This window comes from Ceratosolen solmsi, unplaced genomic scaffold, assembly GCF_000503995.2.
Source record: "Ceratosolen solmsi marchali unplaced genomic scaffold, CerSol_1.0 scaffold45, whole genome shotgun sequence".
Lineage (NCBI taxonomy): Eukaryota > Metazoa > Arthropoda > Insecta > Hymenoptera > Agaonidae > Ceratosolen > Ceratosolen solmsi.
Genome location: NW_011948436.1, coordinates 502,071 through 574,159, shown reverse-complemented (window position 1 = coordinate 574,159; position 72,089 = coordinate 502,071). Strand labels below are relative to the sequence as shown.

Here is a 72,089-nt window from a genome sequence, read left to right as displayed (position 1 = left end):
TTAAATATTTAATATTCGTGTAACTACCAAAATGAAAAACAACTACATTGAAATTGTTTCAAAGAAAAACTTATTAACTATTTAATGCTTATCGAATCACTTTAATTGTTATTATTTTCTTTTCGTATTTGAAAAAAAATATATATTATGTATAAACCTTTTAAAATATTTTTTAAATATTCAAAACTATATATGTTTATCTGATTAAGTATAATGTCTGACATGCAAGCCAGTTGAAGTACATTAAATGTGTATGCAATTCCATATGATAATTGTAAATTCATTATTCAACGATTCGCTAAATCAAGTTGAATGATATCGATATATAGTAATGCGATAAATACAATGTCGAGTCTTTAATGCATAGAAACCTATTTAATAAATCGATTTAAAATAGATTATGGATTTTTGAAATAAAGTTATTAATAATATTAAAACATTTTTAAGAAATAGACTTTATGAATGAACTTTATGAATGGATTAAATTAATTAATTATTAAATTATTAAATTATATATTAAATTATTAATAAATTAATAATGATTCATAAAATAAAGAAAAAGCATTACAGAGTTAAATTTTTTTCCCATGGAAAATAACTTTGGACGTATAAAATTATTTAAAACTTTCTGCAGTAAGTAAATGTATGATAATATATATTATTAAATTCTGTTGGATGGTAATATCGTAAAATTATTATAAATAATTCATTTAGACATTAATATTTATGTTTTTATATATCTGCACCAACAGCAGCAGCAGCAGCAGCAGCAACAGAAACAACAACAACACTCGGAGGGTCAGAATCTGCACCCAGGCACGCGAAATCTTTGCGTGGCGTGCATATCGAGCGCAAATCGACGTCATCGAGTGGATCGTCAGTCCCAAGGGGACAACGGAAGCTTAGATGCCTACGACCTGGCCAGCCCTTGTTGTGATCCTAACTGCGTACCCAATAGAAGGCGCAGAGAAAAGCACCGCAGGTCTCGACACGAGCAAAGCTCTCAGACACAACATCAAGCTTGGGTAGCGATTTTCGACTATATTCCTTTATCCTGCATTACATTCTGCCCTCATTATTTTCTTGGTGTGTATAATAAATTGTAAGGTTCTTAACTAAGAATAGATTCAGAGTATCGGATGTCCATTTCAATTAATATGAATCTATACAATAATTCACGAAAATAACTTATCTCGCCGTGACATCAGCACTATTATTTATAGCAACAGCAACAACAACAGCAACAGCAACAGCAACATCAACAGCAGCAGCAACAACAACAACAGCAGCAACAGGCTCAACCGCAGAAAGAACAATGGGATAGTCAGCAGCAAACACGTGAACATTATTCTAGTCAGCACAATTGCTCTCGTTCCTCGGGACACAGTCTTCATTCAATCACAAGTAGTGAAATGTCAACGGGGGCTGAAAGCATCGTCTCATGTTCAACATCTCTTAGTACTGATACCCTCTATTGGGATCCAAATATCCAACATCGACCCCCACCCTGCCTCCAGTACGCTAAACCCAAATCCTGGGATAATCTTACAACTAAGGGCTTCGGTGGCTACGGTTTCGGCTATGGCTACCTTGATACCGCTAAAACAATTCACAGTGCCGAACGACCAACTAAGTCCGGTAAGTTTATCCGCAAAATTGAATAATTTTCACTCCCTTCAACGTATAATAAAAGTTCTATTGTATTTTTATATTACATTCAAGCTTTTTATATTATATACTTACAATTAATTATCGATGAATTCGAAAAATTAATATTTATTTACCCCTTTTAGAATATATATATATGTATATATCATTGTAAGTCCTAATGCTGATTATGGCTTATATCATATATTACGAGTCATAGAGCTGCTTGTCTAATTAAATAATAATTAAAAATAGATTTAATATCTGAGCTCGCATTTGTAAATTAAATTATTTGTCTCAAAATCACTGAATAACTGGATATGATTGTTAAGGACTGTCGCTTATGTAAAACGATGACTTGATAATATTAATATAATTCGCTCCACCACTCAATGTTAATAAGCGTCACGGCAAATTGTGCCAAATGCATCGTAAAATTCTTTTTAGAAAAATTAATTCTTTAGGAAACTCCTCGCATCATAGTCGGGCGAAAACTCCAACTACCGGTTGTCCTTCGCAACAACAACAGCAGCAACAGCAGCAGCAGTATCAACGACGAACATCTGGCAAGCAGCTTTACTGCAGCAACCACCACTTTCAGCCAACTAAGTCCACAGAAAGTCTCTTAATAGCTGCATCTTATGGCAGCGATCTGGATGCTTCGTTGAGCTGCGAGTGTCTCGACGGTCCGAATCCTCGTTTTATAGCCGTCCAGCTGGAAAAGCACAAACGACAGGGCGAATCCCACAGGACTGAGGGTCATGGCTCGCAGCAGCAGATCAGACACCGCAGGCTGAGCCACTCAGACGCTAAACAGCGCTCAATCAACAACTCAGAGATCACAAGACTCTAAGTTCACACGTTTTCCAAGCAACAAGAGCAACATTTCTATTTATACGAGTATTATATATTATATATTATACAGACATTTTAATAAATTGCTTTATAAATTTTACTCACTAATTGACTGGTGTTTCAGTTTTAATTCGGTACATTCAATCTTTAGCAATGCTTCGATAATCTACTTATATATATATATATATATATATATATATTTCTCATTTCTTTAAGACTTTAATTTTATAAGTTTGATATATCGACGCATAACATCCACTCGCCCTTAAGTATCCGCCCCGCATCCATTTCATAATTCTTGAAAACGATATAAAATAGTATTTTATATAAAATTTTTTAGAAATATTTATTTCTTAAAAGTTATTTGTATTAATAAATTAAAAGAAAAAAATAATAATATAATTGAAACATATTTGTTATATATAAATTTTTAAAAGTGTAGTAAATAATTATTTTTTAGTATTAAATTTGACTATAAAATTTCTACATTAAATGTTATTATTCAAGACAAACATAAAAATCATGTTTTTATGAAATTCATAAGAATATAATTTATAAAATTTAATAAATATTACATTTATAATAATTTATGAAATAAGAATGATTTAAAATTAATAAAACAAATTATGAGAAATATTTTTACATTCAGAAATAGAAACAATTTTGATTTGTAAATAAAATATGTATATATTATTTTTGGATTTATTGAAATAGAAAATTGTTTTCGTTATTCGGTAAAAGGAATTATTAATATCAGTCGCTACATTCAATAAATCTAAATAACAACTTATAAAAATCAAGAATATAAGATTAAAGTTTTAATATACTTTAAAACACAATTTTGTGTTTAAAGCGCAAATTGCTAAATGTTATGTCAATATTTAATATCTAACAATTACGTACTTTATGTTTTTAAATTCGGAAATATTTGTAATTAAATAATTCAACGTTATAAGATAACAATATATTAATATATATATATATATATATATAAAAATAATATGGAAAGTAATAGAAAGCGAAAATGAATGAACATTTGTTTATAGAATTTTAGGAAACAAATATCATATAGCACAAATGATATTTTATTATCTTTTCAGATCGGTGACTATTCTAGATGACAAATTATAAAGGGCTAACGATATAACAATATATCGATATAACGATCATAACAATGCTTATGCTTAAATTACACTGAAAGTAGTTCTTTATTCTCTTTTTTTTTTTTTTTTTTTTTTGTTAAATTCACAAGTAAACACTCGTTTTAGCATTTATTTATTAAGTTGCAAGTGGAACTAGTATTATACATTCAATTTTTCATAATTGCTTATTTAATTTCAAATTTCATTATTGGTCCCCAAATTAAATTTTTTAATAAAATAATTCTCAAATAAAATCTATTTTTCTTATTAACACCACATGTAATATCAAGTGGTATTGAAGATTCGAAAAACAAACCGCAATAACGACAAAAGGCAATAGGTGTGTCGTATGAACGTGACTATCGGTTGTACTCCACTATTCGTGATTAAAGAAAACAATGATTTTTTTTCATTTAATGATTTCTGATGAACTAAGTAGGTTATAATTAATGTAAGCATCCAATTTTATCCCTTAACAATGTTTAATTATTTACGGGTTTATTAATGTGCGAATACGCTCGACACGTCTGTGGCAACCCTAACCCCAATCTTATGGCTCCTTGCGTGATATTCTAAAAGTAACTAAAAGTCGCGGGTACTAGCAATATTCGTTGTAACCTACCTTCGAAATCAGTATAACATTGTTATCGACTGACAGTGAATTTTTTTTATCTATATTATTATTTAAAAGTATATATAAAAAATAAATAATTCTTTATGTAATAACCATTTATTTTGTAAAAAGAAAAACTTTTTTGTTACAATATTAATTACTATTTTTTTGTAAATATAGTTTAAGAATTATGAATACTTAATAAGTTCATGAGAGGCTTGCCATATAATCTATTTTAAATTAAATGTACTTCTTTTTGTTTTTTGTTTTTTTTTGTTTTTTTTTTGTTATGTTTAAAGTACACAAGACGATATTACGAATAACATCTTTCTTCTCTGCAGTGTATGAATTTGAAAATTTAAACTACAAAATAGGCTTTATAATCTAGGCTTTTTTTTTTAATTTTCACTTGACATTGAACTGCATCAATGTCACATTTTTTCTTACCCTTTTTTATAAACAATCTGGAAGACCAGATAAGAATGAACATTTTTATAGATAACAAATTTCTATGCTATATCTTTCAATCTTTGTCTGTATGTATTTATATTTTAAATTAAAATTGGACCAAGAGGTTATCTATTCTGATTAGTCATTCATTATTAATAAGTATAGTTTTACGCAAATTTCCATTATATTTTATCATTTTTACGTATTTTTTTTTTTTTTTTTTTTACAAATAAAATTGTATGCAAACGTTTAGAAATTACAATTTATAAATAATAGTAAAAATAATGATTTGTTTAAAGTACTTTAAGCATATATTGAAAGATTTTCTTTTGTACATAAATATTTGTTTTTATTAATAGAATTAATATATTGGTTTTTTTTTATTACATTTTTATTATTAAATAATTTGTCACAGAAAATAATGTTACTTATTTTATTTCTTAAATAAAGAAAAATTTTTAATTTAAATTTCTACATTTTGCATGGTATTGGCATTTTAAAATTACCATCTTTGTAAGTGTAAGTATTTTGAATTATTTTTAATAATACTATTCGAAATCTTAATTATAATGTTAATATAATATTTTATTTTGACCAGTAATATATCAAGATTTTAATTATTAATAAAAGAATAAAAATCCTTTGCTATTAAATTGACATTAATGAAAGAAACATTAAAAGTATTTAGATTACAATTATGGCAGCAATGGTTCAGCATTATGATCCACCAAGCTCTGCAAGCTCAGAGAGTGATGATTGCAATCAATGTTTGGATGATCGAATAATTTATTTCTGTGATGAATTCTCTGAAGATTATCATCTAGATATTAGTAATCCAACTCCAGCTTCGCCAAGACCACCATCTACAGGATCACAAAGATCGCCACATTCACACAGGCAACGAACGACAAGTTCTTCTCAATCTAATAAAAAAACTGCAGCTGAATCAATACTTCAGAGCAAAACTAGAACTATATATACAGCTGGTAGACCACCCTGGTATAATTCTGCTGGCCAACAGGTAGAACCTTTTGTAATCGGTATATGTGGTGGCAGTGCTTCTGGAAAAACTACAGTAGCTACCAAAATTATTGAATCTCTTGATGTCCCGTGGGTAACTTTACTCAGTATGGATTCCTTTTATAAAGTCTTAAATGAATTTCAGCATGATCTAGTAACGCATAACGAATACAATTTTGATCATCCTGATGCATTTGATTTTGAATTGCTCAAAATTACATTGCAACGTCTCAAAGAAGGACGAAAAGTTGAAGTACCTATATATAATTTTGTTACTCATAGTAGAGAGAGTAGAACGAAAACTATGTACGGCGCAAATGTAATTATCTTTGAGGGAATATTAACATTTTATGATCCAGCAGTGCTGAAAATGTGTGATATGAAAGTCTTTGTTGATACTGACGCAGATGTAAGATTGGCCAGACGTTTAAAAAGAGACATTTCACAAAGAGGCAGAGATTTAGAGGGAGTATTAAAACAGTACAGCACTATGGTGAAACCATCTTTTTATTATTACATTGCGCCTTCAATGGTTCATGCGGATATTATTGTTCCTCGTGGAGGTGATAATGAAGTTGCTATAGAATTAATAGTACAACATGTTCATACTCAACTTCAATTAAGAGGGTTTAAATTAAGAGAAAAACTTGCTCATTCTTACATTGGTCAACCACTCCCCGATTCGCTGTATTTATTGCCTGATACGCCGCAAATCAAAGGCCTGCACACATTTGTACGTAACAAAAACATACATAGAGATGAGTTTATATTTTATTCTAAACGTTTAATACGTTTAGTCATAGAGTATGCTTTATCATTATTACCGTTTAGAGAGATTACTATTGAAACTCCGCAAGGAGTTCTGTATAATGGGAAAAGAAGTGCTATAGATAAAATATGTGGTGTTTCAATTTTAAGAGCTGGTGAAACTATGGAACAAGCTGTAAGAGATGTTTGTAAAGATATAAGAATCGGTAAAATTTTAATACAAACAAATGAACAAACGGGCGAACCAGAATTGTATTATCTTCGCTTGCCTAAAGATATTAAAGATTATAGAGTAATTTTAATGGATGCAACAGTGGCCACGGGTGCAGCAGCCATGATGGCTATAAGAGTACTTCTTGATCATGATGTCGCAGAGGATAATATTATGCTTGTATCTTTATTAATGGCTGAGTCAGGAGTACATTCGATAGCTTATGCTTTTTCTAATGTAAAAATCGTTACTTCTGCATTAGATCCGGAAATAAATGAAAAATTTTATGTACTGCCAGGTATTGGTAACTTTGGTGATAGGTACTTTGGAACTGAGCCATCGTCGATCGCTTATTAGTTTTTAAAAATGATTGTTTATTAAAATCTGATGGTTGTGCAAATTTTTTGACATTGAATAATTTACATGAACAAACTGTGATCATTTCATCTTAAACAAGTAATCCTTGATTACTGTAAATAAATTAGAAAATTTAAAGTTATCATGTGTTAACAGTAATCTAATTATTATATTCATCTTTATTTCAATATAAAAATATTTTCCATTAATATCCTTGAAAAAATATAATAACAATAAATAGAAAAACTTTATTTTTACCCTTTATTTTTAGCAAGTTCTACTTTTATTATAATAATATATTATCGATCGAATTTGTATAGGTACAATTATAATATACTTACTCTTAGTAAATTTATAACAAAATAGTATAAGGTACTAATATTAGTTTATTTATGATGATATTATTTTACAATCATATATTAATAAACACTGGATGTATAAAAAATGTACAGCAATACGTACGGGAACATTATCAATCTATACTATGAGAGATAAAGAATTTTTTTTTTTTTTTTTGTTATTTTTGGATATGATCAGATTCATATGATGATTTAAGTATTAATTAAATTAAATGAGATTAAAACCCATACTTCGAAATTCGATTTTATATTTTACATTAGAAATATAAGAAATGTTTTTTAAAAATTGGTCCAGTTGTCGCATACGAATTTGTTAGTCCGATTTATAAATCTCGGCTCAACTTTATTTGGAAAAATATTAAACAATATCTAATTATTTTACTTTTCGTTAAAGTTAAATGCTACTAAATTAGAGCGAGCACTGAAACTGCCGTAAATAGAAGACTTCTTGAATATAAGTTCATTATTCGAACTGTATTACTATGTAAGTATAATAAAGACCAGCTTTTTAAATCTTATATGCATCTGCAGTTTAATTAAACGGTATATAACTTTTTTTTATTGCGTTCACTGCAGCAGCTTAATACCTATTGATTGTTGTGCACGCGATGGTTTAAAAAAAAAATTAGGAAAACCAATGCATATTACTTCTCAGTAGTGTCGTTGCGATGATAATTATGCCCCGTTTCATTAGCTTTTTTGGAAACTATCACACACCATATTCAACAGCCAATAAGTATTAAGTTGTGCTATGCAAAATACACAAAAAAGCCATACCCTAAATCACCGTAATAAATTTTAATTCTTAAATATTATTGAAAATGATCAAGGGCTTGATCGGTTTATACATTGTACATTTAAAGTAAAATCGAAATTATGTACAAGTAAATTATAATTACTTGGAATGGAGATTTTGAGATTGAATAAATTTAGAAAAAATATCAATTAAATTTACCGTAAAAACAAAATGGAGAATATTATTCTTTTATTTCTGGTACAAAAATTATATTATTTAACTTATAAATATGAGATAATTAGTTTGTAATTTTAAATAAAAAAATTAACTTTAGTTATTTCAATCATTTTATTTCAAGCTTTGTATAAAATAAACAACATTATATTTTTTAATATTATTTAATATTAATATTATTGAATGTTAATAAGGTTGAAAAAAAATAGAATAATTATAAGTTTACGTTCTATTAGTTTAACGTTATCTCTATTGTACAAATTCATTATTTGATGATAATATTATATGTTTTGTTTTCTTGATATTTAATACTTTCTCTAAGTAAAAATAAATAAAAACTATAACAATGACTAAAAATTAGTAAATAAATAATTTAGGATATTGAAGGATTAAATTAATGATTAAATAAAAAATTATCGAAAACATTATAATCATGTAAAATATAATAAATATATATATATATATATATATATATATATATATATATAGCAGCCTCTATATCATGTTTTTATAAACTATAGTTTACTCAGTACTTTTTTAAGATACTATAAAAGAAATTTTTTTATATTATCGCGATAGTAGAAACTAATATGCATTGTGGAACAAAGGAATATCGCATAAGAATAATAGAATACAGTAGTATGTAACTATATTTCTACGATTTCAAAATAAATATTTCATATCAGCTTCCTATTATATCAAGATGTATTTTAAGGTTATACGTCTTAAGTTATACTGTTAAAATATGTACTCCAAAAAAAAACATAATGTTAATTATATAAAACCATCGGAGCCAGCATTTATAACAAAATTAAAGCAACAAGCAGGTTATGTAGAAGGTCCTACCGTTGAAACAAAGGTAAATTATAGTAAATAAAGTTGTTGAGAGTTGGGTAAGAATTAAATTTCATTTTAAAATACTTATATACAACTATTACATAATTATATAATTTCTCTTGCGAAGAAAGAAGAATTACCGAAAATTGCTGATGAGGATTTTGAAGATCGCATTGATGAAAAACCTGTTGTCGTTGTTATGAAAGATGGTGATTTAACAGCAGAAGAAGCAGATTTGTATGCAGCGATAAAAAAACAAGGTATCTATTCAATTGAATTCAATTCAATTGAAAATATAAAATTTATTCAATATTCATGTATCTTGTATTTATATTATAGTTGCTGTTATAGACAAAGCAGATCTATCACAAAAGGTAATATTTAAAAGAAAGAAAGGCACCAACGATGAAAGTTCATCAAAGTCATCTTTACCAAAGGATTTTAAGAAGAAGAAAAAGGACAAACCAGCTAAGACAGTACTTTCATTTAGTACAGAAGACGAAGAAAATTACTAATTTAAACGATAATTTATTTTTTATAAAAATGTAGTTTAACTTTTTTGAGTACTAATTGTAGAAAAAAATGTTAAATTAAAACATTTAAATAAATGCTGTTATATATATAAATTAGTAAAAAAACAGAGAATTTAAAAATTTAAGGAAATAGTGTATTGGATCTTTGGAAATTACATTATCATTTGAATAAGTTTAATCAATTCTCTATGAATAACATAGTATAGAATAAAAATTATATTAATTACAAAAAGAATCAATAATAGTATTGGACTTTTCATTGTATTATTTATAAGATAGAATTTCATTTTTTATGAAACAATTATAATTATTGTAATATTTAGGAAATGTTGTTGTTGTTTATAATACAATAATGTAAATGTAATAAATAAAGTCATATTTGAAGTATTTTTAATCAATGATTGAGTTGTAATTACAAATTTTACTCTATATCCAAAGAAAAATATATTTTTATGTAAATAAATGAATTTAAAGTGTAATTTGGATGTTACGGTTTTTTAGTTATGTAAGTCATTTGAAATTAAAAATATAAAACTAGCAATAAATATATACCAATTATTTATACAATAATCATTGATAATATTTATAGTATATTTTAGATTTATGACTTATGCAATATTAATTCAATCAATAAAATTTTAACGTAACCATACACGATAAATTAAAAAAAATTAATCTCTAATTTTTAAAAGGTGATTTATGAAATAACGGTTCTTTACATAGAATATAATTTATAAATAATATATTTATATTGAAGTCTATGTATAACAATAGGATAAAGTGTAAGAATTATTTCTGTCTATAAATTTTTATATTTGTTATAAAATTATATTTATGTTTTTTTACACTGTATAAAATGTTACATATATATGTTGGCTTGCATAGGAGTCTGTTATTCTAACTTAACCCGAAATAGTGTAGTCCACAGAAAAAAGACGAAACAATATCGTATATGATGAATTGTATAAAAGAGAGAAGAGAGGAGGGAGAGAGAGGGCGTATCGGCGATCACGTGATCTAGAGGAAGCCATTTTGAAATTAGTCTCGCTCGTTCGCAACGAAAAGAGAGACGACGACGGAGAGATCCGGAGGTGAGGAGATTGAGCGTGCACCTGGAGCTTTACTTCCTTACCAGTGCCGTTAACAGTGGCCCAGGCACACTCAAATAACGCAAAATCGCATAACAAGATTAACGAGGGAGTGACTCTAGTGATTAATAGCGTAAAGAACAAGTGCGTGCTTGTATTACCACGCTGTGTATTCATTCAAATATCGCGCTTCGAGTCCTCCTTCTTTCTCTCTCTAACATTATCTCACGCACGCGCCTCTTATTTATTTTCGCGAGTGTTTTCCTCCTCTCTCGCTCGTTTCATAGGCATAATATTTGTGCGATATATCCTGCCGTTCATTAATAAAGTCGTTTGATCGGACGCGCACGCAGGAGGACTCATCGTCAGCTAACTTACATTTGTGTCAGTGCATATGTTTAAATAATATACGCACACATCTTGACGCGCGCGCGCGCGCGTCACGCTCACGCAGTGCGCGCTCACGCACGGACACAGACGCAGATCGCGCCTACGGTTCATCAGTGCATCGTGCGTGTGACTAACACGCTTGCAAGATAGCACGCAAGCGCGCGCTCGCGCGCGTTCACACACTCGCTCACATATAGGCACTTAGGCGCACACGTATTCGTTTCGAGCACAAAATACCTATCTTCGTGGCAGTGTGTGGCAGTGTGGCGTTCCTTCCGGAGGACGACAGCTACGACGACAACGACAACGACGGCGGCGGCGGCGGGACCGTCCCTGTGAGTATCATCCGCAAGGACGGCCACGGATTCCTACCTGAGGCAGCTGTTTCAAAGTAAGTCAAGCTAATATGCGGATCATGGCCTTAGCGCATCGCTTCCTCGGAGATGGCGTTGTCCCGACTTCTATCTCCCCCCTCTCGTTACCGCCCCCTCCCCCCACCCCAAATCCTATGTTTTGTAGGTTAATCCGCGAGCAATCGTGGACTGGGTCGTTTGGTCGCCGGTGCGATACGGCTTTAGCGGTGTCAAGAGGTAATAAGTTGCAGTGCGAAAGGCGTGACAGAGGGGTGTAGGGTGAGAACGAAAGTCGAAGGGGCTTGGTCGGTCGGTCGCTCGGGGACGCTCATCTGTCGTCCAAGGAGGTATCCGTCGCTGGGGCCACGTCCTCGCCGACGGCTCAACCAGAGGGTGTCAGGGCCGTAGATGGGGGTCGCGCGCTCCCGGCGCCCTAGCACGCGCTCTTCTCTCTCTCTCTCTCTCTCTCTCTCCCCGTAGCATTCGTGCCGCTCCTCCATTTTCTGGGACTCCCGCTGACTCCTGGCTCCCCTCGCCCTATCGGCAACGCCACTACCGCTCGCCAGGAGGATTACGCGCTGTTTCTACTTCTATCCTCGGGGCTCATACGCGAGAGCGAAGAGGCGCCGGTGGGTAGATCCGGCAGTGCGACTGCAGCCAAGCACGTGTGCGATACGTTTTCGCGCGCTCGCATTCGAAGCGAGTCGCAATCGTGGAACGTATAGAGGCAGACAGACGTATCGCATACGTGTCTCGCGCGCAAGAATTTCGGAGGAGGCGGCGGCGACTACCTTTTGCTCCCCCTGACCCACCTCCCCCAATCTTCATGGTGGCTGACGACGCTCAGCCGAATTTCGTGGCAGATGACGGATGCGAGCTTTTTATTGATTATTCACGGCCCCTTTGATTCGGAGGCGGGAAATTCAAACGGAGTTGGTGACTCGAGACGAGATTCGCGGCTCGTCGATGTACGGTTCTCCACTTTCTTTTTGTGCCTGTTTATTGCGTTGCCGAACGCAGCCCTTCGTACTTTTTCAACGTGTTTTTGCTCGATGGTCGGTTGCGATCTTCGGGAGACCATAGACAATTGTCAAATGCCCGGTATATTGTCAGCTTGACGTTCTATTGCCACAGAATCCGAGTTTAACCGAGCCAATTTGTCGAATGAAAAATATATAAAATTGTTATTATAAATGTATGGTCTCACCAATACACGCACACTCGAATCACGAGGTACAAAAAGTAAAATGGCCGACGCGATGTCTTATCGATGCAATAAAAAATTTATTAATAAAGTCGGGTAATCAGCAAATATGATTTGAGACCTTCTTTTGGCTGATAAGATATATTTACCCTGCAAGTGTCTTTTCTACTCTGGTTATTTAATACATAAATCGATTATTCTATTGGGATATACAATTTATGGCTTAGAAAATCCTATAGCAAAAACGGATTGCTTTCCGCTACAGTAACAGTAAATTGCAGTAAGTGCTCGAGGATTTTAATAACGGAGGGGATTTGTGTTATGTTAAAAAAAAGCTGACTTCTACACTTTGAATATCGTTTGGTATTCAAGGATAAAAAGCATTATGGTTTTCTCCATCGGATATGTTGATCTATCAAGACCCTCGGCCATGTGTAAATAGAGTCAGGAACACGAAAGATAGTTAATACTTTTATAGAATACAGTTGCAGCAAAAGCACGAGAGAATAATGTAGAAATGAATAAAAGTTATGACTAATCAGTGCTATGAGAAAGAAGAGCGCAACGTCATATGAAAGAAAAAGAAATTAGAAAATGGAACATTAACACTTGGGGCGCTTCACACGGCCCTGGAGAAATTTTTTTTTCTTTGTCTTTCCATTTAGCCCCCCCCCCTCTCTCTCTCTCTCTCTCTCTCTCTCTCTGACTCACCGTGCGCGTGTGCGTTACACACACACATACACACACAGAGCTCTCTTTTCCTCTTATTCTATCTCTACTCTGTGATCCTCTTATTCGTAAACGTTTTCCTGCTTATCAGTGCCTCTTGGTGCGCTCGCGTTCCATTCTTTTGCGCGTGTCGTGGCCTTTAAGCATGTAAGCATGCGCTTCAATATGTCCCTCTGGTGTGCCTGTGTGTACATGATTACAAGCGATGGTTTTTATGCTCGCTAGTGCGTGCTTGCTTGCCTAATTGCTTGTCTGTCTGCCTGACTGCCTGACTGCCTGACTGCCTGACTGCCTGACTGCCTGCCTGCGTGAAGTTGTGTGGCACACTGACACATGGCCTGCCCTCTGCCGTACGAATTTCAGCGACAAACGGGGCCTTCCTCTTGGCACAATTACATATACAGCGAGCAAGAAAAAGAGCACGAAGAGTAGGTAGAGGAAAATACTTTATTGTGCTCTTGGTAACACGCGTCTAAGGAATCGCGGACGAACCGACATTTTTTACATTATGTTCCCACCCACTTTCCAATGGCTTTTCAAATATCGCGCTGTTGAATGGCGGGAAATTTAAATCAGGCGCGTAAACGACACTTACAGATCATCGCTAATCCTAGATTATCATTTCTTTTTTATTCGATTCTTTCTCCGAAGAATTGTACCGTTGTCCGTGTAAGATTACATTCGATTTCCATCAGCTTTATCCAGATATTATGATCAATAGTACATTACCAGTTCACGTGTGCTCCTTTACTTGTCTAGATAAATTCCAAAACTTTGTTTTGGATTCATGTAAATTCTTTTCTTACCATGAAATTCGAACGAATGGCAAACTTTATTTTCTTCCCTTTAGCTTTTCTATCAGATTTTAACAACAATAAACGCCAGCAAAATGAACTTCTAATAGCGTGTTAATTTCTCTTCTATCTCTTTTCATAACTGCATGTAAAAATAAGGATATGATTTGTTTTAATCGTCACAAATAAGCTACGTAACTTTTCTTATATTCGAATCTTCAATGTATTTTTATAATTATTAACAATTAATATTGCTTCGACAGCTAATCCCGCTAACATATATAAAATGCATACAACTGTTTTGTTATTACGAAAGGTACAACTTTTCAATATTTAATAGAAATACATATAATCATAACGAGCTCGTATATCCATATATAGATTTTACATTTACAGTTTCTTGGATAATTTATCGATATTGTTTAATAATAGAAGTTGAATAACTTGTTAAGCTTTAATGCCTGAAAAGTATACAAATTTTACGATAAATGAAGTTTTACTTACCAACGAAACAAATCTGCCCTTTGAATTTAAGGCCCAATACGAGAGTACCATTAAACAAGAAAGAGTGAATGACTGTTCTACATCTATAAATTTGTAGGATATGTAATTCAGTTCAAATACAATCGACCTTATGATCACATAATTTTATTGCTCTTTTTTGAATTTTTTAAACAAGATTTAAAATAAATATAAAAATTTCCTATGCGACAAAAATTATATGAGTAATAAGAAATTATTCTCTCAAACATTTCGGTAATTTTGGTCTTACTTTTCGTCTTTATTGCTATGCAATAAACATATATGTTTATATATGCTATATATTATATATTATATGAAGTTGTATGGTTCTGTTGCGCTGATACATATGCGCGTCCACGTTATACAGCGTTCAAATGCATCTGTGCATGTAGCACAAAGTGTATTCATTAGAAAGATGAGAGATGAAGGAGAGAGCAAAGAGAGTCTGTGTGAGGGCGGAAGAGGGAGCAAGAGAATTTAAGAGAGAGGAGACTGAATGTAAAATACGGATGTGTAGGAAGCGCGCGTCGAGTGTACGTTTCTCTGTGTTGTTGGTGGCTTGCGGGTGTGTAAGAACACGCGCGGGTGCATATTATAATGTGAGACTGCTTCTGGGACGAATATAAGCATGAGAGAGAGAGAGAGAGACAGACAGACAGACAGACAGACAGACAGACAGACAGACAGACAGACAGACAGACAGACTGAATGCGTTTGCATATACACTATATAGTTATACTGTCTATCCATGGTATTAAAGCTTGAACTTTTGATATGTACGTAGCGATGAGAAGAGTTAGGGGCAGAAGAGGGGCGGGAGAGAAAAAGAGACTGGTAATGGTGGGGGGAGAGAGAAATATAGCGCTCGAGCGCATATATGCATACGTGCGTGTGTGCAACCGAGTAAAGGAGGCGAAGAGAGCACATACTGGCAGCAGTTGCTGTGTGCTCGTGTACGCGTACGTTTGTGTTAGCGAGTACGGAGCAACAGCAGAGGCTCACCGAGGCTCCGCCACCGTCGCCGCCGCAGCCACCGCCAACGCCGCTGCCGTCGTTGTACGTGTGCCGTACGTGTACATGTTGCGCATGTATACGTGCATCTGGCGTACCCGACGACTCTCGGGGACGACGCCGAGGTCCGGCTCGTAGGTGGCGATTGCAACTACGACAACACCGCGGCCGATGTGCAAGACTCCTGTAAAGATTGTACGGCAGATCACCAAACGTGTGTTTATCTACTTCCATTGACTCTGACGCGAGTTGCCTGCCTTAGGACAACGGGAGCGGCCAAGGTGCCGCGATTTCATGGAGCATACGGCCTTACAATTAATACCTCTATCTCTTCCCCCTGGAATCCTTCGTTTCTCTCTTTCCTCTCCTTACGTTCCTCTACTTTGCCTGGTCTTCTGCATATCAACACGAACGACGGCAAGGTTGACGCCGTGGTTGACCGGGAGTGCAACGGTACGTCGTCCACGAGGACGACGCGCTCCAATTTATTCATCTCTTTCTCTCTCTCTCTCTCTCGCTCGCTCGCTCGCTCACTCGCTCGCTCGTTCTCGCTGCTGTGCGCGCGCACCACGTTTGGTTGGTTGGTTATGGTGCCAGGCGCGAGATCGTCCGGCTGCTAGTGCGGAATTTGTGGAGCGCCATTTTGAAAAATTCTAGCTGAGCCCGCACGGAGAGTCGTCTCACTCCCCCCTTGCCCCTCTAGCCTATCGGGTCTTTTTAACCCCCTTCCCCCGCTACAATGCACTCGGTTCACGGTGTATCAACGACACCGTTGCCGTCGTTGGCCAAGCGTTGGGAACCGTCAACGCGATTTCACGGATATCCTAGTGCACGGAATAACGCAGCTCATTGCTTTTCCGTACAGCACTTTGATCTATTCGCTACATTGTTGTATCATGCGCAGGCTTACTTGTTAAGAATTTTCCAACTCACGTGTTTTTAATCCAATACCTATCTTTTCAGGTCGGCTAGACATTGCTGATCCTCATGGAAGGCAGCTCAGAGGAACTTTTGGTCAAAGACCCCTCGCACGATGATACAGACTCCATGCGCAAAGGTAGGCAGCGATCACCTTTTTTTTTTATCGCTGCTTTATTAATCCTGTATTTTTTTATTTATGCGTCGTGGCTTTTTTAATATTTACATTTGAAGTTCTTGACATTATCCTTGACTCATGTTTGATTTAACACAACGAATGCATTTAAATTTAAAAGCTCGACTTATAATTGGAATTAAATTTTCTCGACGTTCATTTATTACTATTTCTTTACAATTCTCCATTTTTTTGAAACATACACAATTTACTAGAATATATTTTTAATCTGAAATTAGTTTAATTTATTTATTTGCTTCATAAATTATTTGAAGTATCAATTGAAATTGAAATTTTTGTTTTAAACTAGGGAAACGAATCGAGGTTTCTAAACAAACCATCTAGATTTAGTCATTATGCAATTTAAAAACAAGTAGAATTATTTTTTGTACTTTCCATTATTAAACTAACATACATTAGAACGTGCAAAAATGTTTAATGCCTAAGATAATAATACAATTACATTTGATTGTTGTTTCGTAGCGACAATTAAATACATTTTATATAATGTAATATGTTAATAGATAAAATTAAGTATTTTCAATTTTTTTTTTTTTTTTTTTTTTTTTTTTTTTTTTTTTTTTTTTTTTTTTTATTATTTTCTAATGTTTATTTACATGGCAAGAATATTTTAATAAGTTTAGTGCTCTAAGTGTAGTGCCCCGCAATTAAGGTTCTTTAAACAAAAATCATTCGATTCTGTAAAAGGAAAAATAATATTTTTTTCATACGATTCAATGCATCGATGTTTTCAATATTCAAACGTACAATTATACTAATTAATGTTTTGTTTACTTAACGCTGATTCTGTACTAATTGAGTAAATTTTATTAGTCATTTTAATTATTGAATATTGCATGTTAATCTTACATAAATATGAATATCTATTAATGTTACGTATGACTTTATAATGTACAGACATTAATATAGTTGTATTAATTTTTGAAAACATAATCAATTTTAGTACAGATAGGTACTCAGATAATCTGTATTTAATATTTTGTTATATAATTTAATTTAAATTCGAAGATTTTACATCCACAATAATGATAAGGCTTAATTAATACAGACTCGCTTAGCTTAATATAGTTGTTTATAATTAAATTTGGCGCAAGATAAAAATATTGAAACGTATTTACACAAAGCTGCGATTAACAAGGGATTGCTTTACTATAGATCGAATTCCAAATGGAATGAATGGTGGCTATGATGTTGGAAATGATGATGGTATATCATCCAGTGGTAGGCATCTGGACAAAGTAGAGCACTTAGATAAGTGCGACAGCAGTGGAAACGTGTTAGACGAAGAAGAAGACGACGACGAGGACGAGGAGGACGAGGAGGAGGAAGATATGGAAATCGATTCAAAGGACGTCGAGAGCAACGAGGCCAATTCGAAGTCTCTTACAGATTTGGCCAACAGCTACTCGGCCCTTGCCGGTATTCCAACAGACCACACAAGTGTCAACAAAGATGTGAATAGTGCAGTGTCTGATAAAAACGAAAAATTGTGCGACAAGGACAGTTCCCTATACGAGTCGATGGACGTTGACGCGCGCAGCAACGCCTCCGACATCGAGTGTCTCGGCGACGATTCCGGTACCGTTGCAGCAAATGATTACGACTCGGAGAACGACGAGGAGGACGACGAGGATGAGATGCTCAGCGACTCGAAGCTGGCCGGTTCCAGCCAGGGACATGTCAAAAACCCATCAGCCAGCAGCGACGACGTCCAGCACCTCGACCAGAGTGCGGAGATTATCGACAGCAGCCTTGACACCTCGGACGTGAAAATCTGCGAGGAGAATGGCAGTCTCGGCAGTCCAGACATTGAAGAAATCACGGACGGGGGTAAGAGCAACGGCCACAACAGCAGCTCGGACTCATTTAAAGAAACCCCTAAAAAGAAAAATAAAAAAGCCGTAGATCTCAGTAACATAACGCCGCGTAGAAGCTCTCGAAACATCAATCGAAAGAGCTACATGGAACGAGAATTGGGTAATGAGTCGTTCCTCTTTATTTTTTTAACCCTTCTAACCCTTTAATGCCGGCGCACACAACACTTTGAATAAAAGTTCCGGGGTTAGTGGATCACGAAATTTATTATCCGACTTAACTTATTACTCAACGTTCCTTTTTTTTTGATTTATTACTTTCCTTTTCTTCATTCTGTTAGCTGTATTTGTATTTTAAAACTAAATGATCGACGTGAAAAATATAGAAGAAAGCAACCAGACTGATGCATCAAATACGACACATACAGCATTAAAGGGTTGATATAATGTAATCTCGCTCTACTGTAATCTTTTTGAAATTTTCAATTACGTTGCTAGAAGACATATTTAGGAATTTAATAAGTTTGTAATCACTTAAACATCAATAACTTGCGTAAATGTTGTTGATTTGAAAAAAGAAAAGAGATTACAATCAAAAATACGCATTACTTATAATATTCAACATTAAAATATTTCTTTCTTATTCATTTAGAAGAAGATAGCGCAATGGTTGTTGACAATAATTCAGACATCGAGGAGATTAAACCAGAAGATCCTCTGGCTGAAGTTGACAGTAAAGACAAAGAAAATTCAAAGCTCAAGTCACCCATAAAAAATATTAGCACTAGCAACAATAAAACGACTATTGTTGTCAATGACACGAAGCGTCTAGTGGAAATTGCAGCCGGTAGCAAGAACATAAAAGGCGGTAAAAAGGAACCTACTCTCGTTATAATAGATACGAATTCAATCCTCTCAGGCAAGGGAGGCGTACCTGTAACCAGTCCCAAGTCCTCCCAGCACCAGTCCTCTCATCTTCATCACGCTGTCTCAAGTTCGAGTTCATTCTCGGTTATGCCGATAGGTATGGGCCCACAACAGATTTATGCCAACACCCGAACGACGATCACGCCTGTACCGATGAAAACTCCTCAAATAAGCAGTCCCAAATCCACGACAATCACCCCTGTTATAAATCCGCATCATCAACAGCATCAGCATCAGCATCAGCATCAGCACCAACAACAGCAACAACAGCAACAGCAGCAGCATCAGCAGCATCAGCAGCAACAACAGTTACCGCAGATATTGCCAACGTTAACAGATGATATGTTTGTCGTGGAAGCCCCATCTTTTATTGTACCTTATGTATACGAAAAACCACCTCTAAAGCCACTCAAAGATTTTGTTGGTAAATTAGGTAATTAATCCATATTTTCTATTTTTTTTTTATATTTTTCTTTTGCACTGCACGTATTTTGTCAATTTTATTTGATAATTCTGCAGCCTTTTAAAAAGTTTATATTATAAATTTAGTGCATTTCGAGATTAACGTAGCATAGAATTTTCGGATATATAATATATTTTCCGTAGAAATCGTAATTATTATACATAAAAATGAATACATTTGTCAATTATTATTATTTTTGCTAATTCTTATTTTAAAAAAGGATATGCTTTATTAACAAGAGATTTGTTGAAATACAATATATAAATTTTTTTTATATAACGAAACTATAATATCTAATTAAAAATTAATCTTGAGAAGTATTAAATTATATAAAAATAAATTCGAATGTGGGTAAAATGTTGCATTTAATAAAAGGAAATTTTCAACAAAAGTACAAAATGAATTTTACTTTTTAATTAATTAGAAAAAAGTATTGAAGAATACGAGAAAGAAGAAAAATTAAGAAAGCAAGCGGAAAAAGAAAAAAACAAGATGGATGATGATAAAGAGGATGACGAGGATAAAGATAGCGACTACGAGGATAAGAAGGACGATGAAAGTGTAGAATTGTCGGAAAAGATAAGCAACCTCGAAGACAAGACCGAGTTCATTATGCAGGAAGACAAAAATAAGATTCCAAGTTACTTCGATTTACCTCTCGGTAAATTTTTTATGTCTATTGGTATCGGTCTTGTACAGGAATACGTGCAAACCGACCTTTTACGCACGCAAAAACGTAAACAAGGAAAAGGTAGCACATCCGCGGAGACCCAAATGGCGATAAACTCCCTTATCAAGAATCTCGAGTTCAGTAAAGAGAATAATGAGCCCTTCCACCTCGAGCTGAAGAAGTGCGAATTCTGTAGTTTCAAGACTGAATCTGCTTTGGCAATGCAACATCATCTCGAGACGCCCCATATGCGCAACTACGTATATAAGTGTAATTTCTGCCCAGTGGAAGTACGCAGTCCTCACGATATTCTTTTTCACATGGAGGCGGAGCACAACACAAGGGGCAGACTCGAGCGTGGTCCGGCTTTTCATCAGTGCCCCAATTGTCCTTTCGAAGATAATCAAAAGGGCAAGCTTACGAGACACATTCTTGCATGCACAAAGAAGTTCAGACCCGAGAGGAATCTGGAGCCATCGATGGATTGGGAGCCGCCCGCTAAGATACCGAGGCTTAATCGACCGAGGAACATGGGTGGACCGCAACTATCTGCGAATGCCCTCGCTATGGCTATGGGTGCCAAGGGACCTCAACCACTTCTGCCAAAACTTCTACCGGCACCGATTACTGGTAGAGGAAGGGGTAGACCACCCATGCAACCGAGATACACAGACATGAAGACAATGAGACCTGGTGGATCACCTGGTGGTATACGACAAGGTCAGTTAAACAATCTACTACATTGATTAATAAAAAAAGAATTGTATCTAACTTCATTGAGTAATGAATTTTGCTGAATTATTATTCTGTACCTTATGAATATGAAGAAAGATTAGAATGAGTAGTTTTATAAGCGATAGTAATTTGTATACATAAAAGAATGGAATTAATTAGCTTGTGCTTCTTATACATTACGAAATAGAAAAATGTATAGTTATATATTTAAATTTAGCTATTTTAAATTGTATATAAAAATGAGACATTCAAATATATTTAAAAAATACTTATCTCCTAAATATTTGGAATAAATATTATTTCCTCGGTAATGGCTGTTTGAATAAATAATAATAGGTTGCTTAATATATGAGTTTATTAATTCCTTGACAACTTTTACGTTTACTTACATTTTCTGAACATAGTTTTAATAAAATGTATTAAAAAAATAATGCCAATCTTGCTTTTAGTAAAATATTACTATATTTAAAATTTAAATCTACTGATGCCATTTTATTAATGATTGGAATTTTAAGTCGTATTAATTGCGTTAACGAGAATTATTATATAAGTTTAAACGATTTTTAAATACTTTTAATATAAAATTTAATATTTTATATATAGTTATATAAATTATGTCGTTTCTTTTATTTAGAAAAATGTGCGATTAAATTTCATATTTTCATGTTAAACAATTTTATCAAGAAATTATGAGATCAAGAATTATTCACGATGAGAAATATTGACAACTACTTGACTGTTAAGATAAATCTTGGCAAATATTTAAACTCTCAATTGTTAGTAAATTACTTTTGTGTAAATTACGATAAAAATCATTTAATTTCAAAATATAATTGAACGTATATCTATTTGTTTCTTTATTTCACTTGTATAAAATCGATAAAGTATCTTCACAATTAAAATTTAGATAAATTCGTTTTGAATGTATGATAATTGTAGCTTTGGAACATTCAGAACTTCCATATTCTTATTTTACCTATAATGGTATTTTATAACGTAACGTTGCTCTTAAAATAAAATTTTTATTTATTATTTGAAAAAATTTGTCTATTTAAACGTAAACATTAGGAAGTTAAATAAGATTGATCAAATAATGTTATTAAAATTTTACGAAAAATGATTAATCATATTTTTAGCTACAAGGTTATTATATATTTTAGATTATACATTAAATTAGAAAATACGAAATTGCTTGAATTTTTTAAAAACAATTTATATTATATAGTGAATAAATAAAATTAAGTGGATAAAATTTGTTTATAATTTATTATGCTTATTGATTTTGTATTAGCACTTTCTTAGAAAGGTACAATCATTTGTTTAAATGTTAAACATAATAATTACTTAATATATTTGCAAATTAATTTTTGTTAAAAATGGAAATAACAAATAAAGTTTTTAAATAAATAAACTTTTAGGGATTTATATTTATTAATGCAGATAATTTGTATAACAGTATTAATTATATTATGAAAATACATTTTTTTTTGCACTAATTAATGATTTTTTATTTGTAATCAGACAATGTGTCAAGTATGATGTATCGACCAACCTCTTCAGGATTATTGGTCCCCACTTCGTACCAGTTTGGTAGTAACCAAATATTCCAGGTAGATATTATTTCAGAATAATTCGAAAAATATTTGATTAAAGTAAGCAATAATTTAATAAATACGTTAAATTCAAAACAAAATTTAATTAATTTTACATTTGGTATGGTATATTTGTAATAGCCATATATATAATATATGAAACACCAATACAAGTAAATCGTAAATCAGTATATAGTTTTTACTATTAGTGGAAAATATTCCTATAAAAATTACGTTATTAATATTTTTCAGGTTTAACAGAGCTACATACGGTATAAATAGATAGTAAGATAAATAGATAATAAGAATATATGTTCGAAAATTAATTTAATATTTAAATTTGTAAATTTGAAAATAGTTTAAAACTTAACTTTATCTGATTAGTCTATATATTCTTTCTTTGATACTGAAGATTCATCTTGTTTGATTTTTGTTTTTTATAATTTTCTTTTTGTTAATTTGGATGTTTAACATTTTAGAAGAAAAAATATAAATCAATTTATACTTATTATTAAATCATTAATGATAAGTGTACAGAAATTATTATAATATTCAAGAAAGTTTACATTTTTCAAACTTGCATATAATATTTAAATATTTTGCATTAACAGGGTCGTTTATATTGATTGGAAGTTTTGTAAAAATTAATTAATTGTTATAAATTTTAAGTTACTTTAACAAAAATAATTAATTATTATATTTTTGGCTTCTTTAGAATAGTTCATTTTTATGATTTAGAAATATTAAAAAATACATTTTATTGAAGGATGATTTATTTTTTAAAGAATTTTCTCTAAAATAAGTTTTCTTTCAAAATTGTTTTTTAAGTATTAGACTAAATGTAAATTTTTTTTTTTATTAAATATATTCATAGGTAGTTAATAATAATATTATTACAAATGTTAAGCATTTTTAAAGTGTTTTTTTTAATTGAATTAATTTTAATAACGAATATTTTACTGCAGTTGTAGAACTCTTGTATCATACAATTTCTTTAATGTTTGAACGTATTATGTTTCATATAAATAATACATACTATACCAATGATTATAATGCATGTTTCTAATCTATTCTAATTATAGTTATTCGTTAAATAATTAAAAAAATTAAATGTATAACAAATACACAGTATTTTAAATATTTTTGTTTTTTTTTTTATAGAACACATCGGTTACCAATGCTGTGAAAAATCCTACAGCTAAATTATTAAGTCAACCAAGTATATCAATAACTCCTTTGCCTCGTACGACACCACAACCTTCTGTTCCAGGCTCAGGTAACCAAACAAAACCTGGAGGGAAGAGTACATTTGTTATATGTGAAATATGCGATGGTTATATTAAGGTAAAAAATCATTTTTAATTATAATTATTATTACTATATAATAATTACTATATAAAAGAGAATTTGTATGATTTGTTTATGAAAATACAAATTTCTTTATAGGATTTGGAACAATTACGAAACCATATGCAATGGATTCATAAAGTTAAAATACATCCAAAGATGATTTACAATAGACCTCCTTTGAATTGTCAGAAGTGTCAATTCCGATTCTTTACAGATCAGGTAAATAAAATAATATATATTAATCAAAGCATATTAATATATAACATTAATTTGACTTTTAAATAGGGATTGGAAAGACATTTACTTGGGTCGCATGGACTTGTTACATCTAGTATGCAGGAAGCTGCAAATAAAGGCAAAGATTCGGGTCGTTGTCCAGCTTGTGGAAGAGTACGTATGGAGATAATCTTACACAATAATACGTTTAAATAAACCATAATAGTTGAATAATGGTTAAATAGAATTTATCATAACATTTATTACCTAGTTTAAAATAACGTATTTCTTAAAACTATCAAGTTTTGATATTAAAATTTTCTTAAAGATTAAATTCTGTGATATGAGAAGTATTAACGTCAATTAATGAAATAAACTTTTAATTCTGTAGGTCTACCAATGGAAGCTGCTGAATCACGTAGCTCGTGACCATGGCATGACTTTAAAGCCTGCCCACCTGTCGTACAAATGTACAGTTTGTACTGCCACATTCGGAATGTACAAACAGTTCGAAAATCATGTTTACTCAGCACATAGCGTTGTTGCGAAACGTGTTATGGATAAAAAGAGTAGCGCTCCTTCGTCGCCGTCCTCAAGGTCCAACGACTCGCTTTTGAAACCTCTCAAAATTAACGATGAGATCACTATTATTCCACAACCGGCAAAACCAACCACCAGGTCTGGGGGACCTCAGGGCAGAACCAAATAGCAATGATGAACTTTAGGAGAAAAGCACGACGACATAGAGTGATTTAACTAAACTCTCTTTATCAACCACTCATTAAAAAGCTCTCACACGTGAAAACTTTTGTGGTATACGTACCCTATAACGATCTCTGTATAGCTTCGCGCAGCGATCAACATGTGTACATGTGTAATGCAAATATTGCTTAAAATAACGAGATAAAAGGAAAAAAAAATTATGAAAATATACAATGATATACAATATTACGGAACATAAAAAAAAATAAAAATTAATAGACGTGAAAGATTAGAGAAGGAATATTATAGAAATAAAAATACTTGACAGCATTGGCAAATAATACTAGTTGACTGCGTAATATTCCATCGATGATTATACTGATATATTTATTTAAGAATTTTTATTGTTGTTATCAAGACACATGAAAGAAAATAGACTGTGAAAAAATAAGAACATTTAACAAAAGGGTGGCCTTCAGTACGATTCCTTGGTTGATCGATCGATCGAGTTGCATCGTATTTTCCCGATCTACACACGCCTACGATGATAATCTTTCAAACAAAAATAAAAATAAAAATATAAAATAAAAAAAAGAGAAGAAAAGGTAAACGAAAACTGAATAAAAAAAGTAATATGAATCGCGCGCATAAAATATATTGGCGTTTTGTCATACTCTGACTGTATCTCCCGAATAAACGGGGAGCTTATTTAATGTAAATTCCTTTCATGAGAGCGATGTACTGTCGAGCGTCTTTCTATTTTCTGGTTGAAAACCGATGTGAGGAGTATGTGTGAGGCACTGTTAAAACTGCGTTTCATGTGTGAGATTCGGTGTATGAAAGAGAAAAAATAATGTCCATATGTAACGGTACTTGCACCCCCTTCTCCTTATGCTGTACACGAGATAACATACCAGATGTTCTTTGTAAGAAAACAGCGTTTCATAAAGATTCGAGTTAACGCTACTACTGTCTATAAATTTTCCAAAATTCCATCTGTTTTTGTAATAAATAAAACATGTATAATGACTTAAGGTAATGACTAATATTAATAAGCAAAATATATCTTTAATTTGATTGATATTTTTGATTTAAAAATAAGTAATATTAAAACTTATTGTATCTTTTTTTCTCTTTTTTTCCAAATAATTAATATCGTTTTTGTTTAAATACACCGTAGACTATTTAAGAAAAAAAGATTAAGAAAGAGTTTTTATTAAATTTATTGAATTTGTGCTTTACTTTTATTTGCTATACACCATTATAAGTATTACTTTTGATAATGTATACGAGTATTTTTTATTACAAATATCAATGAATTAAGATGTTATTTATCTACTAATATTAGAGGACTCCGTTACCTTAAAATGGCTTTGCCTAGCTATGAGACGAGTTGCTGTATGATTAATATCGTAATCATATATGCAATGCGTAAATTAATTGTCACTTTTACTTGAATAAGTCCAACGTGTATAATTTTTAATTAAATTGCGTCGTATTTTTCTAAATAATGGCCATTAGAGGAAAAAATTTGTCATCCCTGTGCAAGACTTTTTATTTATAAATGAGGTCTCACAATGACCTGCGGAGTATGGATTTAATTTATGATCATGATAACAATGAAAAATACAGACAAACAAGCTGTAAAGTGTAACTATTACTATAAGTTGGATCTTAATGATTCATTATTGTAATAAGATATCCAGTTTTATTTTTGCGCTCTTATAAGAACAAAAAATGTACATTAATCTAGGCTATAATATGAACGGATATATCAATAAAATAGGATGGCACATACATTTACAAGTCTAAATTATTTCTATCAGATGCTAATGAAATTGTGTATTAACGTTGGATATTTTATTTAAAACCAATTCAGATGTATATATTTATATATACAGAATGTTCCAAAAATTTCATAATAAAATATTTTATGAAGAGAAATTTATTCATTAAGATATATATCTTTAAAATGAATATTAAATAATAACTTAGAAATTGAAAATAGTAAATTTTTTATTTTTAATTGAATTAATTTGTTTCAAGTAAAAACGAATTTGAAGATAAATATTAGATATAAAATGAACAAAATGTAGAGACTTTTATTTAAAGAAAAAGAACCTAAATTGATAAATTTTGATTAGTATATATGAGTAATTTTTATGAATATTTTGCTTATTTGTTTATTCATTCTAATTAGATACAATAGTAAAATTTTTGAAATATTCTGTATGAATATATAATTATATATATATATATATATATAGCTCATATTTATTAAAATGTGATTAACAAAGTGATTTAGAAAGTTGACAGTTTTGTGAAAACCGAAATAGAGCCTCCTGTACACGCTCTTATCGAATATGATTACGTGAACATATAAGTTAATATGTAGATAGTCTTTTTAAAAAAAAAGAGCAACGGGTTTAATTTAAATGATCAACGTCTTATAATTTTTTGTACGTTACATCATAGAAACGATTGTTAATTTAGAACAAATCCAATATATTTGACGATAAAATTAAGTCCGTTACATCTATTTAATTGTAACAAATGGCTTTATTCTTAAGTTTGAATAAACTTAGCCAGTTTAACAAAGAAAATGTTGGTAAAATACAAAGAGCATTCATAGGTATATATAGATATAACAATTACAGATATATCTACTTTATTGTAATAATTTGTACTATATTATACGAATGACTAGACAATGCAAAAATAAAGTATACCAACATTGTATTAAATTTGTTTTTAAAAAAGCCTATTATTTACCAAAAACTAAACTATATGTGTGTGTGTGTGTGTGTGTATGTGTATATATACATATGCATAAAAAATTACATCAATTTTAAGTTATTTATATAATTTTTATATAATAAAATAACCATGAAAACTATTTATAAATTTAAAAATTTTATTTTTAAAATTGAATACAAATTCAAATAGCATTCTGCTAATAGACAAATTGGAATAACGTAGAAAATGAATATCATTGATTTTGCATTATAAATTTTATTTTCATAAAGTTCTAGTATTCAAAGTGAAAATCAAAATAAGATTGATCAAATGCATTGATACGAATATATCCATCCTCTCCTCCAGTACAAAGAGTGCGACCATTTGGATGAAATGCCAATGAATTGATTGGGCCGAAATGACCTTTCAATCGGGCAAATTCCTCTTCAAAAACTAGATGGAAGAAACGAGCATCAAATTTTCCTTGCTTTGTGGATGTTGTAGTTACATCCATAGCATCTTGACCACCTCCAACAACGACCTTAAACATATTAAGTAATTGTACATTTCCCATTGTAATTTTTATTTATTGAAATAATTAGCATTAATAAATTTGGTTAATATTAGTAATTTATAAAAATTTGACAAATAATCAATATTCTTTTTAAATTATTAAACTAACATGATCATAATTTGGTGAAATTGTAGCAGAGTTTACTGGACGTTCAGTTTTGTAAGTTTTCAATGACATTAGAGAATCACTATCAAATAATTTTGCTGTATGGTCTTTTGACGCTGTAACAAACATAGTACCATCCTTATTAAATTGCATGTCATTAATTTGACCCTTGTGTCCTTGAGCATCATTTAATTTTTTTCCTGTCTACGAATTAAGAGTGGATTATAATTATTATGAACTAGGGTTAAAAAATTGACTATATAAATATTAAAAAATACTTACTCTACTATCCCAGATATTTATGTCTCCATTTTCATGTCCAGTTATTACTGTTTCATCCAAAGCTCCCCAAAGAAGGGATGAAATCCTAGAGCCAGATATTAATGTTCTGCAAATGTTATCCTCTTGAGAAAGTATAATTTCAGGACTTCTGATGTCAATTACAAACATTTCACATTGGTGACCAAGAGCTTTATCAGTAGCATAAACTGCAAGATCTCCAGAATAACTAAAACTACAAGCTCTAACGGAGCTATTTGTTGACAATTGACTAATTGCTTTCCCTAAATTGAATAGCGAGATTAAAATATTTATTATGATTAATTTATACAACTTTTATAATATATACAACATATTATTTTTAATAACGATAACAAATTAAAATAAATTTATATTATTATCATATTACGGTATCGAATTAGATGTCTACTAGAAGGTTATAATAATTGACTGATATAAACCTGTTTGACAATCCCATATTCTTAAAGTATTGTCACCACTACCAGATAAGAAGCGTGTTGTATCCCAATTAACATCGATGCACCAAACTGAACCATTGTGTCCATTAAATGTACCTAGTCTTTCTCCATTTAATGAATACCAAACATTAGGCTGTTTATCTTTACTCGCTGAAAAAAGTAAATCTCCTTCTCTGTTATATTTAATTTTTGTAATAGCACGTTCATGCCCATGTAACATTAATGGTTTCTGAAATAAAATAAAAATATATGACTTTTCTTGGATAATATTAATGAATTTTTAAATTAATTGATTAATTAATAAGAAAATTAATTTCTACGTAGAAATTTTATCTATAAAAACATTTAATTAATACTAATAGTTTACGAACATAAATCCATAAATCAGTATTCAAATAAACATTTAGTTTTAAATTACTATATAAATGCAAATAGGTTATACTGTACATGTGCATTAAGTAAAAAATAGAAATCACATTACTGCAATTTAGTTAAAAAAATAATTATATATGATTTCATTTCATATTTACCATACTGTTATATGTATATTGCTCTCTGTATCTGATAAAAAAAAGTGTATCAATCGTATGTCATTATTGAATTTATACAATGTAAAATATCTAAGAAGAGTGGAAAGAAAATGATGGCATTCTGAGACCTAAAATTAACACGTACCGAATGAACATATTCAAATATGGTTTACTTTATCGATTGTTGGTAGTATTGTAATTAAATAACTGCATTTAATTTGAAATATTTATGTATCCAAATAAAATTATTGATAAAAGGAGAATAGATAAATTTAAATATCAAACAATTATAAAATAAAATTCTTTTATATTATAGTAAAATTTGATTTATAAAACAATACAACAGCATTCTATATAACATAGAATTTTATTTAATTCAAATTTTAATTTGTTGTCGCACGAATAAATAGTATGTAAGACAATACAAAATAATTTATAAGCAATAAGCATTTTTTTTTTTTGTTGCTATATTTCAATTTTTCTTTTGCACTTTATTTTGCTATTTCGATGATAGAAAATAGAAAGAAAATAAAGATATTTTAATATCTTTATAATGCTGCATGCAGATTATCGATTAACCTTGATTGGCATAAACAGCATAACGAATAACGATTAATATATAATGTTTTTATGGCCATTATCAATATAATAAAAATATAAATGTTTAATAATAGTAAATTATTCAATACGTCTATATTCAATAAATCAACTCTGAACAAGATATTTTTATTTACTTTTAATTCAATTCGTATTTATATAATAAAATATATGTTTTATGCACACATGAGTGTCTTGTGAGAGAGAATAAATAGAATAATGCAGGTATGATACAATTTAATTTATATCTACAATGTTATATAATAATCATACAATAATAATATAATAACGTATAATTATACTTTATATATAATTCGCTTCAAATACTACTGATGCAACGGACAATCAGGCAATATATAAATTCCCAATGTAGTTCACTAGCGCTCCGAGTGGACGAATTATACATAGCATTAGCGAAATTGGCGGTGGGATGTACAAAATTGTACATCTGTCATTATATCACGACTAGTAATAATATTATTTCAATATGAATTATCCATGTTTGGCTATTCTATTAATGTTACAATAAATGGAAGGCAGATATACGTGTGGGCAATGTTAATTTAATCCTACAATGGCAATTCGCAATACAAGACAGCAAATAACACAGTACTATTAACTTTTTCCTTATATTAATTAAGTATTTTTAATCAGGTATGTTTATAATTGTATTTTGATCAAGCGTCTTAAGCGATTGTGACAACAATATAACGCACACCGACATACAAATCGTGGAAATGTTTTTGTTGTTAGTCGAATAGGATAAAATGCGCGTAGTTGAAAAAACAGCCTGAAAAGGTGAAGTGTAAAATTAATAATGGTGGTCCCCTCTATAATGTAGGCATTGTCCCAGGTTTAAACTTATAGCGTCATTTCCCATTAAAAAGACGCGTTCACGCATGTGTGTACTACGAAATATATAATAATAAGACAGTAAACACGTATAGACCGCGACAATTCGCATGAAAAGTAGTGGGTATTCCGAATTAGGAATATTTATTGAGCTTGTTGCAACGTTGTGTAGCAGCCATCGCGACAAGAACGAGAAGTTCCGTTCCGAGTTTCGTCCCGTTAACGTGACACTCGCGCGCGCGTATGTGGATTTTCAGGGCAAGTTCGAGCGTCTAAGAAGAGGAAACGATAAACTGAAACAGCCAGAAGCATGTCCGAATCGGCAGATACGGCGACGACTGATCAGACGTACTTCGAAACCTCTTATTGCTTCAAATGGAGCAATTACCAGAGTTATTTGTCCGAGGTCGTACGCCAGTTACTCGAAGAGGAATGCATGGTCGACGTGACGCTCTACGCGGGCGGAGAGCGCATCCAAGCTCACCGCCTTGTCTTGTGTGCCTGCAGTAGTCTGTTTCAAGTATACAAACCATCGTTATGCATCACTCACCTTGTTCTCACCCTTCTTCGCTTGCTCGCTTTTGTTTATTTGCCTTTCAGCAAGAAACAAAATTTATCGACTCTCATTCAATTGCCCACCTCGTCAGTATGCGACATTCTTTTTATTATATAGGGTCTCACCACTGTTTTCCAGGGATACTTGTCTACCAATATACCTAGTATTTACCATTTAGACATTTAGAGTTCTAACATAAATATTATAGCCTAAATTTGCACTTTACGAGTATATTTGATATATATGGATACTATTTATTGTTTAGAATTTTCGTTCATTCTCACTTGAGATAATGTGAATTATCATTGTACCCCAATATCTTATTAAGGAGTAATTAGTATCAATGTTGTATGTATGACAAATCTAAATTTCAATTGATTCTTAATTAATTATATTACTATTATTTCCACAATATGATATATAACTTTGATTAATTAATTGGTAATTTTTTTTTTTTTTTTATTTATACATGTATGTATTTATGTATATCTGTGTATAACCAACAGGTAGTACTTTATTAAATATTTGTATCTATTTTTTAAAATGTTTAGGTTTCTATATATATATATATATACTCATATTATAATCTTCATAAATAAGAATTATTGTCAATTGATTTTGTCGATACACACCTATATTACAGCATATCTACATTAACTTAAAATTCTTATGCGACACTAGTTTTTTGATATTCTAAAACTTTTACGTAGTACATTAAGATAATTTTTCAATAAAATATATTGTTAAATATATTGCAATATATTGCTTATCTGTAAATAAGAATATTTTGAATTATAAACTTACAACTACTTTATGTTTGTAAGTTACCTTCATTGTCTGTAATTAACATGTAAAAGATTAATGTTTCTTTATTATTATTATTATTATTGTTTTTTTCTCTCTCCAAAATTAGTATGAAATTCTGTTGAAATACAATTGCAATTCTATTTTCATTTGTATTTACAGCATTGCATTAAATTTAATAAGTGAAAATAAAAAGTTTGTTTGAAAATTTAGATCATGAGATGACTATTATTAAATAGCAATTAAGACAGCTATTATAATATTACAATTTACCCAATTGTTTAAAGGGTTGGCCATATTGATTATAACAATATAATTTTAACACAATTTTTAAATAAATTTGAAATTCGTTTACTTCTATTAATTTTACAAGATTTTTGCATAGATAGAAATTGCTTTTTTTTTTTAATCTAATAAGTAATATATTCCAAATATTATGTATTGTTGGTATTGAATAATAAATTTCGAAATATGTATTTCTATTCTTTTTTGGTATTTACCTAATTAATTTGATGCAGGTCAATGAATTGTCAATTAAATGTATCCCATAATGTGTATGAAAAAAGAGAAAAAATATAGATTTTCCGACATTGATTAGAAAGTTTATACAATATTTCAATGTTACAACTGGTGAAAGTATTTTCTTTCGATTTTAACATCTTATTTAAAGACAGTATAATAATAGATGGACAATAATAAAAATATGATTCTCAAATACTTAACAAATTTTTTTATTATTCATTTAATATTACATATTATGGTTTAACACGCCTTATGTCGACATTCAAGAACATTTTATATTAGTAATAAACGAATATACTTTCGAACATTTTAATAGTGTAAATAAACGATTTATAATGTAATAGGAAAGCCAAAATAAAAAGTACTTATCTTATATTTAAAAATAACCACTACATTGTATCCATTATAATTCTCTATTTACCGTGCATTTACGTATATTCAGTTGAGTTTTATTAGTTATAATTTATGTTGTTTAAAATTGGTTAACAAGAAAATTGTATTTAAAAATATTGATATTTCCATATTGTCGTAGCACATATAATACGTTTATACATATGTATATATATATATATATATATATATTTTCTATTCGAATGTTTCCAATATTACAAGATTATACATTTAAATGCAATTAAAGCTTTCAAGTTTAAATATGATTTGATTATTTATATATTATTTTATCAATTGTGTATCAAGCAAATAAATAATAATATATTCATAATTAATTTAAAAATTAATAAATTTCTTGTTTTATCAAATTAATAAAAATTAAACGTGAGATAGCTTTGTTCTTTGGTATTTAATTCATTTATCGAACAAGAGATATTTTCATGTTCGCGGTAAATTTAAAATTTAATATCTCAGAATTAATATTGAGAGAAATAATTAATTAAGTCTTTTGCATTAAAATTGTAGGTTTTAAAACGAGAAAAAAAAATTATTTTTCTGTGTACAATTTTTACAAATAATCTGTATATATTTATTTTAAATTATAAAAATTATAAAAATTATAAAGATTAAAATATTTCATAAATTAGATAGTTTCACTGCGAAAGGCGAAATACAGTAATGCAAAGAATATAAGAATAAATAAATCAAATTTGTTTTAAATTCATTAATCAAAGATTTGTAATATCTCCGCATTTATTTTAGAAATCATTTAATATTAATTTCCAATAAGATTATCCTAAAGCTATTTCAATATTTATAAATTGAAAATTATTTATTCTAGGAGATTTTAAGTCAAGTTAATGAAGAACATCCGACTATTATTTTAAGTGACATATCCCCTCAAGATGTTAGGTCGATTGTGGAATTCAGTTATAATGGAGAAGTTCGAATTCCAGTTGAAAATATTAATAATTTATTGGCTGCAGCTCATTCTTTAAAAATATATGGCTTGATGGAGGTAGTTGATTTTGTTTTTAATATACATATATTTAAGTTTTTACTATAGACTGTAATTATTTTCACAATTTTCAACGTATAAATTACAAATCTTTTCAAATATTTTTTTATCCAATAGTATATACAAAAGTGTATCTATCACAAAGACAACAAAATAAAGACTAAAAAATTGTTTATTAGATGATTGATTAAACTGCGTTTGATTGACGTTTAATTAATTTGTTATTTAGATTGACAATTTTATTTTTCTTTCTTCTTCTTTTTTTTTTTTTCTTCTATGAACGATAATAGTTTTAATATTCACAAATTTTTTCTATATTTTTAATTCGTGTAATTAAGGATACATATATTCTTTATATTCTTAGTTTTTATGTAAGAAATAATTTAAAATTATATAAAAGGTAAAGGAATTTTCTCTGCACATTCAATTTTTTTCATTTAAAAATATTATTTAGATCGAAGGTCTTGATGAATCCGAAATACCTTACGAGATAGATACAACTACCGAAGAAGCATATATTTTTAGTGATTTGAATAAAACGGAGGAAGAAGAAATAAAATTTTTTGAACAATCAAATGACGAAGACATTAAAGAAACAAAAACAAGAATTTTAAATGGTGATTCAGATTCCATTCATAAAAAGAGAAGGCGAAGGGAGAGCGTTTGCAAAAAGGAATATAGCGACGAAATGTTATCAGCAGCTATAACTGACATACGTTCTGGAAGTTCATTATTAGATGCAGCTGCAAGGAATCATATTCCTAGATCTACTCTTTATATGCGTGCAAAAGTATTAGGAATACCTTTAAATCCTTCTAGAAGTGAATATACAAACGAAGATATGAAGTCTGCTATAGATGCAGTTATTGGTATGTTTAGGAGAATTAAAAATTTCTATTTCACTGTAAATTATGATAATTTTATAAATTAATTCGTTCTTCTCATAAATTATAAATTAAAACTTATTTCTTGTAATATATGCATAATATCTGCATAATATATTTTATACATACGTAATTGTTTATAAATTAAACAAACTATAAGCATAAAACAAATTTTTCAGCTGGATCCAGTTTACAACAAGCTTCAGATTTATATGGAATTCCAAAAACAGTTTTATGGAGGAGAATTCAAAAAGAGGGATGTCAAACACCTCGACATGATACAAGAAAAAATTATGGTGCTGAAAAGAGGGAAGCTGCTGTGCAAGCATTAGCAAGGGGCGAAACTCTTACAAAAGTTGCAAATGAGTATAAGGTGACTTATATAGATTATAATACATGCGCTTGATACAAGCATTACTTCTATTTATTTGTAGATCCCAAAAACCACCTTATTTCGTGACAAAGCTCGATTAGTAGACGAAGGAAAACTGCCGTCATCGTATTGGAGAAAACGTAAAACCGATACCGAAGATTTAAAACGATCTCGTTTAGAAGAAGCAGTCGCCGCATGCAAAGATGGAAAAATGTCTCAAGCGACAGCATCTGTAACTTATCAAATACCTAAGACCACTATATGGAGACGTCTTCAAAAAGATATTAAAAAAGAGGTAGTTACATCAACTACAGAACTATGTGTGAAAAATGAATTATCTCAAGAAAAGAGTCCGGAGACAATAAAGACAGAAGAATTAAATGATGCCGATTTTGAAGCATATTGTCCAGTAAGATATTTAAATTAGAACTCCCTTTCCAAATAATAATGAATATCACTATACTTTGTCAGTTAATATTATGCAATTATTGTAATTTTATTATTACATAGTCTTTAATTAGTATAGTGATAAGTATTTTATGTTATTCATTGTTACGTGTAGAATTGTTTAATTAGTAACATATTTTAACATTGAAACAGGATGATTCAGAAATGAATATAACATATATGGATGAAAGTAATATATCAGATGATCCGGTTATAATACTTGCGAGCGAAGATGTACACGAACTAAATTTACCAAACAGCACATCGTTAGTCGTTGTCCAAGAGGTAAGAAAATTTTTATTTATAATATTTAAGAAATATTTTTATATAATTATATCTATTCCCTTTTTTTTTTCTCTATAGAATACCGATGAAAATTTTATGTCATGTGAATTAGAATTGGATGAAAATTCATCATTTGCATCGAAGAGTTAACGATCTTTAAATTAGTTAAGATGATAAATTATCTGTAAATATTGCTTATAAGAGGTTATTTATATTAAAAACTAAAAATTACTGTTTTAACTGTCCATTGTTAAATGGACCTTTTGTAATAAGTACTTTACTTTTATTAAATAAAGTTAATTTTTAAATTATCATTCATTCAATTTTGATTCAATTTTAATTATCTGCTTTTTCTATTACATGCCTTTATTTGCGTCTATTTTATTTTCAAAATTAAATATTTTTATGGTTTAAATATATTATATTTTCAGAAATTTGTTTATATTATTTACTTGCATTCGTTCGTTAATTTTAATTATATTAATTATATTAATACAATAATGATAGATATTTTTTAATTCATGTAATTTGCATTAATTATGACATTTTTGCATTTAATAATGATATCGTGTAAGATTAAGGTAGAAATGCTGTCAAATATAAGAAAAATCTAAAGAATGCTTCGGTGTCAGTTTGGTATATCTTCGCAAATTGTACACAGAAAATATTTTATGTCAAGATAGAATTCGTACGGAGAATTAGAATCTTTGATCTCACGAAGCATGATGAATTAATTGACGAGTCTAAATTAGAGAACGTTAACCTCTGAAGGCAAATTTTATTTTAATTTTCCCGATGGAGCTATGCAATTGTAAATAAAGTTCTTCCAACATATTACCAGGTATTTTTACTTTATTCTCTTTTAAACATCCGAGTTTCACATTTAGTCGTGAGTAAACGAGAGAGTAAGTTCTTGATGTCGCTAATACGATGGATGAATTAAATTTAAGTAGCATGTTATTATTAATTTTAATTTCTTTTGTTTCATATAATTTTAAATTCTTTCGCATAATGCTAATGAAGATGTAATTGTCAATTTTGTTTTTGATGTAATATTATTTATTATCCATTGAATTAAAAATTTCTATGTCCACAAAATAATATAATCAATTGCCTCCTCTCGTCAAATTAATAAAAATTATTGAAAAAAAGAGATGGTTAATTAATGAAAACTTTCACCTTATATACACTTCCATATAATGTAATGGTGCAGTTCTATATATTATTTCATCTATGGTTGTAACTATGTAGTAATACAAGATAAACTTTTCGACAAACTTTGTGGTACTCTGGAAATGCGCCTTTTTTTTTTTTGATTTACTAATCAAGTAACGAGGTACGGTTGCTGTGGTGTTTAAAGTTTGATGTTTAATAATGAAGATCGAAGAAGTAAAAAATACTGCGAAAACTCAGAGAATTTCCGCTCATACTCATATTAAAGGCTTAGGACTCGATGAGAATGGAAATGCTATACAATTTGCAGCCGGTCTCGTTGGTCAAGAAATGGCCCGAGAGGTTAGTTATGTTATTATAAATGATTTTTAAATAATGTATAAAAGTATAGATAATTTTTACACAATTTGGTTTATTCAATATATTTCAATTATTAAAATTTCAATCAAAATGATAAACATTACAAACGATCCGCTTCAAACTATGTTACATTATAAAATTGAAGCTACTTTCTTTGAAATATCAGTTTTATATGAATAATACAAAATTTTTTTATATTAACATAGGCTGCTGGAATTGTTGTTGATATGATAAGATCTAAAAAAATGTCTGGTCGAGCAATTTTATTTGCTGGTCCACCAGGAACAGGAAAAACCGCTATAGCTTTGGCAATAGCTCAGGAGTTGGGTAATAAAGTGCCTTTTTGTCCAATGGTAGGTTCAGAAGTTTACAGTTCTGAAATCAAAAAGACAGAAGTACTTATGGAGAATTTTAGAAGAGCTATTGGTTTAAGAATCAAGGAAACAAAAGAGGTTTATGAAGGAGAAGTTACGGAATTGTCACCTTTAGAAACTGAAAATCCAGTAGGCGGTTATGGCAAAACAGTCTCACACGTTGTTATTGGATTGAAAACTGCCAAGGGAACTAAGCAATTAAAACTTGATCCTTTAATTTATGAATCTTTACAAAAAGAAAAGGTCGAGGTTGGCGATGTAATTTATATCGAAGCAAATAGTGGTGCAGTGAAGAGGCAAGGCAGAAGCGATAATTATGCTACAGAATTTGATTTGGAAGCCGAAGAATATGTACCATTACCTAAAGGCGATGTTCATAAGAAGAAGGAAGTTATTCAGGATGTAACGTTACACGATTTGGATGTTGCCAATGCAAAACCTCAGGGAGGACAAGATATAATGTCCATGATGGGACAATTAATGAAGCCAAAAAAAACAGAAATTACAGGTATACTATATAAATATAATAAACAATTAAGTATTTATAAAGACTGGATTTATGCTATTTTCAGATAAATTAAGAAAAGAAATTAATAAAGTAGTTAACAAATATATTGATCAAGGAATTGCTGAGTTGGTGCCAGGAGTATTATTTATCGATGAGGTTCATATGCTTGATATTGAAACTTTCACCTACCTCCATAGAGCTTTAGAAACAGCTATTGCTCCTATTGTTATATTTGCAACGAATCGTGGACAATGCGTTATACGTGGAGCAGAAGATATTATATCACCACACGGAGTTCCTCTAGATCTTCTTGACAGACTTCTCATAATAAAAACTTTGCCTTATTCACGATCAGAAATTGAACAAATTATTAAGTTGAGAGCAGTCACAGAAGGTTTACAACTGGAAGATGAAGCTCTCACAGTACTTAGCGAACTCGGCGCAAGGACAACTTTGAGATACGTAGTTCAATTATTGACACCTGCTTCTTTAGCAGCCAAAATTAACGGCAGATCAAGTATTAAAAAAGAAGATATCGAAGAAGTTAAACGTTTGTTCCTCGATGCAAAATCCTCTGCAAAGATTCTTACGCAGCAGAAAGATAAATTTATGAAATAATACTAGTAATTTATTTAAATATAATATAATTTAAGCTTAAAGTATTTTATAATAAATTGATTTAATAAAATTCTTTATAAAAATTTTATACCGATGGGTTTTATAAAAAATAATTAAAAGAAAAATTCTCTTTTAACTAATAGAGCATATGTAAGAAACCCACATAAATAATAATCCTGAATTGCTGAACAGTGTTAATTCTACGCGTTTTACTTAAATTTCCAGTCCTTTTTAATATTCTAATCTCTGTAATTTACAAATATATTAATAAATTAATTAATATAATAGAGTAACATATATTTAATAGCTAAATACTCTTGCGGAAACTTAGTTGCAAGAAAAATTTATTTAACTTAATTCTCTGTGCAACTGTAATGTGTTGATAAATCTAAGGATTAGGATAAAAAGAAATGTTTTATTATATATTAAATCACTTGTAAGCCTTAATTATTTAAAACAATTTTTATTAAAAACTAAAAATGAAACTTAAAAAATCATTCTTTATACTGTGCATTGTATTCTTTTTAATTGAAAAATTTTCGTCCAAATTTAAATCATTTAAATTAGTGGCAGCATATAAATAAGTAAATAACAACAAATGGGTTTTAACTATTTCTCCTTAAAAGCTATACTACACGAACAGTCGGTTTAATTAGTTATACTTGTTTTAATTCAATACAGTTTGTCAATATAGCAGCAGTATATAGTAGCCAATTTGATATTAGTTCAATAGATTGTTATTAACAAAAGTTTATGATTTAAAAAGTACAATGCCATTATATCCCACGAATTTGTTCATGAAACAAATTTAATATTCCGAATATTAACTACATATTAGAAAAAGCAATCGGTTCTAAACGCGTGCAAGCGTTTTATGACACATGCAGGGTTAAGAAGTTCACAGTTTAATCAGGAGTTGTGACATCGACGCGTCGAATACGATAATACAACCGGATGACCACGTGCATTTATAAAATCTTGGAACACGTTGCCGCGCAGTAGTGATGCGTTGTCCCTCTTAGAGAAAATATAAAATATGGTTACTAATTTTTTTATATATTTGTGTAATTATTGTTCTCAATGTTGATTGTGTCGGATTGTTAAAGAAAGCATAATAATAGGGCCAATAATAACAGACAGTACATACGTAATAAAGTAAGCATTCAATTAAAAGCAATGATATTATTTTTACCAGCTACTTAACCAAAAATAAAATTTACCGTGAAATTGTTTTACCTTAACATGTGTTAAAAAAGTGAAACAGTGTTTGAATATTCAAAAATATATAATTAGCCATTGTTTTAATTTTCCTCATTATTCTGCATCATTATTTTAATTCATTTGAAATGAACAAATTTTCAACCAGTAGCAGTACACGTAGGTATCGGCTATCAGATGGTAAAAGCATGCATGTGTTGAACCGGTACATATGTGTTTATGTTGGTTCGAATGTAGGTTGGGTTTAGAGAAGGATAGACGGAGTTTTGGTACGATACTCCACTTTTGGGAGATTAGATTATTAAAATTATTAAATATTTGTCATAATGGTCTCGTCATTGTTCGATAGAACCAGTATTTCTCTATTGCGTACACAATAAAAAATTGAATTAATATAAGCTGAAATAACGAATAGTAACATAATAAATGTTTGAGACTTGTTAAATTGTTAATTTATTGATATATTCTGAATTTCGCTGTCCATTAATTTTTAATTTTGTCTTCGGTATACCGATGATCAGATTTTTTAAAAATTCCATTATACCGTTAATTCGATTACAAAAATAAAACTCCATAATATAAAAATATCTATAAAAAAATTTTATGATTTTTGTAATTAGATAGTATTTCTAATGAAATTAATTCAAGCGATTATCAGTATTATTATTATTATCATCATCATCATCATCATCATCATCATCATCATCATCATCATCATCATCATCATCATCATCATCATCATCATCATCATCATCATCATTATTATTATTATTATTATTATTATTCTAGCGTTTTAAGTTCTATTTTAACTTAATTGATATGGATTTGTAATATGAGTATATTTGTAGTATTTCTTTATTGAATGCAAATAATTTTATATTGTTACATTGAGTTTATAATTTTCCGTTGTTTAACCCTTATCTGCTTTTTTAATATTTTTTTTTTTTATTAAAATTGTAAAACTTTGCATTTAAGCATATATTTTTATTTCAATTACCGAATCAATTTTTTGATATTCTCAATTATAAAGACGACTGTTAGATTTATTTGTTTTTTTTTTTTTAAATTATTATTCCATTTAAACGTTTATTTCTTCCCTTTATATTTTTTATTTGTCGTTTGTTTTGAAAATAATGGACTTATGAAAGACTGAAGGCTTTGTGATATTGGTATTTTTTTAATATTAACGTGAGATGAAGGGGAGGTATTTCAACTCCCGCTGCTCGTCACTTTATAATCCTTTAATATATATTTGGTTATATACAGTTATTCCCATTATCAATTGCACCATATTTACGATACCTGTGATGTACTATATTTTTTTATTGTAATGTTATTGTGATATTGTCTTCTGACGAAAAAATAAATCATGTTTACTACGATCGATCATTACAGCCACTGGATTGCAATGGTTTTTGTGTGTTCTAGCAAAGAAAAGCGATGCAGTCAACCTTAACTGTCTCACAATGTTCGAGGCTGTTCTTTATACAACATGGTGTAAAAAAGTATGCGAGAGGTTTTCGAATGTCAGCTGCAAGATGCAGCAAGCTCCAAGACATTTTCTTGTCGAGAGAAGAGTTTGAAACGAGACATATCGGACCACGAGAGCATGAACAAGCCGAAATGCTCAAGGTCCTTGGGATCAAGGTGTGATTTAATTTTTTGTATGTTTTCACGATTACCAGGGCAATTTTTGAAACGTTCATAAGTCAATAGATGATTCCTTAGTTATTGAGTTATTTAATTGATAATTGATGATTGATGATCGATGACATGACACATACTGTAATTTTTATAAAATATAGATACTGCTTTTTGCATGTCTAATCTATCATCGAGCGTAATTGCAAGTGCATATTTTCATTATTAAAGAAATATTCGTTATCTAATAATAATTTAATAATTAAATGCTTGCAATTTTGTATAATGATCGATAAGAATAAGATAAATACGTTTGGCCTTTTTGTAACAACGATTTTTTCAATTACAATTGTATAAATTAAAAGTTTATCACCATGTTTCATCAAAATTGCAATAAAATATGTTAGGGATAACATGGCACATTTAAAATTTCGTAATCCATAAGTAGTTCCTGTTAGATTTGAAAAATGCTTTTATTTGTTAATACAAATAAATTTACTAAAATCAGGCAAATAAAAAGTTCAATTATAACTTTACATCTGTCATATTTCAAAATTAGAATCTTATTGTTTTTAATTCAATTTTTTTACAATGTAGAATATATCAGTAGCTAGTAGAATATGTATATATTTACGTATTAAGATAATCGAAATCAAGGTAGAAATTACAGATTTGCCATTTCATTTGTACGTTAATTTAATATTTAAATTGTTTTATTACCTCTAAGGGATTTTAAAGTAATTAGTATTATTATTTACTTTAATAATTATTATTATACATTTTTTATTATAAAAATTTATTTACATTATTTTTTTGTTCTTCATATAATTTAAAAGATTATTCTATAATAAAATATTAATAATACATAAATTATTTTTCAGTCATTGGATGAATTAACGGAAAAGGCGATCCCAACAAATATTCGGCATAATAAAGAATTAAATATTGAAAAGCCAGTGAGTAAGTACATTTCATGCAGAAAATTTTAACTAATTGGTCTAATTATTGTTACAAATAATTTGCTAATGCAATTATAATTAAACGTATGCTTGAGCATATCATATTTGTTATAGATATATAGACTTTGAAAAAGATAAGTCGTGTAAGAGAAACGTGACTACTGTCACGAGATGTTTCGGGGAAATGTCTTAATATGAGTTAGTCATTCTTAATTATCCATTCTTATCATAATCATACAGAGCAAATGGTAATTGAAAATTTAACCAAGTACCAGATATGATTATAATTATACATATTATTTTTGTTATTATTTGTTCTTTTCTTATTCGCTTTGTTCCTATTTATTAATTATATTTATTATAATTATTTTATTTTATTTTTATTTTTCAATTTCTAACTGTAATTTAATATTTAAGAGATCTTTATTCGCACGATTTATAATATTATTTCGTAGGTATTTTATATCATACAATTTTCAAATTTTTCAATTATTCACATATTCATTGAATCGTTTTTCTTTAAATTTATACAGTTGCTCATATTTGGTGCTAATATGATTGTTTTACATCATTATTTAAAATCTTTATGTAATTATTAATACACCTATATTAATAAGAAGTAATTACGAAATATTAATATCATAAGTAAAAAAATTTAATTTTCCTTATATTAAAAATCCTTTATTAATGTTATAATTCTCTAGATAAGTTTTGTGGTAATCATTTTGTATATTTACATTAACAACAATATTTGTAAATTTATAAATAAATTAATCATTTTTTTACCATTATATTGATATAAAATTCGCAATCTGTTTAGGTAGTTACTTATTACAATAGATATTTATAGAATTCAAGGTATAATTTATTATTTATACGAAAATTCATAAATATAAATGATACTCATTAAGCTCTAGTTTGTTATATGCATTAATAGTGCCATAAAATGAAAAGATAAAAGATAAGACTATATGACGAAGACATGAAACGTGATAATTTATTTATTTTTTGTGAGTCTTATCTGAGGTCACTAGATAATCTTCATATTTTGAAATCGAATCTTCTCGTGCAATGTCTAGAGCAAATGAGCATGCATATATACAATAATGTTAATCTATTTTTATATAATTACGTTTAACATAATATCCCCTGCAAAGTATATTAATTCTGGAAATACTTCATAAATTACGGTATTTTTTGTAGGTGAATTCGATCTAATTAAGCGAATCAGTGCAATCGCAGATAAAAATGAAATATGGAGAAGTTTTATTGGCATGGGATATTACAACTGCTGTATTCCTCATACTATAATGCGAAACATCTTTGAAAATCCTGGATGGTAATTCTGCTAAATTTATCAATCGACATTTACTTTAATCTTTATTATTAATTATTTTTCTTCAATTATAGGAATTTTTATTATATTTTACTGACATTCATACAGTTTATCGCTATATGATTATCATTACATCACTATATATTTAAATATACGTATAATGTACAATTAACTTATAAGAAACATATATTTTGATACTGTATTTTGTAATTTTGGTATCAGTTAAAAATTGATTATGTATCTCTATCATGTTAAATAATACGTATAAAACAAAGGATTATCATTCGTAAAAATTTATGTAATGAATTTATCCTTCAATTATTAATAACATAATAAAATCATTTACATTATTTAATTATACATTGAAATTGCCCTCATTTATTACAAATAAGAGTATGGCCATTAAATATTTATTTTGGATGATAACTTTTCTAATATATCATATTTTAAAATAGAATTACTCGTACTGCGACTGCACATGTATTTCCATAAATTATTTGTAAAAAAATAGAAAAATCATTTTAAAAAGTTATTATGATTTTATAATACCTACATATATATTTATATATATATTTATTATATTTTTATATAATAATTATATATTTTTATTTTTCGTATATATTTATTTATATATATATATATATATTTTTTTTTTATAATACCTATATATATATATATATATATTTATATATACGAGAATTAGTTGAGCAATTTTATCTTAATATTTTATTAACATTTTTTACATAAAGTATGTTTTCAATTGTTTCTTTGACACTTACGAAGTTCATTTTATAGCTGAAAGTACATTCTAACGTTTAAAAATTTTATATTTTGAAGATTCAGTATTTTCATGATTAGTTATTTATATATTTTTATTTTTATTTTTTTGTTGTTATAATTAATTTTAATTATATTATATATGAAAGTAATGACTGATTGAAATCGGTGAAGTTTTTAAATAAAAAATTAATTGATTAAATTTGTAAGTATATCGTGATCCGAATATTTCTGAATATCAATTATTTTTTAACATACTGAGTTGCTTCTAACGTTAATAATTTATTGTATAATAGAAAATTTTTGTTATAGCAGGTCTTGAAAATTCGGTTAAACAATACGTGTGACATATAATATAATATTGTAAAAATATTCTAATACTCAGTTCATATAAGACGAAAGTCGAGAGTCAATATTTTAAATAATAGTATCAAATGCATATTGAATAGAAATGAAATTATAATTTGAATTTGCATTAAGTAAATTTGTTTTCGTATTATACGTTCAGAAGGGTGTTTAGTTTATTATTAATCAAAAAGGATGTTTTCTGTATATGTAGGACGACGCAGTATACACCTTATCAACCAGAAATAGCACAAGGAAGACTGGAAAGTCTTCTGAATTATCAGACGATGATATGCGAACTGAGCGGTCTTGAGGTCGCAAATGCCTCGCTCCTGGATGAAGGTACTGCCGCCGCCGAAGCTCTTGGCCTCGCTCATCGATTTACCAAGCGGAAACGCATCTTCGTCTCGGATAAAGTACATCCTCAGACGATCAGCGTCATCGCGACACGTGCTGCCTCCCTCAACCTCGAATTTCAGCTCGGTGACATCTTTGAAGTTGACACAACCCGTAAGGATGTGGCCGGCATCCTCATCCAATATCCTGACACTACTGGCGCCATTTGCGACTTTACCGATCTCGTAGAGAGGGTTCATGCCGATGGCGTAAGTACCGATCAATTTTAAATTGCCAAAAGTTTCTTTAATTTTTATTCTTCTTCAAAAGACATTCTTCATCTCCTTTCTTATTGTATGTTAAAATAACTGCACTTTAACGAGTTTCTTTATATATCTCTGCATCATTAGTTCGTTCGCAGATATCAAAATGCATGCGCTTTATGCGTATGTTTAGTAAGTTAATGTAGAATGTGAATTTGCAGATTTTGTAACGTTTAAATGTAGCGATGATGCGTACTTAACTTCGTTGAAATTAATACTTGTAGCTGCGATAAGGCAAGCACCTTACGTTCAAGGAAAGTTCGTTGAAATAAAATTTGTTTTGCTAAATAAGTAGTTCTTTTAAACACAAGTCGATTGCATTCTTTCTATGCGAACAAGTTGAATTAGGATGCCAATAAGCGATGACTTGGAGGTAACTTTTTACAGTGGTGGTTTTGACACGAGATATAAACGTGAGTATTGGCATTTGTGCGAAGCGAGAAGAATGAGCGGAGCGTCGTCTTTGAACTAAAGTTCTGTTTATTCTTAGACGCTGGTCTGCGCTGCGGCGGACCTTCTTTCGCTGGCGATCGTCAAGCCTCCCGGGGAGTTTGGCGCCGATATCTGCGTGGGAACGAGCCAGCGATTTGGCGTTCCCCTTGGTTATGGAGGTCCTCACGCCGGTTTCTTTGCCTGCCGGCAGAAGTTTGTGCGGATGATGCCAGGGCGCATGATCGGCGTTACCCGAGATTCGCAAGAGCGCACGGCTTATCGTCTGGCCCTGCAGACGCGCGAGCAGCATATACGTAGGGATAAGGCTACGAGTAATATATGCACTGCCCAGGCCCTACTCGCCAACATCTCTGCCATGTACGCGGTGTATCACGGACCCGTGGGAATCAAGAACATCGCCAATCGCGTTCACAATTTAACCCTCGGTCTCGCAGAGGGACTTAAGGCCGACGGGCACGAGCTCGTTAGTCAGTGGTACTTCGATACCATTACCCTCAGGCCAAAACTGTCTATCGATAAGGTTAGGAAGAACGCCGAGGCGGCCAGGATCAATCTGAGGTGAGCTGACGTTTAGAGAGGTAACACATATATAACGCTCGATACGACAGTTGAAGAGTATAGCTCTCCGTTACTTTTACTCCTGTTTAAAATGATAGCTTCCCCCCCCCCTCTATCTATCTATCTATCTATCTATCTCTATCTCTATCTCTATCTCTATACCTACTATAAAGTAATTTTTTAAATAAAACAATAACTCTTTTATTAAATGACATTATTTGCATTATTTTTCATTACTTATCTTCATTTATTTATTATACTTCTGTTTAATCTATACATTGTATAATATTTTTATCAATTAGTTAATCGATTAAAATATTTCATCTTACCTATCAGTATAAATATATGAAATAGTTATATTGAAAAATTTAAGAACTATAGTTATTTGTTTTTGACTTGATCAACAAAGTTTTTTTAATTAATAAAAAGTTAGTTACAAAATGCAAATAAAATTCATGAGAATATGAAAAATCTTAACCTTGTATAAAATATATATTAATCATTAATTATAATTTTAAAATACTGAGTTTTAAAATAGTTTTTTAAGCAAGATATTTTTATGGAGTTGAAAATACGTCAGCTTTAATTATAGTACATATTTCGTAGGTATAATGAAAATGGCACTGTGGGATTGTCCTTGGATGAAACGACAAAAGTCGATGATGTGAATGATCTTTTTAAAGTTTTTTCAACCGATACGACAATGGAAAAAGTTATAGATAGTGACCTCATTAAAGGAAAAAATTTGAGTATATCTCCATTTCATCGAAAAAGTTCTTATCTAAGCCATCCAGTGTTTCATTCATATCATTCAGAAACGAAAATCGTTAGATACATGAAGTCCTTGGAGAACAAAGATATTTCATTAGTACACAGTATGATTCCGTTAGTAAGTTTGAAACTTTTATTCGACATTATTGTTTTTTTTTTGTTGTCAAAATCTAGTATTAAAAATATGATTAATTAAAGCGAGTAATTCAAAGAAATGTTTGGAACAATTTAACAGATCTTCTTTTCAAGTTGAAGTTAAGTTTAACATTTTGGGACACTGTATACCAAGTCAATTGTGGAACGAAATTCTTGAAATTATTGGAAAATATTATTGGCTTATTGGAAAAATCTATATAATTTTAAATAAACATTGCTATTAATTGAAAGCCGAATTATTAAAAGAGCTTGTTTTACAATGAAATATAAAAGTTGACTTCACTTGTGTAATATAATCAAGTCAATATTAATCAGACGAGTAATATTCCTTATTGCAAAAACAGGGCTCCTGCACAATGAAATTGAATTCAACGACGGAGATGATGCCGTGTAGCTTTAAAAATTTTACCGACATTCATCCTTTCGTGCCTCCGAAGCAATCCAAGGGTTATCAGCAGATATTTGTTGAACTGGAGCGCGATCTATGCGAGATCACGGGCTATGACAACATAAGTTTTCAACCAAATAGTGGGGCTCAAGGCGAATACGCGGGTCTTAGATCAATACAGTGTTACCACGAGTCCCGGGGTGATAGTAACCGAAAGGTCTGTCTGATACCGGTATCCGCCCATGGCACGAATCCGGCCTCAGCTCAAATGGCCGGCATGACGGTCAAACCAATAAATGTGAGAAAAGATGGATCCATCGATGTCGAACATCTTAAGGCGATGACGGACAAATTCAAGGTAAAACCGCGGATTTTGTCTTTAATATATCGTGTCTATAATATCACTGCTATATATTTAAAAAGCGTGACAGTTATTTGAGCAACGCATTCAGTTATTAATTCATTAACTTTTTGGCTAAGGGTGGTAGAGGGAAACGTTAAAAATGCCATTAAATAAGATATAGGTTGAGGTAAAGTATACGCCTGATAGTGCTTTATCAATAACGTTTTCTCATCGCGAGAGTATTAACAAATGGATTTTAAGTCTTTTAATTGCATGTAGTCATCAATTTTCTTAAATTGTTGCTAATTCATGCTTTATTAAAGCTACGACTTTATTAATATCGATTAAAAAATAAATAAAAAAATAAAAAAATTAACAAAATCACTTAAAGCCCTTAAATAATTCGAATTAATACACGTTACTTATTTATTAATTTATTTAATTAAAGGACAGACTACATATTTTATTAAAATAATGAATTATTTATTTGTATTGTATAATTAATATTTGCAAATTTTTATATATTAAGATATATTATTTAGAGATATTTCACTTACATATATATATATATATATATATATATATATATATATATATTTTTTTTTTTTATAAATATACAAGAGTACTCTTAGTTTAGATAAGTATAAAGTCTCGCTACAAGTTCATAATATCTTCATCTAGATAAGTTTCAAATGAAAATAATTATTAAAGAATGTTGTCATCGTTATGAAGTTATCAAATTGTCTATAATTTTCAGGTAACTTGTAATTTTATAATAGCGAAAATTCAAAACAAACAAATCAGTTAAATCAAATATCTAATTAATTATCTTGTTGACCACAAAGTATATTAGCATCGGAGATTTTATCATTTTTCTTTGCAAAATGTTTTAATGCTTTAAATATAAATTTATAATTTTTCTGTTTCAATACTGCGTAAATTCTCTGTAAAATATGAAATAAATATTTTAATTAAAATTAAAAAAAAGCATTCATTAATATTTTAGAGCCTCGCTAATCAAGGGTAGCATATAATTTTGAAATTTTTATTATAAATACTATAATACTTTATTATAAATATTATATATATATACTAATTTTGTTTTTAAGATAAGTTTTATATTTAGGATATATAATCAATTAATATTGAGAAATGATGCTATTAATAAAAGGAATTTTTCTCTTAATATCTATATATTAAAGGACACTCTCTCGTGTTTAATGATTACGTATCCATCGACGAACGGCGTGTTTGAGGAGACAATCGGCGACGTTTGTGAACTTGTTCATAAAGCCGGTGGTCAAGTTTATTTAGATGGGGCGAATATGAACGCGCAGGTAGGACTCTGCAGACCTGGCGATTATGGCAGTGACGTATCACACCTCAATCTGCATAAAACATTTTGCATACCGCATGGCGGTGGAGGCCCTGGAATGGGTCCGATCGGTGTCAAGAGGCACTTGGCGCCATTCCTGCCCAGTCATCCTATCGTTAATCCAATTACCGGCGAAATCAAGGTATCCCATTAAATCCCATTACATTTTAACTATTATTTAAGAATTTGTATTTTAAGAAAACTCGGCGGCTATTTAAAATACGTCGTAATAATTGCATAGTAATTTTAACTATTATTTTAAATGGTTTGAAAATTGTGTGTATCTATATACCCATATAAATATTATAGCATCAATATATAATATCATTTATATAATTGGCGAATTCCAGGGACAATCAGGGTAGGGAATATTTATTGAAAGATTTCTTTGCCTTTAAAAGATTAATCCATCGTGAGATTCGCGTCTATTTGGACTTTAAATTACTTAATGCCACATAGGCCGTCAGCCACGTTTATTGCGTTAAAGCGTGAATTATTTGCAACAGGTGAGTCGAGGAGTGGGCGCAGTATCCGCGGCACCCTACGGCTCTTCCGCGATACTTCCCATCTCTTGGGCTTATATAAAGATGATGGGGCCCGGGGGATTGCGCAAAGCAACACAGGTTGCTATCCTCAACGCCAACTATATGAGCAAGCGACTCGAGAAATTCTATAAGATCTTGTATAAGGGCAAGGCCGGCTTCGTCGCCCATGAATTCATTCTCGATATTCGAGATCTGAAAAAGAGTGCCAACATCGAGGCGGTGGACATCGCCAAGAGGCTCATGGACTATGGCTTTCATGCACCTACCATGAGTTGGCCAGTGGCTGGTACCTTTATGATCGAGCCCACCGAATCCGAGGACAAGACCGAGCTTGACCGATTTTGTGATGCTTTTATTTGTAAGATTGTCTCGATTTTTGTTTCACGCAATATTACAGCTCGCGATATCAATTAAAAATTCATATCTTTAAGTATTTTCAAATAACGTTTAAACTTTTTCCTGCTTTAATCTGTTTTTGATTAATAAATCGCTGCTCTTGTATATTTTCACATATTATCGCTATCTCTTCCTTTCTGCATTTTTCGCGCAAATTGTATAAAATTATAAATAGTTATATTCCGATCAAGTTTAAAGATAAATTTTTATTATACGTTTTTATTTAATAATGCTTAACAGTTTGTTGAGAAATAATTTCCTTCTGATTTTACATCTCGATTAAGAAATTTTTTCAATTCTCAGACAGTATGCGGTATATCGTACAATATTTCACTATTTTGTCTAACACATGTCAGTTAGATAAATATGAATTTTTATATTGCTATTGTTTTTTCTTGTGTATAAATTGATTGCCTTATCTTTATGCTTAGAATTAAATAATAAAAATATATTGCTTATATCATCTATAAGCGAAAAAGGTTTATATAATTTTCTTAAATTATAGATGAGTTGGTAATACAATAAAACTCGTTTCCAATTGCATATCTCCTTTAATGTTTTAACTAAAATCAATAAATACAATTTGACATCTTGGAGCCGATATGTCTAATATCGCACACAATTTAATATATAAAATATATATTATTTGAATGAGTTATTGGCTTTCTATAATTTCATAAATTAAAGCAAGTCATAAAAAATTAATGAAAATGTCATATCAAAATATTTATACACTATTTTCTTTCAACTAGTAACTGAATTTGCCCAAAAAAATTATTCAATTATTTATAATAATTATGATGAAACTAAATTGTATTTATTAACAAAGCAAATAATTAAAACCCATTTACTTTGGTAATAAATGGAGTTTTATCTATTTAAATATTAAAAAAACTCATTTAATTAAATATAATTTGTTATTCTTTACAATTATGATTAATGTAAATGCTTAGTAAGTTACAAAGTAGTACAGTAATTACATATTACAAAAATTATCGCTTTAAATAATAGCTTGTTCGATTTTTGCATTTTTCATATACATTATTTTAATTCAAATAACATGTGTTTTTATTAATTAGAAAACCTAATTCATAATGTATATTCTATTTGAAGTATATCAACATTTTTTAAATTATTTAAATAAATAAGAAAATTAGGTGTATTTATTTATATATTTTAATGTTTGTTTAATATTTTTTCTATTGCTGTAATTGTTCTTTTACAGCTATTAGACAAGAAATTCAAGATATTGAAGATGGGAAGTTAGATGCCAATATTAATCCACTTAAAATGGCACCTCATACACAAGAGCAAGTTATTTCCGACAAGTGGGATCGACCTTATTCTAGAGAGCTTGCTGCCTTTCCAACCGTATACATATTTTATTTATTAAAATTTACTCTTGGTAAATAAAAGAAATTAAAATTGATTATTTTTTCGTTTTTTTAGCCTTCTGTGAAAGGAAGTACGAAAATGTGGCCTACAGTCGGTAGAATAGACGATATTTACGGTGACACAAACCTATTTTGTACCTGTCCACCGATTTTCTCTGAACAATAAATTAACAGAATGTACATAGTAATTTATTATTACGATTAGCTATGTTTTACATAGTTACATCTTAAATTTTTTTTAGGTTGCACCCACAAGTTAAAATATCTGTAAATATTATCTTTAAGAACTACGTTTAAAATAAGATTATTTTTTATTAATTATAATTATTTTACAATATTGTCGAGTAAATCATCAACTCATTTTTAATTAAAAAAGAAAAAATCCATTGAGTTGTATTTATAAAAAATTCATTAAATAAAGGAATACAAAATAAATTTTAGGTTTATATTAATTTTATCATTCAAAGTCCAGGCATTATATATGCCACATTCTCAAGAATAGTAGATAAGTTTTCAGAATTTGCTCCATTCATTTCAGGTATTTGTTGAGTCAGGCAGAGTAATGGGCCAATAGCACATAATAAAGAATCTAGAAGTAGGGGCAGACTTCCTGAAACTGTAATTTGGCCTTCGTGCTCTTTTAATCTTTTACCTATAATCGTTAAATTCTCTCCGAGTAAGGTTAAATGTGCAGCTATGTCTATTGGTTGAGTTCCGGTAACTTTATACATTCCTGTGCCCAAGAAGGACTCGTTAGCAACATCTTTTCCTACCTTGTTCGAAGGAGGCGATACAGGTACTTTATTTCCTACAACTACGGTTCCTAGTTGAATAGTCTTTTTAGGTGAAGAAGCATCTCTAATAGCTGGATTTAACAAATTAAAATAATATGTAAAATATGTAAAATTAAATATGAAATTTTATTATAAGTATTTATTTATTTATTTATTTAGTAGTTTTTATATTACCTATTTTATTTATGAATTTGCGTGAAATTGGTGGAGGCATTTTACTATCTCCAATTGTTTCAGAAGGCTTTAAAGCAAGACGTTTTGCACGTTTCCACCAATTATATTTTTCAAGAGAAGGTACTGTAGCCCATAATGCACCTAAACGTTTTGATATTGTTGCAAAATCTGGGAAAGAATATTTTCATCAAAACTTAATATTAATTTATGACATTATGCAAATACGAATTAACACTATAGTTTTAAACAAACCTAAATTAGGATCTTGTTCTACTAATTGCTGTCTGACATCTTTAGCCCACAACATATAAGCAGTAAATCTAGTTTTCTAAAAAAAAATTATCAATTTGAAGTACATGGATAAAATAAAATAATAAAAATTTTAGATAAGTAATTTGATCTTACTCCTTTATCTTTACGTTGTGCCTTAATAGATTTATTAATGACTTTACCATCTTTTATCACCAATTTTTTTTTATATTTTTCTAACATGTATAAACTACTCTTTGCTCTAGAGGGTAATTCTGACTGTTCAGGTGGTTCTAATTTTGTAAATCCAGTAGTTTCTTCTGTTTCAACTTCTTCCATCATTAAAGGATCAATATCATCATCTGTTACTGATTCTGAACTAAATCTATCATCATTTTCAATTCCATTAACACTTCCAGATTCAGAATCGGAAGACTCTCCTTCATTCTCTGAGGTTGAATCATTATTGTTTTCTTGTTTATATTGTACCACATTCTGATCAAAATTATTTCTTTGATGAAAACTATTTGTTTGATGTATAGAATTTGTTTGTTGAATATTGTTGACATTTTGCAATTTAGGATGTTGAAGCTGTTGTTCATATTTTTCTAATATTTGCTGAGCATGTTGTGTTTTTTGCTTCTTTAATTTTTGTTCCATAAAGTCATCGGGAGATTCAAAATCTACTAATTTTGAGGATTTTTTTCGTACCCTGCCACTTCGTGAAATTCCAGTGACTTCTAAATCTGTAATTTTCAAAAGACTGCATCTTGCCAACAAAGAAAAAAGCTTAAAGATGCTTTACAATGTTCAAATATCTATAAATTAACATGCAACTATTTTAAAAACTAATAAATAAATAAAACGATGCGCTAAAAGCTATTTTCAAAATTTGATAAAAAAGTTTTATTTAATTTTAAATTCCCAATATTTGTAAATACATGTGAAAGCTAAGACATTATAGTTTATGAACACAACAACGATCTGACATCAGTGTATTTCAAAAATAATTTATTAAACAAACATTTACATATATGGGACTATGTGTTTCTATCTATACTATAAATAATATAATCATGATTATAAAAAAACTTACTACTACAGATGCAAACCTTTCAAAACATAACCTAGCTAACAAAAACATTGGTATGTAGTAAACAAATAGTCTCACCGTCACTTTTTTGATTTTTTGGTGATGCGAAATATTCCATTATTTCATCGATTGTTTCTATTTACAAAAAATTTTAATATAAAATAAAGAATGCAACCCGGCTAAGTACGGATCATGAAGTCCTGCTATTTGCACAAAATAATTTGATTGAGCGCCCCCTCCTTCATTTTATTCCAAAAACCGTTTTTTTATTTGATATAACATACTCTATTTGGATTATTAAAGGATGAAAATAGAAAATTTTAATCGAAGCGTTTGAAAATTTTCAAAATTAAATAATACTACTTTAGAATAACCAACTGAAACTCAACAATTTATGCCGGTTCAGTGAGTTAACATTATTATATTTAGAATTATTTAAAAAAATGATATATTAATGAAAATTCTTTTAAATTATCTTTTAGCGTTATAACATTTTAATACCATTTTTCATATTTATTTACTTATATGCGAAACTTTTCATTTAAAATTCTTGGAAAATGACAAATCTATCAATTTTCGTTAACTATTTACTGGATTCAATTATAAATACTATTTTTATTTCTATTTGCTTTTATCATTGCATAATCATTGCCTAAATTGTAATTTATTTTTTGAAAGTATTAGTTGCAAGTACATTATCTATAAAATTGCGTTAAAATGTTTATATTAAAATATGTATGTTTTATACACATGATTATAGAAAACAAATAAACAAATAATTATTTAATCGTTATAGGATAATATTTAGATTTTTTAAATGTATTCAATCGTAATTTGGTATATTAAAAAATGAACTTTACCATTAATTATGATTTCATACTTGTATGAAATTATGTAATTTCTTGTTTAATCTATGTTGCGCTATTTAGAAATTTTTATTATCAATATTAAATTAATATTTTTAGATTATTAAAATCTTTTAATATATAACTTAGTTCATATTAGAATAACGTATTCATAATAGCTAAAGTGCAGACTTTACATAATAAATTTATTTAATAATTTCAATCATTCATTAACAAATGTTATTTTTGATTGACTTTTACATGTCTTATATAAAACACAGACTTATTTATATAAAGATTTATTTGCATATGGATAAAAATAGAATATGTATTGTAAATTATTCATAAATTGTCGTATTTTATTTTTAAATTATTTATATTTACATCTATTTAATTGGTTTGTAGACAAATTTATTGATCAGATATTTTTGTTTCATATAATATATTAAATTCGTTTTGTTTCCAATACTGCCATCTTAATAATTATTATAATTACTCTTCGGCATCACTTGTTCTTTATGGTATTAATAATTATTAAATAATTTTTTATAATTAATAGCTATTAACCGAAGACTGAAATTTAATTATGCGATACAATCTTTTTTTTTGTTTTTGTCTGATATGAAAATTTTAAGAATACTTTATACATAATTTTTTACTTTTATATAATTTTACTCATTAAATTAGAAATTTAATTATTATTTTAGTTTTTTTTTTAATTATGCATCTGAAATTCATTAATCAAAGAAATTGATTATTCCTAATCGTTATAATTTTTATTAGTAGTTAAAGTAGAAATTTAAATTAATGATAATTTTATTTTTCTAAGAAAGGCGTCTGGGTTTGAATTTAAATAACCTATTTCTTATAATATATTTTTAGCAATTTATTTACAACTAATTTTTAAAAATGCTTACGTGTTGCTTACGTATTTTAAATTCTAATCAGTTAAAATCTATAAATTTCATATTATAAATCTTCATTTATCATTTTTTGTATGTATTTTGTATGTATAAAGACTCAATTACATAAATCTTTATTCTGTAAATTATAACTCATATTATAAATAATTTTGTAGTTTTAAAATACGAAGGAACAAATTAATTTATTTTTTAACGCACTACATTGGATCATTTATTTCAAAATTTTAGTTAAGTAGAAAAAAAATAATATTACATTATATGTATTTTATTATAAATTACATATACATTTTTTTAAAAACATATTTAATTTATAAAATTCAAGTTGCTTTCATGATATATTCCAAATAGTTTTAAGCTTATATAAGTAGTAAAATTCCCTATCCTTTTTTTTTATTATTATTTAACAATTACATAAACAATGTGAAAATCAACTAATTTAATATCTTTTTAGAAATTTATTAATTTCCATCACTGTTATTGTTATTAAACATTGAGTTAATAATAATTAATGCAAATTTAATACTTGTATTAATTATAAGAAATAACAAAATAACGAGGGTGTATTAGTTTCGAAAGTAATTATATCGAATATGATACATATATACTTAATACACACGTTATCGATTATATAAAATGCATTTATTTTATTTTGACTATAGGAGCGATAGTTAAACAATTTTCGTATTATTGAATTCGTATTTGTGCAATATGACTATTTTTTTATAAGCTATATAACATTACATAAAGTATAATGATAAAATTTAATTTGTAAATAATATAAAAAAATATTGATAAACACTTGCTTAAAGGCTTTCCATGCATTTTTAAATATATATTCAGGATTTTATGAGTTGAAAATTTTCTTATAAAAAGCTACAATAAATGAACTTTCTTTTTCATTATAGTATATTACGTGTAATTTAAAAAATGTTATCATAAACAAATTTATATGTATGTATTTATATGTATTTTATATGTATATTTAATAAAAATTATTAACTTATATTAATAATTTTTATATAAATTAATTGAATCAACTAACGTCATAGTTTCATCAATCGCTTAAAGTAACTCTTTTACTTTAAAATAATGCAAAGCACGATTTTTTTACTTCTATTAAAGTCTATTTATAAATTAATCGATTAAATCAAAATTTTGATAAGTCATTATAAATATTTAATTAGATTTATAATATAGTGTAAAATTACTTTGATTAAATAAATACGTCAATGCACGAATAAAAAATTTTATGTTCAACAATATTAGATTGGATTTTTTAATAAATTAAATAAAAAATCCATCCAGTCTATATAGAGAAAACTATATAGAGTTATTATTAAAAATAATTTATTGTAATAATTATTAAAACTCCAAAATACTCATAATTTTGTTAATTATAGATTACTAACGTTTATGCATTTTATTTCTATGAAACCACGTTTAGTTGTTTATTCATTAATAAATTTTATTTATTTGTTTATTAGTTTATTTATTAATATTTAATATTAATATTTATATGCATTTTAAATTGTTAAATGGTTATTGCATTTTAAAAATGAAAAATTTTTTTATATACACATTTATTATGTCTCTACTAATCATTTTATAACAATTTTGGTTTCTAAGTTGTTTTTTTATATCTTTTTTAACTTTTTTCCCATAAAAAGAGCATCTTCGTTTTATGTTATTTAATTGTTATAGTTGTTGAATTTAACAATAAATGTATACGCTAACACGTACTAGAAATATTGTTTTAAAAAATCTCAGATAAGATTAATTTATCTTTAATTTAATTTATCAAATAATTGAGAATAATAATTAAAAATTAATTATTAATTATTGATTATTCTATTATTCTATAATATTATTCAATATTAATTATTAAAATAATACTAAAAATAAGAGAAAAACAATTAAAAATTATTTATTGAATTTTTGAGGGAATTTATTTAATAATATTAAAAATTATCTAAGATAAAAAAAAGAGTACAATAATCTTGTACTTTTTTATTTTATTTTACAAGATTGTCATAACATTTTATTTAAAATTTAAAAACAACAAATTTTTTTATTTATATTATGATGTTATGTACCTTCGAATGAATTAAACATATGAAGAAAGGATTTAAAAACAAACCGACATTGAGTTTTTAATAATTATATTTTTGAATAAAATTATAATATAAATCGAAATGTTCTTAATATATAATTATATATACAATATTTTATTCAACATCATCTTCTTGTAGCCATCCGTCGTCATCAGATAGAAATCTCCTCTTATGACTGGTATTCATATATGGTCTTAATGCCCATTCAGTATCTGCCGCTGAGGCTGCATCCAACGTTCCTAATTTTATTTCATATAATTTTAATTGAAATCTTGGTCCAACTTCAGATAGTTCAATATCTTTTCCATTTACTTTCTTATATGTATGGTGGCGAAAGCAAATATAATCATCATGATTGGCAAATGTAATAACTCTTTTATTGTCTTCCTTAGGTACAGGAAATAAGTATTTTAAAATACTCATTGTTCTTATACCAATCTTAGTTTTGAAATTGTGAAATATTAAATGGGGATACTGTTCCGACATAGTTCCAATATCAGGTATATCATGACGCATAATAACATCTAATATTGTAAAATATGCTGTGGGTCCGTAAGGCAAATGACAGATTATTAGCGTATCAGGTACGCCTCTATGTTCATGAACAATTATAAAATCTGTGACATTATTGCTTCTACATGCGTGAACTAATTGTTTCATTTCATAATTACCACGATTCATCCTCTGTGAATTTGGAAAAATTAAACGGAGTTCTTTAACAAACATTTTTAATCTTGAACTTGGATCACGAGATGTTGTAATGACAATTTTAGGATCTTCGACTCCAGCCCATCTATACTCATCGTCTTCGTTTGATCCGACTGCTCCACCCATTTCCGTTCCCTGCAAAGCTGCCAGCTCCGGACCTGCATCTTCCCACTCTGCTTTTCTTTGCAAATATAATGCAGAATTTCTTAAATCTGGATGTATAGGAATATTTTCTTCAAGACATCTTTTAATTTTATCCTTCTTTTCTTGAATAGTTTTCAATTTGTCTTGTATCGATTTTCTATAGAGATATTCTCTCCTTAGGCGCGCTTGTCTTCGTAACATTTTTAATAATTTATTTGTTCAATAAAATTTAATTTTAAAACTATATGATTTTACATTATTTTGTTATTAGAATATTTTGCTATTGTCCATTTTAACCTTGATATGTTGTTTTAAGGTTATATTTTTATCGTATACAAACACGTGAGCAGCCAGAACTAAGAGCAATTTGCCTGGAGCAATTGATGTATGGCATTTTTCAAATTTGGTCGGTAAAGTTGAATACTACGGATAGCAGTGGATAATTTCAAATAATCATTCAAAGTGTTAGTATTGTTTCCATTTCCAGTAGATGGAGCTGGATGGTTAAAATTTAAATTGTAAATTAAAATAAGTTTAAGGCAAATTACATTCTTCTTCTTCATTTATATGCAACGTTATGATTGACAAAGTTAAATTTTCGCGTTAAATCATGTCGATGTTAGTACAAAATATATTTGTGTTAGAATGAAAATTTTGGCATTTTTCGGATAAGAAATATGGATGATAAATGTAAAAGAGAGAGAGAGAGAGAGAGAGAGAGAGAGAGAGAGGGAGAGAGAGAGAGAGAGAGAAGAGTATAAAATCGTATTAATAGTTAAGAAATATTCGTCTAAAAATTAATTTAAAAAAATCCCTGATAAATCGATTTGAGCATGGTTGCTTACGAGTGCTTTTTACGTAAGACTGGATGTAGTATATAAAGAAAAAATAGGGATTTGATTAATTTAAAAATAATTCGAATGGGATCTCGCAATACGTAATTGACAGAGTGAGAACGCATAGAGGAGGAAATTTCAGGCGAATAGATAATTGTAAACATGCATCAAGAAAACGTAGTAATACCAACAATAATAGTGGAAAATCATAATGTGCGAAGAAAGTGGATGAAGTCAGTATTTTATTCTCCACTACGAACGGAATTCGTGTATGCACACTTATAAGCAATTTCGCTTAGAAAGTCTCATGTACATAATTATATTATTATCTCATTCTTGTTCACTCTTTCTCTGACTGTTCGTATTTTTCGATTCGTTTGCTGCACTTCCTCGTACGAGTCTGTAGCCGGGACGTATCTCTTTTCATGTCCGTTGCTCTTGCCCTCTCGTCTCCTCTTCTTTAAGTTCCGGCAATGGTTAGTTTGCCTTCTCGGACATTTATACGGAGAATAAAAGAAAGAAAGAAAAATATTGCGACTGTGCGCGTGCGTTCCTCATAAATTATTAAACAGGCCGTCGCCTTGTCTGACAGTGTGCGCGAGATGCGAGTGTATCAAAATTCCAAATTACGAGTTCGCGAGCGCCCGGAATCATGCATCAAAGTGTTTTCGGTTAGAAAATTTATTCAAGCTGTTGTCAATCTTTCTTTTTCTCTTTCTTTGATACAATTTTCTCGAAATGCTTATGATCGCAGTCTATATAAGTCTCTTTTGTATAAACTATTTAAATAAGCGGAGATATCATTATGAAGTTTTTTTAGTTTATAAGAGACTACCACGTATGACCAGATGAGCTCTGCCTTTGGTTATAGTATATTGTATATAGTATAGTGCAATAATTATATTGTTCTATATGCATTTTCAGCTAATTTATACATTTGATATGAAAATACACGTCTATATTTTTACTTCATTGAAGTGAAACTACTTCATGGAATGAAGTTTTTACAGTTTTTCACAATTAAACTTATAATTAAGTTGGAGAATCATTGAGCATTTAAAATTTATAATACAGCAAACATTATAAAGATAATTTTACATTTATTGTCTCAATACATATCCATGTGATGTATATGTTTACAAAATATCTTTTAACCGATATGCAGTAATTGATAATATTCTTTGGAAAAATATTTTTTTAATTTTTATTATTCATATTTTATAAGAATTTTATTTACATTATATATATAAATTTTTTATTTAAGCCAATATCAAACTCATATAATATACATATATATCTGATAATTTATAGAAGATCAATTGGCCTCGTGGGATTTAACACATTGGTGATATATCGTTGCTTTTTTCCAATCGAATCAAATTTATTTTAAAATATTTTTAAATCTATAAATTTAAATATACTTATCTTTACGATATAACGCAATTTTGCTTTTTATTTTATTTTGTGTTATTCAAATAAATATTGACAAAATTTCTAGCGTTGAAACCTGATAAGATCTGTGATCGATGGATAAGATACTTTTATTTCAAATTACTTTACGGCCACCTGAATTGTTTAGTTGAAAAATTTGTAACTAATTCAGCAGTATTAAAAAAAAAATAATATAAATGTTTTTTCATTTATAGTTTATGAAACCTTGGATCAATAATTAGTAAAAATAACAAATCATTACTTACGAAAATTTGGCTTGTTCTTCAAGAGAAATTCAATTATTTTATTATTTTTGATAACCCTTATATAGCCAAAATCATCTGTTTTCAATACTTTACGAGTCATGATATACATTGATAATATTTACCGAAATTTTTATTTATTTGTGTAAATGGATTAATAATTTTCGAAATATAAGCAATTATATAAATTATATAAACAAAATCTATTTATATACTTTAAAATTATATAGATTTTAAGCAAATGAATTATCTTTATTATATACAATATCAAGCCGATACTTACACTTACCGACCATTACTTCGACCATCAGAAATACATAACAACGAAGTTAAAAACTTTGTTAATATGAAAAATATTTGTCTCATCTTTTGAAATATAATCGTTTTAAATAAGTTCTGAAAATGCATAAAGTCTTCATTTCTCTCTTTTTCATCATTACTCATAATTTTGCATTCCAGTCTTTTTTCAAGTTGTTAAAAAATTATATCAATTAAGTTATTATATAAATTAAGCAGAGATGACATGGCGACTGAGATTATTGTGCGTAAATCAATAGTGATTGTCATGTCTGTCAGAAGCTTATCTTACGCACTAATATTCTCTGCCACGTTGATGCATAAGATGCAATGGGTATGCAATCAAGTAAATAAGTGTCAGAATTTTATTGAGCAGGTAGGATCGAGTAAGTAAAAGGTCGTGGCTCGGATAATGAACAATGCCGTAAATTATTAGCGAAAAAAGAAAAAATGATCGTACGGCATATCTACGAGCAAAAAATAGCAACTAAGGGCGAGGGGCTGAGGGTCACGCTTTGTTGGCGTTGCAATGAAGAGACGCTTGTTCTCGCGCTTTTCGGGAACTGACGTTTCTCGTGCTCGCCTTCGGCGATTTATGTCCACGGAGGCGTGCGTCGGGTCCAAATCGCTCGTGAAACGCCTAATGTCTAAAATAAGATGTGCGGAGACGATCGCTGGCTCGTTCGGGCACTGGTCCCGCACGTGGCTGAGATACGACCCTTGATTTAATAACGCATTGTCAATTGGCAGCTTTGTCATTCGTAAATACGCAAGTGCTTGCGCCTCGAAATATGACTGGCGTCGGTCTTATTTATCGTAGCAGCTTTTGTCAAGTAGGATTTGTAGGGTTGAAAAGATTATGCTCTGATTTTGCATTCTCTATTGCTTTGACTGCTACTTCAGCACGTGCAATATTACGAGATTTATTGCGTGAGACTTTGATGCCATTGCTATTTCATAATATATAATAAGAATGTTAGGAGTAATGCGTAGTGATAATTTTTAATGACTTCAATATTGTCTATATAGTATTTTAATTTTTCATATTTATTTCACGTGTGACTTAATACTGTACGCGAACATCGTCTCAATGAATTCATTCGTCTTTTTATCACGATCGCTTCTTACGTTTTCAAGTATGGGAAATCTGGTTCGCAATTCATGCAGTATCGCATTACGCAATTTTATTATGAACAATTGTAATTTAACGTATAGTTGTAGGTAATCCTGTAGGGACAAAAATAACGAATTTACCGTTGGTGCGCAAACATTGTTTGTTTTAGTACTTCAAGCAGCTCGCTTTAAGCATTTTACGCCAATACGTATAGTATCCCTATATCCCGATTGTAATAATAAAATAAAAAGAAAAATAGAAAAAAGAAGGACAACGTTCGCTCGAGGAAAGAACGATTGATGGCCGCACAGCATGAGAACAGCGTCCTCTCCTCCTCCTACATCCCCGTAGGATACAATTAGCGTTGCTGCGCAAAAAATTTGCATTGCGCAAAAGCTCGGCAGAAAGCTCGCGCGGCTTTCCCGGTGGCAGCGGCGCCCCGAGACAAGCCCAATTACGCGCCCGCACAAAAAGCCCGAACAACAAGAGCGGCTTCCCCGTACAACGACAGCGGTCTTCGTCCCTCGGTTCTTGTGATTTATGCGTCAGAGGTGCGATGTCTTTTACTAGAGCCACGGCTTTAAGTACTTCGACATATATGTATTTTTATATATATATATATATATATATATATATATATATATATTCTTCTAGTTTTCCATTCTTGATATTAAGATTGTCTACATATAGACTACATGGACTATCGATATTTTGCTTAAAACCACCAATCGGCCGGCTCAGATTTTCTACCTATTATTTATCTCGACAATGAAGCTATTTTAACGTTTCGTTCGTAATCGAAAAGCCGCATGGGTGAGAAAATTATTTTATATTTCATATTAAGAGTTTCATTTTATGAAAAAGTTAAAATAAAAAATTGCCCACTCATTCTGTTTAATCAAATATCATGTAAAAGTATTGACTTCTTTATTTTATTTTAGTTTAGTCATCATGTAGCAATTTTGACCACATGACCAAAAAAAAAAAAACAAAAAAATACAAAAAAATTAAAACAAAAAAAACAAAAAAAAAATCAACCCACTAACTTAACCGCCATATTTCAAATAAATTTTCCTAACTTATTTCAAGCCCTGAATTATATACCTTAAAATCATATAATTTAATTTAAAAATCCGTAGAGAAGTCGAGTCTATCTATCTATCTATCTACAAAATATTATGTATTAAGTTAAAACATTAAAATAGTTTTGTCTATAGAAAATTTACTCAATTTTTGTTCATAAATCATGTACGTATATAAACAGTGCACGTTCACCTTCATATGTAATTTGACGCGCATGTCTCATTAATTAGCTACGAGACTGCATCGGACGCCAATAATTACGAATGTAGAATGTTATTGGTGGGAATCTATAACAATTATTTTACGAGAGTTATTTCGAAAATCACAGGCTAGGACGATGCGAGTTTAACCCTTTTAGAACATCGATCGAACTAAGGATAAATTTGCTCCAAGAGACATCTATAAGATACTGGCTCGAGTGAGATTTATTTTCAGCAAGGATCGTCACTCATAGCAATTAATTATTTTATGCAAAGCCAGTTGACAAACGTCATGGTTGTGCTACGAGGGACGGGAGTGGAGGAAAGCAGGAATAACGAACGCAATTATTTTCTTTCATTGGTTAAGCGTCTATGGGCAAGGGAACAAAACGATGACCGAACAGAGAAACAATGAGTTCTGTTGATGGGGGCTACATTTTAATGAAGTTGGCAAGTTCCCGGTATAGAATCTGCAGTACGGCTTCAGCGCGCAGCCGCCACCCAGCCAGTGATTTCTGCTAAGCGATATCCTTCTTAACACAAAGCAGCCTTCATCTTCTTTCTTCGGGCGCGACTCGCGCGCACGCGAGACCCTCGCCTCTCTTCTTCGGGCAACCCTCGGCTCAGCGATCGGCCCCGATAAGGGTCGCCGAAGTCCCGCGCTACTACGTCACGTACGGATGTACGCAAGGAGGCCTCTCGGCTCAGTTCGCCTCTGCCATCGTCGTCGCCGCTGCTGCTACTTCTAGTCCGCACACCTGTGCCCCTCCGAGCCTTGCCGCTGCCTTTCCTCCTGAGAAAGCAAAAGGAAACGGAGGGGCCCCGTACACGCTCCAGGCCTCGTTTGCTTTGCCAGACTCCCCTTCCTTCCCTAACAGCCGTCCGTCCTTCTTCGCCGTTGGTGTCTCCCGGTTATGCTGCGCACCCATGTCGCTTCTGTGCTTCTCCAAGTCATCTTGCCGAGTTGGAGAGGCTCGAGTTGTTCTTGTTCTTGTGAAAAATGGTCACTACTAAATTTGATGCTCAATTGGGAAAATATTCCTTGTTCTTGTTGTATAAAATCATCTATCGCCATAGATGATTTAGCAAAGACATTTCGGAAGAATTAAGAGGAAAAGGTATAAATAAATAGCACAATTGTCCCGACTATCTTATTTGCAGCGGCAACCACTTACATTTTTCATGCAATTTTAAGAAAAAATTCTCCGCGTAAGAGTACAAATTTTCAAATTTCAGTGATAATTCAGTAAAATGACACGATAATAACACAATTATAAGCGTGTAAAACTATTATCAGTACTATCATTAATTACAGCAGCTCTTGCTTTACGTATGGAATATATGTAATATTCAGTGATTTTTACTAAATCTTATGATTACTAGTTTTACAAAATCGATGATAAAACTTCTATATTAATTGTATTAATTACAATTATTTCGTATTAATAATTAATATAATTATTATTGCCGGAGTAATTTGTATAACAAGTAGAGCATAAGTGTTATATCTGATTATTGTAATTATTCTTCACATAAATTATTTTAACTTTTTTTTTTGTAAATTAAATAAAACGGTAAATAAGATTATTATAAAAACAAATTTTTATTAATAATATAATGGATGTTTTTTTATATTTTGATATAACGTCTATTAATTTTTCTTTTTCTTTAAAAACGTAAATTAATAATATAATATTAATAAATAATAAACCTAATAATATAATAAATGTTGATAATTATTAATATATTTATATGTGTGTGTGTGTGTGTGTGTGTGTGTGTGTGTGTATGTATTTACATATTAATTCCTTTTAGAATATAAAAAAATTATAAAGTCTTAAAGCATATGAATGAGTAATCGAGTATCTTAATAAAATATATTTAAATTATAAAAAAAGAGAAGAAAAGTTATTCGAACATATTTCTATTAAAAATTATAGTTATCCGTATCAAATATTTCAGTTAACAGTTTATGAAGTATTTAAATTAAAAAGTTTGCTTGTGCATTATCTGAATAGAGGATTAGTTTGATCGATGTGTCGTTTACTTAATAAATTACATAAGCTCCTTTTTATAATACTGATTAATGTATGTTTATACAAAATTTTAACTTTGACTTCTGTTGTAAGCACACACGCGCGCACATAAATATATTTATATATACGTTGATCTTACACAGAATATGTTATTTAATATATATATATATATATATATATATATATTATATATGTATATTATATATGTATATTACACAATGAATTTAAAATGAATATTTATACCTTTTCACAAAATTTAAAAAATAACATTATTTAAAATAATTATTTCTAAGAAAGATAAGTAACTAATTTTAGTGTAGATTATAAAATAATTGTTATTGCTTGTAAAATATTAAATTCTAATCAAAGCCCAAAAGGTAAGAATATTTTAACAATTGTGTATTGTACTTACAAATATTCATCTTATTTTATATAAAATAATTTTAGTTAATAAATTGATAAGTTATTCCATCCGAATAATTGTAAATAAATAAAATCTGAATAAAATTAATTAAAAAATTATATCATTATTATAACAGGCACATCAATAATTATATATTATTTTTATAGACGTACTACTTTTATTTCAACAAATTAATGTAATACATATTAAAGATATATTTTAAAATACGTTTAAAATGCATGTGCCTTTGATATTTTTCAAGTCAAACTGAAAGGATGTTTAATGATACATTATTATAAATAACTAATACAATTATTTAAATAAGAATTTTAATATTTAATACATCATATTTTTAGAAACTTACAATAATATAAATCCTTTTAAAGTTTATGCTAATGATAAATGATTTATGACCAAAAAGAATTTATATTCCCCTCTAAGCACCCTCGCATAAAGTTTAATGTAATTTAAAATTAATGATAATAATAAGAAAACCATTGATTGTTGTTTTGTATATTTTTTCATTTATATTATAACGATTTTACTTTTATGATTAAGCATTTAATGAGGCGAATAAAATTAATGGTCTCATAATTTCGAACATTTCTTTAATTCCTAAATTATACAACAAATTTGTATAATAATAGCAATAATAATGTGAAATTATTATGCGCCTGAAATTATTGACATTATTTAAGTCTTAAATTAATGGATAATGTGATGTATATAATGAAAGTACATACTTACATGAGATACGCCTGTCGGTTTAGAGAGAAACATGGCAGTTTAAAAAAGCGATAATTTATGTCTAGAAGAATATTATTGGTGAAAAAATCTTTTAAATATTGTAGAATTTATAACAAATTTACAATGAATTTGAAACAATTTGATTGAACTGCGTGAACTTGTTTTAGATTCCTACATATGATTTATTAATGTACTATTGTATTTTTGGTTTAGAAAAATCATTTGCCTGTTAAAGAGGCCTGATTAAACAAACGGCAATCATTGAAAATTCTTCATAAATTCAGTAAATAAATATTTGAAAATGTATTTAAATATTTTATTATTAAAAATGGACTATTTTGAGATAGGAAAAAATTAAAAATCGCAGGTGCAAAAACATTCATTCCATGTTATTAATATCGATTGTATTGCTTATGTTTATTGTAATAATTATTATATATTATTTTATGTATTTTCTACATAAGTTGATATCAATATTTTATCGGTGAAAATTATAATTTCCTTTCTTGATGATATTATTACATTTTAAACAATAATGATGAATTGCAAGACTGTTAATATCTTTCATAATTATGCTATGTGCGACAAAAGGTTTATCAAAACATTTAATAAAATATACATATAATTGTTAATTTTGAGCAGTAATATGACAATAATATAATATTCGCAAATTCTTTAATTTCGACAAATAAATATGGGGTATTTGAATTGGAAATTGTAGTTTATAAAGCAGAGAGAAAGAGAGAAAGAGAGAGAGAGAGAGAGAGAGAGAGGCGTACGATAAAAAAAAAAACTAAAAATAAAAAAAAAGATAGCCGTTAGAATTGATAATCGTATAAATATTTATATAATTGCAAGTTATTTATGGAAAGTTCCGTTAGAAGCTGGCGGCATAAATAAGGCAAAATGAAGGGGCAAGATGGAGGTGAAACATTTAACAGTCGTAGTGGCAATCACGCAAGATTCAAGAGAAGAAAAAGATCGCTAAAATAAGGTTAATCCTGGTAAATCTGATGCCAGAAATAGGAGGAAGCAGCAAAAACGGATGTACGCATCATGAGAGTAGAACATGAAAACGTACGTAAATGGCAAATAAGAGCTTCGCCTTATCCAGCTCCGAGACATTAAATTGCAGTCGAGGTGAATCTTCCCTTCGTCGTGCGCATGCACACGCAGTCGAGCGGCCCATGGATCCAATCCCATGGAGAAGAGGCGCAGTTTACCCTTACTCCCCAGGAGCTGCGATCAGATAAGTGCACGCATGCCTGTGTACGTGCGCCTCCTCAAATAAACGGCAAGCTACGGACTCGCATCTACAGCAGCCATCAGTGGCAGCGGCAGTAGCGAACGAATCGCCATTCAAATTTAACCTACAATGCAGCCCCGCAGCTCACATGCCTCCTTCTCAGTCTTTCATTGCCGCTTCGCCTCGCTTCGACATATTATTAAGACTCCGGGACTTGGGATAGACTTTGGAGCGTGCTTTGGAGCGTGCTTTGGAGGCTATCCACGAGGAAGCTTGCCGTTATTTTGCCTTTGCGATTCGATTGCAGTGGAGTTCGAGAAGTTTCCGATTCAGCCACTCCTTGGTATGTCCTGCATTTCTCTGCGTCACCTTTCTTCGGATCCTCGCAGCTTTGGATTGCGATCGAGCTCGCATCTGCGATCCATTCCCTGCTTCTCTTCAACATAATAGCATTACTTGGCTTTCCATTCGCCTGAGAAGCGTCTCGTTATGGCATTGAGCGACGAAAGGATTACCAAGGAATAATTTGCAAACGAGCGGATGAAAGTAATGAATTGAAACGTCGGTCCGAGGGAAAATATGAGATGACATGAAAACTTGCAGCATTGAAACACTTGACGAAAGCATGTGATACCCAATTCTATTCCTGTCGGCACAACCTCTCGCGCAGTTTCCCCTCCCCTACACTCAAATTTTCATTAAATTTACATTAATAAATAAATAAACGAATTAACGTAAATCCAAATTTTACAGTCTATATTTCTCCTAGTTTATTTATACACATGCAAAGCCTGAGGCAAAAAACTTATAAAATATATAACATATGTTTCATTCCAATTCGAGGATCATGTAATTGGGTATTTAATTGATTCTAGTAATATATGCGAATTAATTGATATAATTTCTATTTTGTATTAACCTTTACGTATCTTTAATCAAACAGATTTGGAAAGACAGAAAAACAGAAGAAATTTTATTTTGCTAAAGTGTTACTTTTTTGCGTAACGATGTATATAATTATTTAGTATTTATATCAATTATTTCATCACATTTAAACATTTTTCATTTTATATTTTATTTTATAACATAAATATTATACATGGAAAATGTATTTAAACATGCAATTATGTACAATTAAAATCTGTTACAGAGTTAAATTAAAAAATAAAATATGGCAAAACATAAAAATAATTCCAGTGCCTGTGAATTGGTTTATAAAAAAATTTGTTTAATAATATTACAAATACTTATTTATTATTTATCATTTTGAAAAATAAATATTGCATTAATAAAAAAAAAACTTCCTAATCGCGCTACAGATTGAAGAGACATATCGCGCTTCTTTTATATTAATGAAATCTTATAAGATTCTAAAATAACATATTATACAAGAAATTATATAATTTGTTATTTTTCATATAAAAACATTATACAGTTAATATAATATATTTTTTATGCCGAACCATATATTATTAAAATATTATATATATATATATATATATATATATATATATAATTATTATTATTATAAATATGATTATATTAAATGACAGTGTCCGAAGAATAAATTGAATTATAAATAATTGTATTAGTCAAAAAGTGACAGACAATAAGGGTAAATTATGCTTTATTTTTTTTATCGAGCTTGAATTTATAGGCGAAATAAGCTGTGGGTTGTCAGCGATTCAAAAATGTTCATTTTGATAAATATCTGGAAGGGAATTATTGGTCATGTATTTTGATAATAAAATGTATATCATTTATCCCAATAATATACATATTTAATGCGCTAATCATTGCAAATTTATTTTTATTTGAGAAAACGCGCATATAATTACAAAGAAACTGAAAGGAACGTAGCTACGGATCCTTATATTTACAAGCCAACGGGCACGCATGACTTGAAAAAAAGCCGAATACGTGTGTGTGTGTGTGTGCGCGTGTATGTGTGTATGTGTGTGTGTGTGTGTGATACGCTCGCAGCCACCAATAAAGCAGGTCGCTCGTTTGTTTTGGCCGATGAGGTTGTGCAGACCTTTTGCAACTGCTTGTGCAGCGAAGGTAGCAACGTCCGAAGGCTTTTTAAATAACCGGATGAATGGAGTTTTAGTTCTTGGGAGGAAGGGCCAGTTGCGCGCGCGCGCCCGTTGAAGCGGTAGCGCCCAAGCGTCATGGATC

At 29.7% G+C, this 72,089-nt stretch overlaps 9 protein-coding genes and 1 pseudogene across 12 annotated transcripts in view; 7 read left to right on the top strand and 3 right to left on the bottom strand.

Moving 5' to 3' along the window:
- The window catches only part of LOC105365019 (short spindle 6), a 7,462-nt gene extending 4,900 nt beyond the window's left edge, over positions 1-2,562 (top strand). Inside the window, exons 6-8 of the mRNA XM_011503075.1 lie at positions 759-1,025; positions 1,224-1,638; positions 2,112-2,562. Coding sequence (XP_011501377.1) covers positions 759-1,025; positions 1,224-1,638; positions 2,112-2,500 — 1,071 coding nt within the window. The 3' untranslated portion in view covers positions 2,501-2,562. The remainder of the gene's footprint in view (positions 1-758; positions 1,026-1,223; positions 1,639-2,111) is intronic.
- A 1,673-nt stretch (positions 2,563-4,235) lies between these two features.
- LOC105365020 (uridine-cytidine kinase-like 1 pseudogene) lies at positions 4,236-7,203 on the top strand (annotated as a pseudogene).
- Positions 7,204-8,971: 1,768 nt separating this feature from the next.
- Positions 8,972-9,793, top strand: LOC105365018 (uncharacterized protein KIAA1143 homolog). The gene is given in 3 exon segments (XM_011503074.1): positions 8,972-9,251; positions 9,357-9,489; positions 9,569-9,793. Coding segments are annotated over 3 exon segments (465 nt in total). The 5' UTR covers positions 8,972-9,095; the 3' UTR covers positions 9,745-9,793.
- Positions 9,794-15,770: 5,977 nt separating this feature from the next.
- On the top strand, positions 15,771-25,685 carry MEP-1 (zinc finger protein MEP-1). The gene is given in 12 exon segments (XM_011503071.1): positions 15,771-16,048; positions 16,817-16,910; positions 18,123-18,944; positions 19,434-19,949; positions 19,952-20,022; positions 20,024-20,141; positions 20,596-21,561; positions 23,098-23,186; positions 24,330-24,512; positions 24,615-24,737; positions 24,804-24,908; positions 25,126-25,685. Coding segments are annotated over 11 exon segments (3,381 nt in total). The 5' UTR covers positions 15,771-16,048; positions 16,817-16,840; the 3' UTR covers positions 25,444-25,685.
- A 2,645-nt stretch (positions 25,686-28,330) lies between these two features.
- Positions 28,331-30,170, bottom strand: eIF3i (eukaryotic translation initiation factor 3 subunit I). The gene is made up of 5 exons (XM_011503070.1): positions 30,140-30,170; positions 29,592-29,838; positions 29,134-29,414; positions 28,855-29,055; positions 28,331-28,713 (listed from the first exon to the last, which is right to left on the bottom strand). Exons 1-5 carry the CDS (start codon positions 30,140-30,142, stop codon positions 28,465-28,467), a joined length of 981 nt encoding a protein of 326 aa, XP_011501372.1. The 5' UTR covers positions 30,143-30,170; the 3' UTR covers positions 28,331-28,464.
- Positions 30,171-31,588: 1,418 nt separating this feature from the next.
- On the top strand, positions 31,589-37,107 carry LOC105365015 (uncharacterized). Its single transcript, XM_011503069.1, has 7 exons — positions 31,589-32,108; positions 34,702-34,878; positions 35,333-35,747; positions 35,942-36,135; positions 36,197-36,544; positions 36,736-36,867; positions 36,946-37,107. The coding sequence occupies exons 1-7, from the start codon at positions 31,899-31,901 to the stop codon at positions 37,015-37,017; spliced, it is 1,548 nt and encodes a 515-aa protein (XP_011501371.1). The 5' UTR covers positions 31,589-31,898; the 3' UTR covers positions 37,018-37,107.
- A 1,039-nt stretch (positions 37,108-38,146) lies between these two features.
- On the top strand, positions 38,147-39,942 carry pont (RuvB-like helicase pontin). Its single transcript, XM_011503068.1, has 3 exons — positions 38,147-38,382; positions 38,607-39,282; positions 39,347-39,942. The coding sequence occupies exons 1-3, from the start codon at positions 38,242-38,244 to the stop codon at positions 39,898-39,900; spliced, it is 1,371 nt and encodes a 456-aa protein (XP_011501370.1). The 5' UTR covers positions 38,147-38,241; the 3' UTR covers positions 39,901-39,942.
- Positions 39,943-42,558: 2,616 nt separating this feature from the next.
- LOC105365012 (glycine dehydrogenase (decarboxylating), mitochondrial) lies at positions 42,559-53,499 on the top strand. The gene is made up of 11 exons (XM_011503067.1): positions 42,559-42,765; positions 43,641-43,719; positions 44,922-45,057; positions 46,391-46,781; positions 47,326-47,846; positions 48,453-48,735; positions 49,118-49,519; positions 50,707-51,021; positions 51,386-51,782; positions 53,046-53,191; positions 53,270-53,499. Exons 1-11 carry the CDS (start codon positions 42,559-42,561, stop codon positions 53,378-53,380), a joined length of 2,988 nt encoding a protein of 995 aa, XP_011501369.1. The 3' UTR covers positions 53,381-53,499.
- Positions 53,500-53,617: 118 nt separating this feature from the next.
- Positions 53,618-55,753, bottom strand: LOC105365011 (HMG box-containing protein 4). 4 transcript variants are annotated; one of them, XM_011503063.1, is made up of 5 exons: positions 55,603-55,753; positions 54,588-55,177; positions 54,435-54,510; positions 54,183-54,350; positions 53,618-54,079 (listed from the first exon to the last, which is right to left on the bottom strand). In XM_011503063.1, the coding sequence occupies exons 1-5, from the start codon at positions 55,640-55,642 to the stop codon at positions 53,676-53,678; spliced, it is 1,278 nt and encodes a 425-aa protein (XP_011501365.1). In that variant the 5' UTR covers positions 55,643-55,753; the 3' UTR covers positions 53,618-53,675. The 4 variants fall into 4 exon arrangements, with proteins under 4 accessions (XP_011501365.1, XP_011501366.1, XP_011501367.1 ...); XM_011503064.1 differs by having other exon boundaries at positions 53,619-54,079; positions 54,588-55,171; XM_011503065.1 differs by having other exon boundaries at positions 53,619-54,079; positions 54,588-55,194; positions 55,603-55,630.
- Positions 55,754-59,483: 3,730 nt separating this feature from the next.
- LOC105365010 (U3 small nucleolar ribonucleoprotein protein IMP4) lies at positions 59,484-60,635 on the bottom strand. Its single transcript, XM_011503062.1, has one exon. It carries the CDS (start codon positions 60,454-60,456, stop codon positions 59,518-59,520), a length of 939 nt encoding a protein of 312 aa, XP_011501364.1. The 5' UTR covers positions 60,457-60,635; the 3' UTR covers positions 59,484-59,517.
- Positions 60,636-72,089: the final 11,454 nt, after the last annotated feature.

Coding starts and splice junctions, on each gene's coding strand:
- eIF3i (XM_011503070.1), bottom strand. Junction 29,056..29,133: donor TAAATATCTGGGATAGTAGA/GTAAGTATTTTT, acceptor CTTAATTCGTAG/ACAGGAAAAAAATTAAATGA. Junction 28,714..28,854: donor TTTCACCAAATTATGATCAT/GTTAGTTTAATA, acceptor AATATGTTTAAG/GTCGTTGTTGGAGGTGGTCA.
- LOC105365015 (XM_011503069.1), top strand. CDS start 31,899: ATGTCCGAATCGGCAGATACGGCGACGACTGATCAGACGTACTTCGAA. Junction 35,748..35,941: donor TGCTATAGATGCAGTTATTG/GTATGTTTAGGA, acceptor CAAATTTTTCAG/CTGGATCCAGTTTACAACAA. Junction 36,545..36,735: donor ATTTTGAAGCATATTGTCCA/GTAAGATATTTA, acceptor ACATTGAAACAG/GATGATTCAGAAATGAATAT.
- pont (XM_011503068.1), top strand. CDS start 38,242: ATGAAGATCGAAGAAGTAAAAAATACTGCGAAAACTCAGAGAATTTCC. Junction 38,383..38,606: donor GTCAAGAAATGGCCCGAGAG/GTTAGTTATGTT, acceptor ATATTAACATAG/GCTGCTGGAATTGTTGTTGA. Junction 39,283..39,346: donor AAAAAAAACAGAAATTACAG/GTATACTATATA, acceptor TGCTATTTTCAG/ATAAATTAAGAAAAGAAATT.
- LOC105365012 (XM_011503067.1), top strand. CDS start 42,559: ATGCAGTCAACCTTAACTGTCTCACAATGTTCGAGGCTGTTCTTTATA. Junction 43,720..44,921: donor AAATATTGAAAAGCCAGTGA/GTAAGTACATTT, acceptor TATTTTTTGTAG/GTGAATTCGATCTAATTAAG. Junction 49,520..50,706: donor CGATGACGGACAAATTCAAG/GTAAAACCGCGG, acceptor TATATATTAAAG/GACACTCTCTCGTGTTTAAT.
- LOC105365011 (XM_011503063.1), bottom strand. CDS start 55,642: ATGGAATATTTCGCATCACCAAAAAATCAAAAAAGTGACG. Junction 55,178..55,602: donor AAAAAATCAAAAAAGTGACG/GTGAGACTATTT, acceptor TGAAAATTACAG/ATTTAGAAGTCACTGGAATT. Junction 54,351..54,434: donor AGAACAAGATCCTAATTTAG/GTTTGTTTAAAA, acceptor ATTCTTTCCCAG/ATTTTGCAACAATATCAAAA.
- LOC105365010 (XM_011503062.1), bottom strand. CDS start 60,456: ATGTTACGAAGACAAGCGCGCCTAAGGAGAGAATATCTCTATAGAAAA.